The sequence below is a fragment of the Capricornis sumatraensis genome, chromosome 11, assembly GCF_032405125.1.
Source record: "Capricornis sumatraensis isolate serow.1 chromosome 11, serow.2, whole genome shotgun sequence".
In the NCBI taxonomy this organism is placed as follows: Eukaryota; Metazoa; Chordata; class Mammalia; order Artiodactyla; family Bovidae; genus Capricornis; species Capricornis sumatraensis.
Genome location: NC_091079.1, coordinates 236,977 through 305,219, shown reverse-complemented (window position 1 = coordinate 305,219; position 68,243 = coordinate 236,977).

Here is a 68,243-nt window from a genome sequence, read left to right as displayed (position 1 = left end):
CTCTAATAGAGCCCTCACTGCTGGAGCGCTTGGCAGTGTGCAACCCAGCGGCAACTAAGCCCTCCACAAGAACGCCTGAGGACTAGGTGCAAAGGCAAGGCAGGAGTGGAGCTGAGGCCAGGAAGGCGCCAGTAGCATCTCCCAGTCTCGCGCAGCCCGCTCCTTTCTGGACTGGAAGCCTAGCCGCGAGGCAAGTCTGGGCAAGGCTCGCCCAGGGCAGAGCAGCCTCACGCCAGCGACTCTGCCAGATCGGGCCTCTAAGCAGAGCTGGAGCTCTGCCGTACTGGAGGCGCACTCGGCTCCGCCCAAGCAGTGATTGCAGCCCCACGCATCTGGGCTGCCTCCTCTTCTCCCAAAGAGGCTCGCTTCCCTCATGCTGTGCACTAGGCTTCCAGGCGGGGGCGCCCCGCGCCTCCTACAGGTCTTGGATGAGGAGCTGCTTCCCTGAGCTGGGGCTGTGGACGGGAGCCCAGACACGCAGGGGCAGGCCCCAACCACCTGCACACGTCTCTGCTGGGGAGGAGAGCACTAGGGAAATGACGTCTGTCATGCACCTTCTGGGCGCTCACCGAGTCAGCCTCCGCGTGTGTGGGGCTGCAGACCACAGCCAGAGGCCCTGTGAGCCTTGTGCTCTCCGTGCTGTGCTGAGTCTGGGCGGTCAAGCAACCGCTGGAGGAGCCATGCAGTTGCCCTCCCATTGCCTCTAATAGAGCCCTCACTGCTGGAGCGCTTGGCAGTGTGCAACCCACCGGCAACTAAGCCCTCCACAAGAACGCCTGAGGACTAGGTGCAAAGGCAAGGCAGGAGTGGAGCTGAGGCCAGGAAGGCGCCAGTAGCATCTCCCAGTCTCGCGCAGCCCGCTCCTTTCTGGACTGGAAGCCTAGCCGCGAGGCAAGTCTGGGCAAGGCTCGCCCAGGGCAGAGCAGCCTCACGCCAGCGACTCTGCCAGATCGGGCCTCTGAGCAGAGCTGGAGCTCTGCCATACTGGAGGCGAACTCAGCTCCGCCAAAGCAGTGAATGCAGCCGCACACAGCAGGGCTGCATTCTCTTCTCCCGAGGAGGCTCGCTTCCCACATGCTGTAAACTAGGCTTCCAGGCGGGGCCCCCTGCGCCTCCCACAGGTCTTGGCTCAGGAGCTGCTTCCCTGAGCTGGGGCTGTGGACGGGAGCCCAGACACGCAGGGGCAGGCCCCAACCACCTGCACACGTCTCTGCTGGGGAGGAGAGCACTAGGGAAATGACGTCTGTCAGGCACCTTCTGGGCGCTCACCGAGTCAGCCTCAGCGTGTGTGGGGCTGCAGACCACAGGCAGAGGCCCTGTGAGCCTTGTGCTCTCCGTGCTGTGCTGAGTCTGGGCGGTCAAGCAACCGTAAGAATAGACTTTCAGTTGCCCTCACTTTGCCTCTACTAGAGCCCTCAAGCTGGAGCGCTTGGCAGTGTGCAACCCACCGGCAACTAAGCAATCCACAAGAACGCCTGGGGACTAGGTGCAAAGGCAAGGCAGGAGTGGACCTGAGGCCAGGAAGGCGCCAGTAGCATCTCCCAGTCTCGCGCAGCCCGCTCCTTTCTGGACTGGAAGCCTAGCCGCGAGGCAAGTCTGGGCACGGCTCGCCCAGGGCAGAGCAGCCTCACTCAGCACTTTGCCAGATCGGGCCTCTGAGCAGAGCTGGAGCTCTGCCGTACTGGAGGCGCACTCGGCTCCGCCCAAGCAGTGATTGCAGCCCCACGCATCTGGGCTGCCTCCTCTTCTCCCAAGGAGGCTCGCTTCCCTCATGCTGTGCACTAGGCTTCCAGGCGGGGGCGCCCCGCGCCTCCTACAGGTCTTGGATGAGGAGCTGCTTCCCTGAGCTGGGGCTGTGGACGGGAGCCCAGACACGCAGGGGCAGGCCCCAACCACCTGCACACGTCTCTGCTGGGGAGGAGAGCACTAGGGAAATGACGTCTGTCATGCACCTTCTGGGCGCTCACCGAGTCAGCCTCCATGTGTGTGGGGCTGCAGACCACAGCCAGAGGCCCTGTGAGCCTTGTGCTCTCCGTGCTGTGCTGAGTCTGGGTGGTCAAGCAACCGTAAGAATAGACTTTCAGTTGCCCTCACTTTGCCTCTACGAGAGGCCTCAAGCTGGAGCGCTTGACATGTGCAACCCACCGGCAACTAAGCCCTGCACAAGAACGCCTGGGGACTATGTGCAAAGTCAAGGCAGGAGTGGAGCTGAGGCCAGGAAGGCGCCAGTAGCCTCTCCCAGTCTCGCGCAGCCCGCTCCTTCCTGGACTGGAAGCCTAGCCGCGAGGCAAGTCTGGGCAAGGCTCGCCCAGGGCAGAGCAGCCTCACGCCAGCGACTCTGCCAGATCGGGCCTCTGAGCAGAGCTGGAGCTCTGCCGTACTGGAGGCGCACTCAGCTCCGCCAAAGCAGTGAGTGCAGCCGCACACAGCAGTGCTGCCTTCTCTTCTCCCGAAGAGGCTCGCTTCCCGCATGCTGTAAACTAGGCTTCTAGGCGGGGCCCCCGGCGCCTCCCACAGGTCTTGGCTCAGGAGCTGCTTCCCTGAGCTGGGGCTGTGGACGGGAGCTCAGACACGCAGGGGCAGGCCCCAACCACCTGCACACGTCGCTGCTGGGGAGGAGAGCACTAGGGAAATGACGTCTGTCAGGCACCTTCTGGGCGCTCACCGAGTCAGCCTCCGCGTGTGTGGGGCTGCAGACCACAGCCAGAGGCCCTGTGAGCCTTGTGCTCTCCGTGCTGTGCTGAGTCTTGGCGGTCAAGCAACCGTAAGAATAGACTTTCAGTTGCCCTCACTTTGCCTCTACTAGAGCCCTCAAGCTGGAGCGCTTGGCAGTGTGCAACCCACCGGCATCTAAGCCCTCCACAAGAACGCCTGGGGACTAGGTGCAAAGGCAAGACAGGAGTGGAGCTGAGGCCAGGAAGGCGCCAGTAGCATCTCCCAGTCTTTCGCAGCCCGCTCCTTCCTGGACTGGAAGCCTAGCCGCGAGACAAGTTTGGGCAAGGCTCGCCCATGGCAGAGCAGCCTCACGCCAGCAACTCTGCCAGATCGGGCCTCTGAGCAGAGCTGGAGCTCTGCCGTACTGGAGGCGCACTCGGCTCCGCCAAAGCAGTGATTACAGCCCCACGCATCTGGGCTGCCTCCTCTTCTCCCAAGGAGGCTCGCTTCCCTCATGCTGTGCACTAGGCTTCCAGGTGGGGGCGCCCCGCGCCTCCTACAGGTCTTGGCTGAGGAGCTGCTTCCCTGAGCTGGGGCTGTGGACGGGAGCCCAGACACGCAGGGGCAGGCCCCAACCACCTGCACACGTCTCTGCTGGGGAGGAGAGCACTAGGGAAATGACGTCTGTCAGGCACCTTCTGGGCGCTCACCGAGTCAGCCTCAGCGTGTGTGGGGCTGCAGACCACAGCCAGAGGCCCTGTGAGCCTTGTGCTCTCCGTGCTGTGCTGAGTCTGGGCGGTCAAGCAACCGCTGGAGGAGCCCTGCAGTTGCCCTCCCATTGCCTCTAATAGAGCCCTCACTGCTGGAGCGCTTGGCAGTGTGCAACCCAGCAGCAACTAAGCCCTCCACAAGAACGCCTGAGGACTAGGTGCAAAGGCAAGGCAGGAGTGGAGCTGAGGCCAGGAAGGCGCCAGTAGCATCTCCCAGTCTCGCGCAGCCCGCTCCTTTCTGGACTGGAAGCCTAGCCGCGAGGCAAGTCTGGGCAAGGCTCGCCCAGGGCAGAGCAGCCTCACGCCAGCGACTCTGCCAGATCGGGCCTCTGAGCAGAGCTGGAGCTCTGCCATACTGGAGGCCAACTCAGCTCCGCCAAAGCAGTGAATGCAGCCGCACACAGCAGGGCTGCATTCTCTTCTCCCGAGGAGGCTCGCTTCCCACATGCTGTAAACTAGGCTTCCAGGCGGGGCCCCCTGCGCCTCCCACAGGTCTTGCCTCAGGAGCTGCTTCCCTGAGCTGGGGCTGTGGACGGGAGCCCAGACACGCAGGGGCAGGCCCCAACCACCTGCACACGTCTCTGCTGGGGAGGAGAGCACTAGGGAAATGACGTCTGTCAGGCACCTTCTGGGCGCTCACCGAGTCAGCCTCAGCGTGTGTGGGGCTGCAGACCACAGGCAGAGGCCCTGTGACCCTTGTGCTCTCCGTGCTGTGCTGAGTCTGGGCGGTCAAGCAACCGTAAGAATAGACTTTCAGTTGCCCTCACTTTGCCTCTACGAGAGCCCTCAAGCTGGAGCGCTTGGCAGTGTGCAACCCACCGGCAACTAAGCACTCCACAAGAACGCCTGGGGACTAGGTGCAAAGGCAAGGCAGGAGTGGACCTGAGGCCAGGAAGGCGCCAGTAGCATCTCCCAGTCTCGCGCAGCCCGCTCCTTTCTGGACTGGAAGCCTAGCCGCGAGGCAAGTCTGGGCAAGGCTCGCCCAGGGCAGAGCAGCCTCACGCCAGCACTTTGCCAGATCGGGCCTCTGAGCAGAGCTGGAGCTCTGCCGTACTGGAGGCGCACTCGGCTCCGCCAAAGCAGTGATTGCAGCCCCACGCATCTGGGCTGCCTCCTCTTCTCCCAAGGAGGCTCGCTTCCCTCATGCTGTGCACTAGGCTTCCAGGCGGGGGCGCCCCGCGCCTCCTACAGGTCTTGGATGAGGAGCTGCTTCCCTGAGCTGGGGCTGTGGACGGGAGCCCAGACACGCAGGGGCAGGCCCCAACCACCTGCACACGTCTCTGCTGGGGAGGAGAGCACTAGGGAAATGACGTCTGTCATGCACCTTCTGGGCGTTCACCGAGTCAGCCTCCACGTGTGTGGGGCTGCAGACCACAGCCAGAGGCCCTGTGAGCCTTGTGCTCTCCGTGCTGTGCTGAGTCTGGGCGGTCAAGCAACCGTAAGAATAGACTTTCAGTTGCCCTCACTTTGCCTCTACGAGAGCCCTCAAGCTGGAGCGCTTGACATGTGCAACCCACCGGCAACTAAGCCCTGCACAAGAACGCCTGGGGACTATGTGCAAAGTCAAGGCAGGAGTGGAGCTGAGGCCAGGAAGGCGCCAGTAGCCTCTCCCAGTCTCGCGCAGCCGGCTCCTTCCTGGACTGGAAGCCTAGCCGCGAGGCAAGTTTGGGCAAGGCTCGCCCAGGGCAGAGCAGCCTCACGCCAGCGACTCTGCCAGATCGGGCCTCTGAGCAGAGCTGGAGCTCTGCCGTACTGGAGGCGCACTCAGCTCCGCCAAAGCAGTGAGTGCAGCCGCACACAGCAGTGCTGCCTTCTCTTCTCCCGAAGAGGCTCGCTTCCCGCATGCTGTAAACTAGGCTTCTAGGCGGGGCCCCCGGCGCCTCCCACAGGTCTTGGCTCAGGAGCTGCTTCCCTGAGCTGGGGCTGTGGACGGGAGCTCAGACACGCAGGGGCAGGCCCCAACCACCTGCACACGTCTCTGCTGGGGAGGAGAGCACTAGGGAAATGACGTCTGTCAGGCACCTTCTGGGCGCTCACCGAGTCAGCCTCCGCGTGTGTGGGGCTGCAGACCACAGCCAGAGGCCCTGTGAGCCTTGTGCTCTCCGTGCTGTGCTGAGTCTGGGCGGTCAAGCAACCGTAAGAATAGACTTTCAGTTGCCCTCACTTTGCCTCTACGAGAGCCCTCAAGCTGGAGCGCTTGACATGTGCAACCCACCGGCAACTAAGCCCTGGACAAGAACGCCTGGGGACTATGTGCAAAGTCAAGGCAGGAGTGGAGCTGAGGCCAGGAAGGCGCCAGTAGCCTCTCCCAGTCTCGCGCAGCCCGCTCCTTCCTGGACTGGAAGCCTAGCCGCGAGGCAAGTTTGGGCAAGGCTCGCCCATGGCAGAGCAGCCTCACGCCAGCAACTCTGCCAGATCGGGCCTCTGAGCAGAGCTGGAGCTCTGCCGTACTGGAGGCGCACTCGGCTCCGCCAAAGCAGTGATTGCAGCCCCACGCATCTGGGCTGCCTCCTCTTCTCCCAAGGAGGCTCGCTTCCCTCATGCTGTGCACTGGGCTTCCAGGCGGGGGCGGCCCGCGCCTCCTACAGGTCTTGGCTGAGGAGCTGCTTCCCTGAGCTGGGGCTGTGGACGGGAGCCCAGACACGCAGGGGCAGGCCCAAACCACCTGCACACGTCTCTGCTGGGGAGGAGAGCACTAGGGAAATGACGTCTGTCAGGCACCTTCTGGGCGCTCACCGAGTCAGCCTCAGCGTGTGTGGGGCTGCAGACCACAGCCAGAGGCCCTGTGAGCCTTGTGCTCTCCGTGCTGTGCTGAGTCTGGGCGGTCAAGCAACCGCTGGAGGAGCCCTGCAGTTGCCCTCCCATTGCCTCTAATAGAGCCCTCACTGCTGGAGCGCTTGGCAGTGTGCAACCCACCGGCAACTAAGCCCTCCACAAGAACGCCTGAGGACTAGGTGCAAAGGCAAGGCAGGAGTGGAGCTGAGGCCAGGAAGGCGCCAGTAGCATCTCCCAGTCTCGCGCAGCCCGCTCCTTTCTGGACTGGAAGCCTAGCCGCGAGGCAAGTCTGGGCAAGGCTCGCCCAGGGCAGAGCAGCCTCACGCCAGCGACTCTGCCAGATCGGGCCTCTGAGCAGAGCTGGAGCTCTGCCATACTGGAGGCGAACTCAGCTCCGCCAAAGCAGTGAATGCAGCCGCACACAGCAGGGCTGCATTCTCTTCTCCCGAGGAGGCTCGCTTCCCACATGCTGTAAACTAGGCTTCCAGGCGGGGCCCCCTGCGCCTCCCACAGGTCTTGGCTCAGGAGCTGCTTCCCTGAGCTGGGGCTGTGGACGGGAGCCCAGGCACGCAGGGGCAGGCCCCAACCACCTGCACACGTCTCTGCTGGGGAGGAGAGCACTAGGGAAATGACGTCTGTCAGGCAACTTCTGGGCGCTCACCGAGTCAGCCTCAGCGTGTGTGGGGCTGCAGACCACAGGCAGAGGCCCTGTGAGCCTTGTGCTCTCCGTGCTGTGCTGAGTCTGGGCGGTCAAGCAACCGTAAGAATAGACTTTCAGTTGCCCTCACTTTTCCTCTACTAGAGCCCTCAAGCTGGAGCGCTTGGCAGTGTGCAACCCACCGGCAACTAAGCACTCCACAAGAACGCCTGGGGACTAGGTGCAAAGGCAAGGCAGGAGTGGACATGAGGCCAGGAAGGCGCCAGTAGCATCTCCCAGTCTCGCGCAGCCCGCTCCTTTCTGGACTGGAAGCCTAGCCGCGAGGCAAGTCTGGGCACGGCTCGCCCAGGGCAGAGCAGCCTCACTCAGCACTTTGCCAGATCGGGACTCTGAGCAGAGCTGGAGCTCTGCCGTACTGGAGGCGCACTCGGCTCCGCCAAAGCAGTGATTGCAGCCCCACGCATCTGGGCTGCCTCCTCTTCTCCCAAGGAGGCTCGCTTCCCTCATGCTGTGCACTAGGCTTGCAGGCGGGGGCGCCCCGCGCCTCCTACAGGTCTTGGATGAGGAGCTGCTTCCCTGAGCTGGGGCTGTGGACGGGAGCCCAGACACGCAGGGGCAGGCCCCAACCACCTGCACACGTCTCTGCTGGGGAGGAGAGCACTAGGGAAATGACGTCTGTCAGGCACCTTCTGGGCGCTCACCGAGTCAGCCTCCGCGTGTGTGGGGCTGCAGACCACAGCCAGAGGCCCTGTGAGCCTTGTGCTCTCCGTGCTGTGCTGAGTCTGGGCGGTCAAGCAACCGTAAGAATAGACTTTCAGTTGCCCTCACTTTGCCTCTACGAGAGCCCTCAAGCTGGAGCGCTTGACATGTGCAACCCACCGGCAACTAAGCCCTGCACAAGAACGCCTGGGAACTAGGTGCAAAGGCAAGGCAGGAGTGGACCTGAGGCCAGGAAGGCGCCAGTAGCATCTCCCAGTCTCGCGCAGCCCGCTCCTTTCTGGACTGGAAGCCTAGCCGCGAGGCAAGTCTGGGCAAGGCTCGCCCAGGGCAGAGCAGCCTCACGCCAGCACTTTGCCAGATCGGGCCTCTGAGCAGAGCTGGAGCTCTGCCGTACTGGAGGCGCACTCGGCTCCGCCCAAGCAGTGATTGCAGCCCCACGCATCTGGGCTGCCTCCTCTTCTCCCAAGGAGGCTCGCTTCCCTCATGCTGTGCACTAGGCTTCCAGGCGGGGGCGCCCCGCGCCTCCTACAGGTCTTGGATGAGGAGCTGCTTCCCTGAGCTGGGGCTGTGGACGGGAGCCCAGACACGCAGGGGCAGGCCCCAACCACCTGCACACGTCTCTGCTGGGGAGGAGAGCACTAGGGAAATGACGTCTGTCATGCACCTTCTGGGCGTTCACCGAGTCAGCCTCCACGTGTGTGGGGCTGCAGACCACAGCCAGAGGCCCTGTGAGCCTTGTGCTCTCCGTGCTGTGCTGAGTCTGGGCGGTCAAGCAACCGTAAGAATAGACTTTCAGTTGCCCTCACTTTGCCTCTACGAGAGCCCTCAAGCTGGAGCGCTTGACATGTGCAACCCACCGGCAACTAAGCCCTGCACAAGAACGCCTGGGGACTATGTGCAAAGTCAAGGCAGGAGTGGAGCTGAGGCCAGGAAGGCGCCAGTAGCCTCTCCCAGTCTCGCGCAGCCCGCTCCTTCCTGGACTGGAAGCCTAGCCGCGAGGCAAGTTTGGGCAAGGCTCGCCCAGGGCAGAGCAGCCTCACGCCAGCGACTCTGCCAGATCGGGCCTCTGAGCAGAGCTGGAGCTCTGCCGTACTGGAGGCGCACTCAGCTCCGCCAAAGCAGTGAGTGCAGCCGCACACAGCAGTGCTGCCTTCTCTTCTCCCGAAGAGGCTCGCTTCCCGCATGCTGTAAACTAGGCTTCTAGGCGGGGCCCCCGGCGCCTCCCACAGGTCTTGGCTCAGGAGCTGCTTCCCTGAGCTGGGGCTGTGGACGGGAGCTCAGACACGCAGGGGCAGGCCCCAACCACCTGCACACGTCTCTGCTGGGGAGGAGAGCACTAGGGAAATGACGGCTGTCAGGCACCTTCTGGGCGCTCACCGAGTCAGCCTCCGCGTGTGTGGGGCTGCAGACCACAGCCAGAGGCCCTGTGAGCCTTGTGCTCTCCGTGCTGTGCTGAGTCTTGGCGGTCAAGCAACCGTAAGAATAGACTTTCAGTTGCCCTCACTTTGTCTCTACTAGAGCCCTCAAGCTGGAGCGCTTGACAGTGTGCAACCCACCGGCAACTAAGCCCTCCACAAGAACGCCTGGGGACTAGGTGCAAAGGCAAGACAGGAGTGGAGCTGAGGCCAGGAAGGCCAGTAGCATCTCCCAGTCTCGCGCAGCCCGCTCCTTCCTGGACTGGAAGCCTAGCCGCTAGGCAAGTTTGGGCAAGGCTCGCCCATGGCAGAGCAGCCTCACGCCAGCAACTCTGCCAGATCGGGCCTCTGAGCAGAGCTGGAGCTCTGCCGTACTGGAGGCGCACTCGGCTCCGCCAAAGCAGTGATTGCAGCCCCACGCATCTGGGCTGCCTCCTCTTCTCCCAAGGAGGCTCGCTTCCCTCATGCTGTGCACTAGGCTTCCAGGCGGGGGCGGCCCGCGCCTCCTACAGGTCTTGGCTGAGGAGCTGCTTCCCTGAGCTGGGGCTGTGGACGGGAGCCCAGACACGCAGGGGCAGGCCCCAAACACCTGCACACGTCTCTGCTGGGGAGGAGAGCACTAGGGAAATGACGTCTGTCAGGCACCTTCTGGGCGCTCACCGAGTCAGCCTCAGCGTGTGTGGGGCTGCAGACCACAGCCAGAGGCCCTGTGAGCCTTGTGCTCTCCGTGCTGTGCTGAGTCTGGGCGGTCAAGCAACCGCTGGAGGAGCCCTGCAGTTGCCCTCCCATTGCCTCTAATAGAGCCCTCACTGCTGGAGCGCTTGGCAGTGTGCAACCCAGCGGCAACTAAGCCGTCCACAAGAACGCCTGAGGACTAGGTGCAAAGGCAAGGCAGGAGTGGAGCTGAGGCCAGGAAGGCGCCAGTAGCATCTCCCAGTCTCGCGCAGCCCGCTCCTTTCTGGACTGGAAGCCTAGCCGCGAGGCAAGTCTGGGCAAGGCTCGCCCAGGGCAGAGCAGCCTCACGCCAGCGACTCTGCCAGATCGGGCCTCTGAGCAGAGCTGGAGCTCTGCCGTACTGGAGGCGCACTCGGCTCCGCCCAAGCAGTGATTGCAGCCCCACGCATCTGGGCTGCCTCCTCTTCTCCCAAGGAGGCTCGCTTCCCTCATGCTGTGCACTAGGCTTCCAGGCGGGGGCGCCCCGCGCCTCCTACAGGTCTTGGATGAGGAGCTGCTTCCCTGAGCTGGGGCTGTGGACGGGAGCCCAGACACGCAGGGGCAGGCCCCAACCACCTGCACACGTCTCTGCTGGGGAGGAGAGCACTAGGGAAATGACGTCTGTCATGCACCTTCTGGGCGCTCACCGAGTCAGCCTCCGCGTGTGTGGGGCTGCAGACCACAGCCAGAGGCCCTGTGAGCCTTGTGCTCTCCGTGCTGTGCTGAGTCTGGGCGGTCAAGCAACCGTAAGAATAGACTTTCAGTTGCCCTCACTTTGCCTCTACGAGAGGCCTCAAGCTGGAGCGCTTGACATGTGCAACCCACCGGCAACTAAGCCCTGCACAAGAACGCCTGGGGACTATGTGCAACGTCAAGGCAGGAGTGGAGCTGAGGCCAGGAAGGCGCCAGTAGCCTCTCCCAGTCTCGCGCAGCCCGCTCCTTCCTGGACTGGAAGCCTAGCCGCGAGGCAAGTCTGGGCAAGGCTCGCCCAGGGCAGAGCAGCCTCACGCCAGCGACTCTGCCAGATCGGGCTTCTGAGCAGAGCTGGAGCTCTACCGTACTGGAGGCGCACTCAGCTCCGCCAAAGCAGTGAGTGCAGCCGCACACAGCAGTGCTGATTTCTCTTCTCCCGAAGAGGCTCGCTTCCCGCATGCTGTAAACTAGGCTTCTAGGCGGGGCCCCCGGCGCCTCCCACAGGTCTTGGCTCAGGAGCTGCTTCCCTGAGCTGGGGCTGTGGACGGGAGCTCAGACACGCAGGGGCAGGCCCCAACCACCTGCACACGTCTCCGCTGGGGAGGAGAGCACTAGGGAAATGACGTCTGTCAGGCACCTTCTGGGCGCTCACCGAGTCAGCCTCAGCGTGTGTGGGGCTGCAGACCACAGCCAGAGGCCCTGTGAGCCTTGTGCTCTCCGTGCTGTGCTGAGTCTGGGCGGTCAAGCAACCGCTGGAGGAGCCCTGCAGTTGCCCTCCCATTGCCTCTAATAGAGCCCTCACTGCTGGAGCGCTTGGCAGTGTGCAACCCAGCGGCAACTAAGCCGTCCACAAGAACGCCTGAGGACTAGGTGCAAAGGCAAGGCAGGAGTGGAGCTGAGGCCAGGAAGGCGCCAGTAGCATCTCCCAGTCTCGCGCAGCCCGCTCCTTTCTGGACTGGAAGCCTAGCCGCGAGGCAAGTCTGGGCAAGGCTCGCCCAGGGCAGAGCAGCCTCACGCCAGCGACTCTGCCAGATCGGGCCTCTGAGCAGAGCTGGAGCTCTGCCGTACTGGAGGCGCACTCGGCTCCGCCCAAGCAGTGATTGCAGCCCCACGCATCTGGGCTGCCTCCTCTTCTCCCAAGGAGGCTCGCTTCCCTCATGCTGTGCACTGGGCTTCCAGGCGGGGGCGGCCCGCGCCTCCTACAGGTCTTGGCTGAGGAGCTGCTTCCCTGAGCTGGGGCTGTGGACGGGAGCCCAGACACGCAGGGGCAGGCCCAAACCACCTGCACACGTCTCTGCTGGGGAGGAGAGCACTAGGGAAATGACGTCTGTCAGGCACCTTCTGGGCGCTCACCGAGTCAGCCTCAGCGTGTGTGGGGCTGCAGACCACAGCCAGAGGCCCTGTGAGCCTTGTGCTCTCCGTGCTGTGCTGAGTCTGGGCGGTCAAGCAACCGCTGGAGGAGCCCTGCAGTTGCCCTCCCATTGCCTCTAATAGAGCCCTCACTGCTGGAGCGCTTGGCAGTGTGCAACCCACCGGCAACTAAGCCCTCCACAAGAACGCCTGAGGACTAGGTGCAAAGGCAAGGCAGGAGTGGAGCTGAGGCCAGGAAGGCGCCAGTAGCATCTCCCAGTCTCGCGCAGCCCGCTCCTTTCTGGACTGGAAGCCTAGCCGCGAGGCAAGTCTGGGCAAGGCTCGCCCAGGGCAGAGCAGCCTCACGCCAGCGACTCTGCCAGATCGGGCCTCTGAGCAGAGCTGGAGCTCTGCCATACTGGAGGCGAACTCAGCTCCGCCAAAGCAGTGAATGCAGCCGCACACAGCAGGGCTGCATTCTCTTCTCTCCAGGAGGCTCGCTTCCCACATGCTGTAAACTAGGCTTCCAGGCGGGGCCCCCTGCGCCTCCCACAGGTCTTGGCTCAGGAGCTGCTTCCCTGAGCTGGGGCTGTGGACGGGAGCCCAGGCACGCAGGGGCAGGCCGCAACCACCTGCATACGTCTCTGCTGGGGAGGAGAGCACTAGGGAAATGACGTCTGTCAGGCACCTTCTGGGCGCTCACCGAGTCAGCCTCAGCGTGTGTGGGGCTGCAGACCACAGGCAGAGGCCCTGTGAGCCTTGTGCTCTCCGTGCTGTGCTGAGTCTGGGCGGTCAAGCAACCGTAAGAATAGACTTTCAGTTGCCCTCACTTTGCCTCTACAAGAGCCCTCAAGCTGGAGCGCTTAACATGTGCAACCCACCGGCAACTAAGCCCTGCACAAGAACGCCTGGGGACTAGGTGCAAAGGCAAGACAGGAGTGGAGCTGAGGCCAGGAAGGCGCCAGTAGCCTCTCCCAGTCTCGCGCAGCCCGCTCCTTCCTGGACTGGAAGCCTAGCCGCGAGGCAAGTCTGGGCAAGGCTCGCCCAGGGCAGAGCAGCCTCACGCCAGCGACTCTGCCAGATCGGGCCTCTGAGCAGAGCTGGAGCTCTGCCGTACTGGAGGCGCACTCAGCTCCGCCAAAGCAGTGAGTGCAGCCGCACACAGCAGTGCTGCCTTCTCTTCTCCCGAAGAGGCTCGCTTCCCGCATGCTGTAAACTAGGCTTCTAGGCGGGGCCCACGGCGCCTCCCACAGGTCTTGGCTCAGGAGCTGCTTCCCTGAGCTGGGGCTGTGGACGGGAGCTCAGACACGCAGGGGCAGGCCCCAACCACCTGCACACGTCTCTGCTGGGGAGGAGAGCACTAGGGAAATGACGTCTGTCAGGCACCTTCTGGGCGCTCACCGAGTCAGCCTCCGCGTGTGTGGGGCTGCAGACCACAGCCAGAGGCCCTGTGAGCCTTGTGCTCTCCGTGCTGTGCTGAGTCTGGGCGGTCAAGCAACCGCTGGAGGAGCCCTGCAGTTGCCCTCCCATTGCCTCTAATAGAGCCCTCACTGCTGGAGCGCTTGGCAGTGTGCAACCCAGCGGTAACTAAGCCCTCCACAAGAACGCCTGAGGACTAGGTGCAAAGGCAAGGCAGGAGTGGAGCTGAGGCCAGGAAGGCGCCAGTAGCATCTCCCAGTCTCGCGCAGCCCGCTCCTTTCTGGACTGGAAGCCTAGCCGCGAGGCAAGTCTGGGCAAGGCTCGCCCAGGGCAGAGCAGCCTCACGCCAGCGACTCTGCCAGATCGGGCCTCTGAGCAGAGCTGGAGCTCTGCCATACTGGAGGCGAACTCAGCTCCGCCAAAGCAGTGAATGCAGCCGCACACAGCAGGGCTGCATTCTCTTCTCCCGAGGAGGCTCGCTTCCCACATGCTGTAAACTAGGCTTCCAGGCGGGGCCCCCTGCGCCTCCCACAGGTCTTGGCTCAGGAGCTGCTTCCCTGAGCTGGGGCTGTGGACGGGAGCCCAGACACGCAGGGGCAGGCCCCAACCACCTGCACACGTCTCTGCTGGGGAGGAGAGCACTAGGGAAATGACGTCTGTCAGGCACCTTCTGGGCGCTCACCGAGTCAGCCTCAGCGTGTGTGGGGCTGCAGACCACAGCCAGAGGCCCTGTGAGCCTTGTGCTCTCCGTGCTGTGCTGAGTCTGGGCGGTCAAGCACCCGTAAGAATAGACTTTCAGTTGCCCTCACTTTGCCTCTACGAGAGCCCTCAAGCTGGAGCGCTTGGCAGTGTGCAACCCACCGGCAACTAAGCCCTCCACAAGAACGCCTGGGGACTAGGTGCAAAGGCAAGACAGGAGTGGAGCTGAGGCCAGGAAGGCGCCAGTAGCATCTCCCAGTCTCGCGCAGCCCGCTCCTTCCTGGACTGGAAGCCTAGCCGCTAGGCAACTTTGGGCAAGGCTCGCCCATGGCAGAGCAGCCTCACGCCAGCAACTCTGCCAGATCGGGCCTCTGAGCAGAGCTGGAGCTCTGCCGTACTGGAGGCGCACTCGGCTCCGCCAAAGCAGTGATTGCAGCCCCACGCATCTGGGCTGCCTCCTCTTCTCCCAAGGAGGCTCGCTTCCCTCATGCTGTGCACTAGGCTTCCAGGCGGGGGCGGCCCGCGCCTCCTACAGGTCTTGGCTGAGGAGCTGCTTCCCTGAGCTGGGGCTGTGGACGGGAGCCCAGACACGCAGGGGCAGGCCCCAAACACCTGCACACGTCTCTGCTGGGGAGGAGAGCACTAGGGAAATGACGTCTGTCAGGCACCTTCTGGGCGCTCACCGAGTCAGCCTCAGCGTGTGTGGGGCTGCAGACCACAGCCAGAGGCCCTGTGAGCCTTGTGCTCTCCGTGCTGTGGTGAGTCTGGGCGGTCAAGCAACCGCTGGAGGAGCCCTGCAGTTGCCCTCCCATTGCCTCTAATAGAGCTCTCACTGCTGGAGCGCTTGGCAGTGTGCAACCCACCGGCAACTAAGCCCTCCACAAGAACGCCTGAGGACTAGGTGCAAAGGCAAGGCAGGAGTGGAGCTGAGGCCAGGAAGGCGCCAGTAGCATCTCCCAGTCTCGCGCAGCCCGCTCCTTTCTGGACTGGAAGCCTAGCCGCGAGGCAAGTCTGGGCAAGGCTCGCCCAGGGCAGAGCAGCCTCACGCCAGCGACTCTGCCAGATCGGGCCTCTGAGCAGAGCTGGAGCTCTGCCGTACTGGAGGCGCACTCGGCTCCGCCCAAGCAGTGATTGCAGCCCCACGCATCTGGGCTGCCTCCTCTTCTCCCAAGGAGGCTCGCTTCCCTCATGCTGTGCACTAGGCTTCCAGGCGGGGGCGCCCCGCGCCTCCTACAGGTCTTGGATGAGGAGCTGCTTCCCTGAGCTGGGGCTGTGGACGGGAGCCCAGACACGCAGGGGCAGGCCCCAACCACCTGCACACGTCTCTGCTGGGGAGGAGAGCACTAGGGAAATGACGTCTGTCATGCACCTTCTGGGCGCTCACCGAGTCAGCCTCCGCGTGTGTGGGGCTGCAGACCACAGCCAGAGGCCCTGTGAGCCTTGTGCTCTCCGTGCTGTGCTGAGTCTGGGCGGTCAAGCAACCGTAAGAATAGACTTTCAGTTGCCCTCACTTTGCCTCTACGAGAGGCCTCAAGCTGGAGCGCTTGACATGTGCAACCCACCGGCAACTAAGCCCTGCACAAGAACGCCTGGGGACTATGTGCAAAGTCAAGGCAGGAGTGGAGCTGAGGCCAGGAAGGCGCCAGTAGCCTCTCCCAGTCTCGCGCAGCCCGCTCCTTCCTGGACTGGAAGCCTAGCCGCGAGGCAAGTCTGGGCAAGGCTCGCCCAGGGCAGAGCAGCCTCACGCCAGCGACTCTGCCAGATCGGGCTTCTGAGCAGAGCTGGAGCTCTACCGTACTGGAGGCGCACTCAGCTCCGCCAAAGCAGTGAGTGCAGCCGCACACAGCAGTGCTGCCTTCTCTTCTCCCGAAGAGGCTCGCTTCCCGCATGCTGTAAACTAGGCTTCTAGGCGGGGCCCCCGGCGCCTCCCACAGGTCTTGGCTCAGGAGCTGCTTCCCTGAGCTGGGGCTGTGGACGGGAGCTCAGACACGCAGGGGCAGGCCCCAACCACCTGCACACGTCTCCGCTGGGGAGGAGAGCACTAGGGAAATGACGTCTGTCAGGCACCTTCTGGGCGCTCACCGAGTCAGCCTCAGCGTGTGTGGGGCTGCAGACCACAGCCAGAGGCCCTGTGAGCCTTGTGCTCTCCGTGCTGTGCTGAGTCTGGGCGGTCAAGCAACCGCTGGAGGAGCCCTGCAGTTGCCCTCCCATTGCCTCTAATAGAGCCCTCACTGCTGGAGCGCTTGGCAGTGTGCAACCCAGCGGCAACTAAGCCGTCCACAAGAACGCCTGAGGACTAGGTGCAAAGGCAAGGCAGGAGTGGAGCTGAGGCCAGGAAGGCGCCAGTAGCATCTCCCAGTCTCGCGCAGCCCGCTCCTTTCTGGACTGGAAGCCTAGCCGCGAGGCAAGTCTGGGCAAGGCTCGCCCAGGGCAGAGCAGCCTCACGCCAGCGACTCTGCCAGATCGGGCCTCTGAGCAGAGCTGGAGCTCTGCCGTACTGGAGGCGCACTCGGCTCCGCCCAAGCAGTGATTGCAGCCCCACGCATCTGGGCTGCCTCCTCTTCTCCCAAGGAGGCTCGCTTCCCTCATGCTGTGCACTAGGCTTCCAGGCGGGGGCGCCCCGCGCCTCCTACAGGTCTTGGATGAGGAGCTGCTTCCCTGAGCTGGGGCTGTGGACGGGAGCCCAGACACGCAGGGGCAGGCCCCAACCACCTGCACACGTCTCTGCTGGGGAGGAGAGCACTAGGGAAATGACGTCTGTCATGCACCTTCTGGGCGCTCACCGAGTCAGCCTCCGCGTGTGTGGGGCTGCAGACCACAGCCAGAGGCCCTGTGAGCCTTGTGCTCTCCGTGCTGTGCTGAGTCTGGGCGGTCAAGCAACCGTAAGAATAGACTTTCAGTTGCCCTCACTTTGCCTCTACGAGAGGCCTCAAGCTGGAGCGCTTGACATGTGCAACCCACCGGCAACTAAGCCCTGCACAAGAACGCCTGGGGACTATGTGCAAAGTCAAGGCAGGAGTGGAGCTGAGGCCAGGAAGGCGCCAGTAGCCTCTCCCAGTCTCGCGCAGCCCGCTCCTTCCTGGACTGGAAGCCTAGCCGCGAGGCAAGTCTGGGCAAGGCTCGCCCAGGGCAGAGCAGCCTCACGCCAGCGACTCTGCCAGATCGGGCCTCTGAGCAGAGCTGGAGCTCTACCGTACTGGAGGCGCACTCAGCTCCGCCAAAGCAGTGAGTGCAGCCGCACACAGCAGTGCTGCCTTCTCTTCTCCCGAAGAGGCTCGCTTCCCGCATGCTGTAAACTAGGCTTCTAGGCGGGGCCCCCGGCGCCTCCCACAGGTCTTGGCTCAGGAGCTGCTTCCCTGAGCTGGGGCTGTGGACGGGAGCTCAGACACGCAGGGGCAGGCCCCAACCACCTGCACACGTCTCTGCTGGGGAGGAGAGCACTAGGGAAATGACGTCTGTCAGGCACCTTTTGGGCGCTCACCGAGTCAGCCTCCGCGTGTGTGGGGCTGCAGACCACAGCCAGAGGCCCTGTGAGCCTTGTGCTCTCCGTGCTGTGCTGAGTCTTGGCGGTCAAGCAACCGTAAGAATAGACTTTCAGTTGCCCTCACTTTGCCTCTACTAGAGCCCTCAAGCTGGAGCGCTTGGCAGTGTGCAACCCACCGGCAACTAAGCCCTCCACAAGAACGCCTGGGGACTAGGTGCAAAGGCAAGACAGGAGTGGAGCTGAGGCCAGGAAGGCGCCAGTAGCATCTCCCAGTCTCGCGCAGCCCGCTCCTTCCTGGACTGGAAGCCTAGCCGCGAGGCAAGTTTGGGCAAGGCTCGCCCATGGCAGAGCAGCCTCACGCCAGCAACTCTGCCAGATCGGGCCTCTGAGCAGAGCTGGAGCTCTGCCGTACTGGAGGCGCACTCGGCTCCGCCAAAGCAGTGATTGCAGCCCCACGCATCTGGGCTGCCTCCTCTTCTCCCAAGGAGGCTCGCTTCCCTCATGCTGTGCACTGGGCTTCCAGGCGGGGGCGGCCCGCGCCTCCTACAGGTCTTGGCTGAGGAGCTGCTTCCCTGAGCTGGGGCTGTGGACGGGAGCCCAGACACGCAGGGGCAGGCCCAAACCACCTGCACACGTCTCTGCTGGGGAGGAGAGCACTAGGGAAATGACGTCTGTCAGGCACCTTCTGGGCGCTCACCGAGTCAGCCTCAGCGTGTGTGGGGCTGCAGACCACAGCCAGAGGCCCTGTGAGCCTTGTGCTCTCCGTGCTGTGCTGAGTCTGGGCGGTCAAGCAACCGCTGGAGGAGCCCTGCAGTTGCCCTCCCATTGCCTCTAATAGAGCCCTCACTGCTGGAGCGCTTGGCAGTGTGCAACCCACCGGCAACTAAGCCCTCCACAAGAACGCCTGAGGACTAGGTGCAAAGGCAAGGCAGGAGTGGAGCTGAGGCCAGGAAGGCGCCAGTAGCATCTCCCAGTCTCGCGCAGCCCGCTCCTTTCTGGACTGGAAGCCTAGCCGCGAGGCAAGTCTGGGCAAGGCTCGCCCAGGGCAGAGCAGCCTCACGCCAGCGACTCTGCCAGATCGGGCCTCTGAGCAGAGCTGGAGCTCTGCCATACTGGAGGCGAACTCAGCTCCGCCAAAGCAGTGAATGCAGCCGCACACAGCAGGGCTGCATTCTCTTCTCTCCAGGAGGCTCGCTTCCCACATGCTGTAAACTAGGCTTCCAGGCGGGGCCCCCTGCGCCTCCCACAGGTCTTGGCTCAGGAGCTGCTTCCCTGAGCTGGGGCTGTGGACGGGAGCCCAGGCACGCAGGGGCAGGCCGCAACCACCTGCATACGTCTCTGCTGGGGAGGAGAGCACTAGGGAAATGACGTCTGTCAGGCACCTTCTGGGCGCTCACCGAGTCAGCCTCAGCGTGTGTGGGGCTGCAGACCACAGGCAGAGGCCCTGTGAGCCTTGTGCTCTCCGTGCTGTGCTGAGTCTGGGCGGTCAAGCAACCGTAAGAATAGACTTTCAGTTGCCCTCACTTTGCCTCTACAAGAGCCCTCAAGCTGGAGCGCTTAACATGTGCAACCCACCGGCAACTAAGCCCTGCACAAGAACGCCTGGGGACTAGGTGCAAAGGCAAGACAGGAGTGGAGCTGAGGCCAGGAAGGCGCCAGTAGCCTCTCCCAGTCTCGCGCAGCCCGCTCCTTCCTGGACTGGAAGCCTAGCCGCGAGGCAAGTCTGGGCAAGGCTCGCCCAGGGCAGAGCAGCCTCACGCCAGCGACTCTGCCAGATCGGGCCTCTGAGCAGAGCTGGAGCTCTGCCGTACTGGAGGCGCACTCAGCTCCGCCAAAGCAGTGAGTGCAGCCGCACACAGCAGTGCTGCCTTCTCTTCTCCCGAAGAGGCTCGCTTCCCGCATGCTGTAAACTAGGCTTCTAGGCGGGGCCCACGGCGCCTCCCACAGGTCTTGGCTCAGGAGCTGCTTCCCTGAGCTGGGGCTGTGGACGGGAGCTCAGACACGCAGGGGCAGGCCCCAACCACCTGCACACGTCTCTGCTGGGGAGGAGAGCACTAGGGAAATGACGTCTGTCAGGCACCTTCTGGGCGCTCACCGAGTCAGCCTCCGCGTGTGTGGGGCTGCAGACCACAGCCAGAGGCCCTGTGAGCCTTGTGCTCTCCGTGCTGTGCTGAGTCTGGGCGGTCAAGCAACCGCTGGAGGAGCCCTGCAGTTGCCCTCCCATTGCCTCTAATAGAGCCCTCACTGCTGGAGCGCTTGGCAGTGTGCAACCCAGCGGTTACTAAGCCCTCCACAAGAACGCCTGAGGACTAGGTGCAAAGGCAAGGCAGGAGTGGAGCTGAGGCCAGGAAGGCGCCAGTAGCATCTCCCAGTCTCGCGCAGCCCGCTCCTTTCTGGACTGGAAGCCTAGCCGCGAGGCAAGTCTGGGCAAGGCTCGCCCAGGGCAGAGCAGCCTCACGCCAGCGACTCTGCCAGATCGGGCCTCTGAGCAGAGCTGGAGCTCTGCCGTACTGGAGGCGCACTCGGCTCCGCCCAAGCAGTGATTGCAGCCCCACGCATCTGGGCTGCCTCCTCTTCTCCCAAGGAGGCTCGCTTCCCTCATGCTGTGCACTAGGCTTCCAGGCGGGGGCGCCCCGCGCCTCCTACAGGTCTTGGATGAGGAGCTGCTTCCCTGAGCTGGGGCTGTGGACGGGAGCCCAGACACGCAGGGGCAGGCCCCAACCACCTGCACACGTCTCTGCTGGGGAGGAGAGCACTAGGGAAATGACGTCTGTCATGCACCTTCTGGGCGCTCACCGAGTCAGCCTCCGCGTGTGTGGGGCTGCAGACCACAGCCAGAGGCCCTGTGAGCCTTGTGCTCTCCGTGCTGTGCTGAGTCTGGGCGGTCAAGCAACCGTAAGAATAGACTTTCAGTTGCCCTCACTTTGCCTCTACGAGAGGCCTCAAGCTGGAGCGCTTGACATGTGCAACCCACCGGCAACTAAGCCCTGCACAAGAACGCCTGGGGACTATGTGCAAAGTCAAGGCAGGAGTGGAGCTGAGGCCAGGAAGGCGCCAGTAGCCTCTCCCAGTCTCGCGCAGCCCGCTCCTTCCTGGACTGGAAGCCTAGCCGCGAGGCAAGTCTGGGCAAGGCTCGCCCAGGGCAGAGCAGCCTCACGCCAGCGACTCTGCCAGATCGGGCCTCTGAGCAGAGCTGGAGCTCTACCGTACTGGAGGCGCACTCAGCTCCGCCAAAGCAGTGAGTGCAGCCGCACACAGCAGTGCTGCCTTCTCTTCTCCCGAAGAGGCTCGCTTCCCGCATGCTGTAAACTAGGCTTCTAGGCGGGGCCCCCGGCGCCTCCCACAGGTCTTGGCTCAGGAGCTGCTTCCCTGAGCTGGGGCTGTGGACGGGAGCTCAGACACGCAGGGGCAGGCCCCAACCACCTGCACACGTCTCCGCTGGGGAGGAGAGCACTAGGGAAATGACGTCTGTCAGGCACCTTCTGGGCGCTCACCGAGTCAGCCTCAGCGTGTGTGGGGCTGCAGACCACAGCCAGAGGCCCTGTGAGCCTTGTGCTCTCCGTGCTGTGCTGAGTCTGGGCGGTCAAGCAACCGCTGGAGGAGCCCTGCAGTTGCCCTCCCATTGCCTCTAATAGAGCCCTCACTGCTGGAGCGCTTGGCAGTGTGCAACCCAGCGGCAACTAAGCCGTCCACAAGAACGCCTGAGGACTAGGTGCAAAGGCAAGGCAGGAGTGGAGCTGAGGCCAGGAAGGCGCCAGTAGCATCTCCCAGTCTCGCGCAGCCCGCTCCTTTCTGGACTGGAAGCCTAGCCGCGAGGCAAGTCTGGGCAAGGCTCGCCCAGGGCAGAGCAGCCTCACGCCAGCGACTCTGCCAGATCGGGCCTCTGAGCAGAGCTGGAGCTCTGCCGTACTGGAGGCGCACTCGGCTCCGCCCAAGCAGTGATTGCAGCCCCACGCATCTGGGCTGCCTCCTCTTCTCCCAAGGAGGCTCGCTTCCCTCATGCTGTGCACTAGGCTTCCAGGCGGGGGCGCCCCGCGCCTCCTACAGGTCTTGGATGAGGAGCTGCTTCCCTGAGCTGGGGCTGTGGACGGGAGCCCAGACACGCAGGGGCAGGCCCCAACCACCTGCACACGTCTCTGCTGGGGAGGAGAGCACTAGGGAAATGACGTCTGTCATGCACCTTCTGGGCGCTCACCGAGTCAGCCTCCGCGTGTGTGGGGCTGCAGACCACAGCCAGAGGCCCTGTGAGCCTTGTGCTCTCCGTGCTGTGCTGAGTCTGGGCGGTCAAGCAACCGTAAGAATAGACTTTCAGTTGCCCTCACTTTGCCTCTACGAGAGGCCTCAAGCTGGAGCGCTTGACATGTGCAACCCACCGGCAACTAAGCCCTGCACAAGAACGCCTGGGGACTATGTGCAAAGTCAAGGCAGGAGTGGAGCTGAGGCCAGGAAGGCGCCAGTAGCCTCTCCCAGTCTCGCGCAGCCCGCTCCTTCCTGGACTGGAAGCCTAGCCGCGAGGCAAGTCTGGGCAAGGCTCGCCCAGGGCAGAGCAGCCTCACGCCAGCGACTCTGCCAGATCGGGCCTCTGAGCAGAGCTGGAGCTCTACCGTACTGGAGGCGCACTCAGCTCCGCCAAAGCAGTGAGTGCAGCCGCACACAGCAGTGCTGCCTTCTCTTCTCCCGAAGAGGCTCGCTTCCCGCATGCTGTAAACTAGGCTTCTAGGCGGGGCCCCCGGCGCCTCCCACAGGTCTTGGCTCAGGAGCTGCTTCCCTGAGCTGGGGCTGTGGACGGGAGCTCAGACACGCAGGGGCAGGCCCCAACCACCTGCACACGTCTCTGCTGGGGAGGAGAGCACTAGGGAAATGACGTCTGTCAGGCACCTTTTGGGCGCTCACCGAGTCAGCCTCCGCGTGTGTGGGGCTGCAGACCACAGCCAGAGGCCCTGTGAGCCTTGTGCTCTCCGTGCTGTGCTGAGTCTTGGCGGTCAAGCAACCGTAAGAATAGACTTTCAGTTGCCCTCACTTTGCCTCTACTAGAGCCCTCAAGCTGGAGCGCTTGGCAGTGTGCAACCCACCGGCAACTAAGCCCTCCACAAGAACGCCTGGGGACTAGGTGCAAAGGCAAGACAGGAGTGGAGCTGAGGCCAGGAAGGCGCCAGTAGCATCTCCCAGTCTCGCGCAGCCCGCTCCTTCCTGGACTGGAAGCCTAGCCGCGAGGCAAGTTTGGGCAAGGCTCGCCCATGGCAGAGCAGCCTCACGCCAGCAACTCTGCCAGATCGGGCCTCTGAGCAGAGCTGGAGCTCTGCCGTACTGGAGGCGCACTCGGCTCCGCCAAAGCAGTGATTGCAGCCCCACGCATCTGGGCTGCCTCCTCTTCTCCCAAGGAGGCTCGCTTCCCTCATGCTGTGCACTGGGCTTCCAGGCGGGGGCGGCCCGCGCCTCCTACAGGTCTTGGCTGAGGAGCTGCTTCCCTGAGCTGGGGCTGTGGACGGGAGCCCAGACACGCAGGGGCAGGCCCAAACCACCTGCACACGTCTCTGCTGGGGAGGAGAGCACTAGGGAAATGACGTCTGTCAGGCACCTTCTGGGCGCTCACCGAGTCAGCCTCAGCGTGTGTGGGGCTGCAGACCACAGCCAGAGGCCCTGTGAGCCTTGTGCTCTCCGTGCTGTGCTGAGTCTGGGCGGTCAAGCAACCGCTGGAGGAGCCCTGCAGTTGCCCTCCCATTGCCTCTAATAGAGCCCTCACTGCTGGAGCGCTTGGCAGTGTGCAACCCACCGGCAACTAAGCCCTCCACAAGAACGCCTGAGGACTAGGTGCAAAGGCAAGGCAGGAGTGGAGCTGAGGCCAGGAAGGCGCCAGTAGCATCTCCCAGTCTCGCGCAGCCCGCTCCTTTCTGGACTGGAAGCCTAGCCGCGAGGCAAGTCTGGGCAAGGCTCGCCCAGGGCAGAGCAGCCTCACGCCAGCGACTCTGCCAGATCGGGCCTCTGAGCAGAGCTGGAGCTCTGCCATACTGGAGGCGAACTCAGCTCCGCCAAAGCAGTGAATGCAGCCGCACACAGCAGGGCTGCATTCTCTTCTCTCCAGGAGGCTCGCTTCCCACATGCTGTAAACTAGGCTTCCAGGCGGGGCCCCCTGCGCCTCCCACAGGTCTTGGCTCAGGAGCTGCTTCCCTGAGCTGGGGCTGTGGACGGGAGCCCAGGCACGCAGGGGCAGGCCGCAACCACCTGCATACGTCTCTGCTGGGGAGGAGAGCACTAGGGAAATGACGTCTGTCAGGCACCTTCTGGGCGCTCACCGAGTCAGCCTCAGCGTGTGTGGGGCTGCAGACCACAGGCAGAGGCCCTGTGAGCCTTGTGCTCTCCGTGCTGTGCTGAGTCTGGGCGGTCAAGCAACCGTAAGAATAGACTTTCAGTTGCCCTCACTTTGCCTCTACAAGAGCCCTCAAGCTGGAGCGCTTAACATGTGCAACCCACCGGCAACTAAGCCCTGCACAAGAACGCCTGGGGACTAGGTGCAAAGGCAAGACAGGAGTGGAGCTGAGGCCAGGAAGGCGCCAGTAGCCTCTCCCAGTCTCGCGCAGCCCGCTCCTTCCTGGACTGGAAGCCTAGCCGCGAGGCAAGTCTGGGCAAGGCTCGCCCAGGGCAGAGCAGCCTCACGCCAGCGACTCTGCCAGATCGGGCCTCTGAGCAGAGCTGGAGCTCTGCCGTACTGGAGGCGCACTCAGCTCCGCCAAAGCAGTGAGTGCAGCCGCACACAGCAGTGCTGCCTTCTCTTCTCCCGAAGAGGCTCGCTTCCCGCATGCTGTAAACTAGGCTTCTAGGCGGGGCCCACGGCGCCTCCCACAGGTCTTGGCTCAGGAGCTGCTTCCCTGAGCTGGGGCTGTGGACGGGAGCTCAGACACGCAGGGGCAGGCCCCAACCACCTGCACACGTCTCTGCTGGGGAGGAGAGCACTAGGGAAATGACGTCTGTCAGGCACCTTCTGGGCGCTCACCGAGTCAGCCTCCGCGTGTGTGGGGCTGCAGACCACAGCCAGAGGCCCTGTGAGCCTTGTGCTCTCCGTGCTGTGCTGAGTCTGGGCGGTCAAGCAACCGCTGGAGGAGCCCTGCAGTTGCCCTCCCATTGCCTCTAATAGAGCCCTCACTGCTGGAGCGCTTGGCAGTGTGCAACCCAGCGGTTACTAAGCCCTCCACAAGAACGCCTGAGGACTAGGTGCAAAGGCAAGGCAGGAGTGGAGCTGAGGCCAGGAAGGCGCCAGTAGCATCTCCCAGTCTCGCGCAGCCCGCTCCTTTCTGGACTGGAAGCCTAGCCGCGAGGCAAGTCTGGGCAAGGCTCGCCCAGGGCAGAGCAGCCTCACGCCAGCGACTCTGCCAGATCGGGCCTCTGAGCAGAGCTGGAGCTCTGCCGTACTGGAGGCGCACTCGGCTCCGCCCAAGCAGTGATTGCAGCCCCACGCATCTGGGCTGCCTCCTCTTCTCCCAAGGAGGCTCGCTTCCCTCATGCTGTGCACTAGGCTTCCAGGCGGGGGCGCCCCGCGCCTCCTACAGGTCTTGGATGAGGAGCTGCTTCCCTGAGCTGGGGCTGTGGACGGGAGCCCAGACACGCAGGGGCAGGCCCCAACCACCTGCACACGTCTCTGCTGGGGAGGAGAGCACTAGGGAAATGACGTCTGTCATGCACCTTCTGGGCGCTCACCGAGTCAGCCTCCGCGTGTGTGGGGCTGCAGACCACAGCCAGAGGCCCTGTGAGCCTTGTGCTCTCCGTGCTGTGCTGAGTCTGGGCGGTCAAGCAACCGTAAGAATAGACTTTCAGTTGCCCTCACTTTGCCTCTACGAGAGGCCTCAAGCTGGAGCGCTTGACATGTGCAACCCACCGGCAACTAAGCCCTGCACAAGAACGCCTGGGGACTATGTGCAAAGTCAAGGCAGGAGTGGAGCTGAGGCCAGGAAGGCGCCAGTAGCCTCTCCCAGTCTCGCGCAGCCCGCTCCTTCCTGGACTGGAAGCCTAGCCGCGAGGCAAGTCTGGGCAAGGCTCGCCCAGGGCAGAGCAGCCTCACGCCAGCGACTCTGCCAGATCGGGCCTCTGAGCAGAGCTGGAGCTCTACCGTACTGGAGGCGCACTCAGCTCCGCCAAAGCAGTGAGTGCAGCCGCACACAGCAGTGCTGCCTTCTCTTCTCCCGAAGAGGCTCGCTTCCCGCATGCTGTAAACTAGGCTTCTAGGCGGGGCCCCCGGCGCCTCCCACAGGTCTTGGCTCAGGAGCTGCTTCCCTGAGCTGGGGCTGTGGACGGGAGCTCAGACACGCAGGGGCAGGCCCCAACCACCTGCACACGTCTCTGCTGGGGAGGAGAGCACTAGGGAAATGACGTCTGTCAGGCACCTTTTGGGCGCTCACCGAGTCAGCCTCCGCGTGTGTGGGGCTGCAGACCACAGCCAGAGGCCCTGTGAGCCTTGTGCTCTCCGTGCTGTGCTGAGTCTTGGCGGTCAAGCAACCGTAAGAATAGACTTTCAGTTGCCCTCACTTTGCCTCTACTAGAGCCCTCAAGCTGGAGCGCTTGGCAGTGTGCAACCCACCGGCAACTAAGCCCTCCACAAGAACGCCTGGGGACTAGGTGCAAAGGCAAGACAGGAGTGGAGCTGAGGCCAGGAAGGCGCCAGTAGCATCTCCCAGTCTCGCGCAGCCCGCTCCTTCCTGGACTGGAAGCCTAGCCGCGAGGCAAGTTTGGGCAAGGCTCGCCCATGGCAGAGCAGCCTCACGCCAGCAACTCTGCCAGATCGGGCCTCTGAGCAGAGCTGGAGCTCTGCCGTACTGGAGGCGCACTCGGCTCCGCCAAAGCAGTGATTGCAGCCCCACGCATCTGGGCTGCCTCCTCTTCTCCCAAGGAGGCTCGCTTCCCTCATGCTGTGCACTGGGCTTCCAGGCGGGGGCGGCCCGCGCCTCCTACAGGTCTTGGCTGAGGAGCTGCTTCCCTGAGCTGGGGCTGTGGACGGGAGCCCAGACACGCAGGGGCAGGCCCAAACCACCTGCACACGTCTCTGCTGGGGAGGAGAGCACTAGGGAAATGACGTCTGTCAGGCACCTTCTGGGCGCTCACCGAGTCAGCCTCAGCGTGTGTGGGGCTGCAGACCACAGCCAGAGGCCCTGTGAGCCTTGTGCTCTCCGTGCTGTGCTGAGTCTGGGCGGTCAAGCAACCGCTGGAGGAGCCCTGCAGTTGCCCTCCCATTGCCTCTAATAGAGCCCTCACTGCTGGAGCGCTTGGCAGTGTGCAACCCAGCGGCAACTAAGCCCTCCACAAGAACGCCTGAGGACTAGGTGCAAAGGCAAGGCAGGAGTGGAGCTGAGGCCAGGAAGGCGCCAGTAGCATCTCCCAGTCTCGCGCAGCCCGCTCCTTTCTGGACTGGAAGCCTAGCCGCGAGGCAAGTCTGGGCAAGGCTCGCCCAGGGCAGAGCAGCCTCACGCCAGCGACTCTGCCAGATCGGGCCTCTGAGCAGAGCTGGAGCTCTGCCATACTGGAGGCGAACTCAGCTCCGCCAAAGCAGTGAATGCAGCCGCACACAGCAGGGCTGCATTCTCTTCTCTCCAGGAGGCTCGCTTCCCACATGCTGTAAACTAGGCTTCCAGGCGGGGCCCCCTGCGCCTCCCACAGGTCTTGGCTCAGGAGCTGCTTCCCTGAGCTGGGGCTGTGGACGGGAGCCCAGGCACGCAGGGGCAGGCCGCAACCACCTGCATACGTCTCTGCTGGGGAGGAGAGCACTAGGGAAATGACGTCTGTCAGGCACCTTCTGGGCGCTCACCGAGTCAGCCTCAGCGTGTGTGGGGCTGCAGACCACAGGCAGAGGCCCTGTGAGCCTTGTGCTCTCCGTGCTGTGCTGAGTCTGGGCGGTCAAGCAACCGTAAGAATAGACTTTCAGTTGCCCTCACTTTGCCTCTACAAGAGCCCTCAAGCTGGAGCGCTTAACATGTGCAACCCACCGGCAACTAAGCCCTGCACAAGAACGCCTGGGGACTAGGTGCAAAGGCAAGACAGGAGTGGAGCTGAGGCCAGGAAGGCGCCAGTAGCCTCTCCCAGTCTCGCGCAGCCCGCTCCTTCCTGGACTGGAAGCCTAGCCGCGAGGCAAGTCTGGGCAAGGCTCGCCCAGGGCAGAGCAGCCTCACGCCAGCGACTCTGCCAGATCGGGCCTCTGAGCAGAGCTGGAGCTCTGCCGTACTGGAGGCGCACTCAGCTCCGCCAAAGCAGTGAGTGCAGCCGCACACAGCAGTGCTGCCTTCTCTTCTCCCGAAGAGGCTCGCTTCCCGCATGCTGTAAACTAGGCTTCTAGGCGGGGCCCACGGCGCCTCCCACAGGTCTTGGCTCAGGAGCTGCTTCCCTGAGCTGGGGCTGTGGACGGGAGCTCAGACACGCAGGGGCAGGCCCCAACCACCTGCACACGTCTCTGCTGGGGAGGAGAGCACTAGGGAAATGACGTCTGTCAGGCACCTTCTGGGCGCTCACCGAGTCAGCCTCCGCGTGTGTGGGGCTGCAGACCACAGCCAGAGGCCCTGTGAGCCTTGTGCTCTCCGTGCTGTGCTGAGTCTGGGCGGTCAAGCAACCGCTGGAGGAGCCCTGCAGTTGCCCTCCCATTGCCTCTAATAGAGCCCTCACTGCTGGAGCGCTTGGCAGTGTGCAACCCAGCGGTTACTAAGCCCTCCACAAGAACGCCTGAGGACTAGGTGCAAAGGCAAGGCAGGAGTGGAGCTGAGGCCAGGAAGGCGCCAGTAGCATCTCCCAGTCTCGCGCAGCCCGCTCCTTTCTGGACTGGAAGCCTAGCCGCGAGGCAAGTCTGGGCAAGGCTCGCCCAGGGCAGAGCAGCCTCACGCCAGCGACTCTGCCAGATCGGGCCTCTGAGCAGAGCTGGAGCTCTGCCATACTGGAGGCGAACTCAGCTCCGCCAAAGCAGTGAATGCAGCCGCACACAGCAGGGCTGCATTCTCTTCTCCCGAGGAGGCTCGCTTCCCACATGCTGTAAACTAGGCTTCCAGGCGGGGCCCCCTGCGCCTCCCACAGGTCTTGGCTCAGGAGCTGCTTCCCTGAGCTGGGGCTGTGGACGGGAGCCCAGACACGCAGGGGCAGGCCCCAACCACCTGCACACGTCTCTGCTGGGGAGGAGAGCACTAGGGAAATGACGTCTGTCAGGCACCTTCTGGGCGCTCACCGAGTCAGCCTCAGCGTGTGTGGGGCTGCAGACCACAGCCAGAGGCCCTGTGAGCCTTGTGCTCTCCGTGCTGTGCTGAGTCTGGGCGGTCAAGCACCCGTAAGAATAGACTTTCAGTTGCCCTCACTTTGCCTCTACGAGAGCCCTCAAGCTGGAGCGCTTGGCAGTGTGCAACCCACCGGCAACTAAGCCCTCCACAAGAACGCCTGGGGACTAGGTGCAAAGGCAAGACAGGAGTGGAGCTGAGGCCAGGAAGGCGCCAGTAGCATCTCCCAGTCTCGCGCAGCCCGCTCCTTCCTGGACTGGAAGCCTAGCCGCTAGGCAACTTTGGGCAAGGCTCGCCCATGGCAGAGCAGCCTCACGCCAGCAACTCTGCCAGATCGGGCCTCTGAGCAGAGCTGGAGCTCTGCCGTACTGGAGGCGCACTCGGCTCCGCCAAAGCAGTGATTGCAGCCCCACGCATCTGGGCTGCCTCCTCTTCTCCCAAGGAGGCTCGCTTCCCTCATGCTGTGCACTAGGCTTCCAGGCGGGGGCGGCCCGCGCCTCCTACAGGTCTTGGCTGAGGAGCTGCTTCCCTGAGCTGGGGCTGTGGACGGGAGCCCAGACACGCAGGGGCAGGCCCCAAACACCTGCACACGTCTCTGCTGGGGAGGAGAGCACTAGGGAAATGACGTCTGTCAGGCACCTTCTGGGCGCTCACCGAGTCAGCCTCAGCGTGTGTGGGGCTGCAGACCACAGCCAGAGGCCCTGTGAGCCTTGTGCTCTCCGTGCTGTGCTGAGTCTGGGCGGTCAAGCAACCGCTGGAGGAGCCCTGCAGTTGCCCTCCCATTGCCTCTAATAGAGCTCTCACTGCTGGAGCGCTTGGCAGTGTGCAACCCACCGGCAACTAAGCCCTCCACAAGAACGCCTGAGGACTAGGTGCAAAGGCAAGGCAGGAGTGGAGCTGAGGCCAGGAAGGCGCCAGTAGCATCTCCCAGTCTCGCGCAGCCCGCTCCTTTCTGGACTGGAAGCCTAGCCGCGAGGCAAGTCTGGGCAAGGCTCGCCCAGGGCAGAGCAGCCTCACGCCAGCGACTCTGCCAGATCGGGCCTCTGAGCAGAGCTGGAGCTCTGCCGTACTGGAGGCGCACTCGGCTCCGCCCAAGCAGTGATTGCAGCCCCACGCATCTGGGCTGCCTCCTCTTCTCCCAAGGAGGCTCGCTTCCCTCATGCTGTGCACTAGGCTTCCAGGCGGGGGCGCCCCGCGCCTCCTACAGGTCTTGGATGAGGAGCTGCTTCCCTGAGCTGGGGCTGTGGACGGGAGCCCAGACACGCAGGGGCAGGCCCCAAGCACCTGCACACGTCTCTGCTGGGGAGGAGAGCACTAGGGAAATGACGTCTGTCATGCACCTTCTGGGCGCTCACCGAGTCAGCCTCCGCGTGTGTGGGGCTGCAGACCACAGCCAGAGGCCCTGTGAGCCTTGTGCTCTCCGTGCTGTGCTGAGTCTGGGCGGTCAAGCAACCGTAAGAATAGACTTTCAGTTGCCCTCACTTTGCCTCTACGAGAGCCCTCAAGCTGGAGCGCTTGACATGTGCAACCCACCGGCAACTAAGCCCTGCACAAGAACGCCTGGGGACTATGTGCAAAGTCAAGGCAGGAGTGGAGCTGAGGCCAGGAAGGCGCCAGTAGCCTCTCCCAGTCTCGCGCAGCCCGCTCCTTCCTGGAGTGGAAGCCTAGCCGCGAGGCAAGTCTGGGCAAGGCTCGCCCAGGGCAGAGCAGCCTCACGCCAGCGACTCTGCCAGATCGGGCCTCTGAGCAGAGCTGGAGCTCTGCCGTACTGGAGGCGCACTCAGCTCCGCCAAAGCAGTGAGTGCAGCCGCACACAGCAGTGCTGCCTTCTCTTCTCCCGAAGAGGCTCGCTTCCCGCATGCTGTAAACTAGGCTTCTAGGCGGGGCCCCCGGCGCCTCCCACAGGTCTTGGCTCAGGAGCTGCTTCCCTGAGCTGGGGCTGTGGACGGGAGCTCAGACACGCAGGGGCAGGCCCCAACCACCTGCACACGTCTCTGCTGGGGAGGAGAGCACTAGGGAAATGACGTCTGTCAGGCACCTTCTGGGCGCTCACCGAGTCAGCCTCCGCGTGTGTGGGGCTGCAGACCACAGCCAGAGGCCCTGTGAGCCTTGTGCTCTCCGTGCTGTGCTGAGTCTTGGCGGTCAAGCAACCGTAAGAATAGACTTTCAGTTGCCCTCACTTTGCCTCTACTAGAGCCCTCAAGCTGGAGCGCTTGGCAGTGTGCAACCCACCGGCAACTAAGCCCTCCACAAGAACGCCTGGGGACTAGGTGCAAAGGCAAGACAGGAGTGGAGCTGAGGCCAGGAAGGCGCCAGTAGCATCTCCCAGTCTCGCGCAGCCCGCTCCTTCCTGGACTGGAAGCCTAGCCGCGAGGCAAGTTTGGGCAAGGCTCGCCCATGGCAGAGCAGCCTCACGCCAGCAACTCTGCCAGATCGGGCCTCTGAGCAGAGCTGGAGCTCTGCCGTACTGGAGGCGCACTCGGCTCCGCCAAAGCAGTGATTGCAGCCCCACGCATCTGGACTGCCTCCTCTTCTCCCAAGGAGGCTCGCTTCCCTCATGCTGTGCACTGGGCTTCCAGGCGGGGGCGCCCCGCGCCTCCTACAGGTCTTGGCTGAGGAGCTGCTTCCCTGAGCTGGGGCTGTGGACGGGAGCCCAGACACGCAGGGGCAGGCCCAAACCACCTGCACACGTCTCTGCTGGGGAGGAGAGCACTAGGGAAATGACGTCTGTCAGGCACCTTCTGGGCGCTCACCGAGTCAGCCTCAGCGTGTGTGGGGCTGCAGACCACAGCCAGAGGCCCTGTGAGCCTTGTGCTCTCCGTGCTGTGCTGAGTCTGGGCGGTCAAGCAACCGCTGGAGGAGCCCTGCAGTTGCCCTCCCATTGCCTCTAATAGAGCCCTCACTGCTGGAGCGCTTGGCAGTGTGCAACCCAGCGGCAACTAAGCCCTCCACAAGAACGCCTGAGGACTAGGTGCAAAGGCAAGGCAGGAGTGGAGCTGAGGCCAGGAAGGCGCCAGTAGCATCTCCCAGTCTCGCGCAGCCCGCTCCTTTCTGGACTGGAAGCCTAGCCGCGAGGCAAGTCTGGGCAAGGCTCGCCCAGGGCAGAGCAGCCTCACGCCAGCGACTCTGCCAGATCGGGCCTCTGAGCAGAGCTGGAGCTCTGCCATACTGGAGGCGAACTCAGCTCCGCCAAAGTAGTGAATGCAGCCGCACACAGCAGGGCTGCATTCTCTTCTCCCGAGGAGGCTCGCTTCCCACATGCTGTAAACTAGGCTTCCAGGCGGGGCCCCCTGCGCCTCCCACAGGTCTTGCCCCAGGAGCTGCTTCCCTGAGCTGGGGCTGTGGACGGGAGCCCAGACACGCAGGGGCAGGCCCCAACCACCTGCACACGTCTCTGCTGGGGAGGAGAGCACTAGGGAAATGACGTCTGTCAGGCACCTTCTGGGCGCTCACCGAGTCAGCCTCCGCGTGTGTGGGGCTGCAGACCACAGCCAGAGGCCCTGTGAGCCTTGTGCTCTCCGTGCTGTGCTGAGTCTGGGCGGTCAAGCAACCGTAAGAATAGACTTTCAGTTGCCCTCACTTTGCCTCTACGAGAGCCCTCAAGCTGGAGCGCTTGACATGTGCAACCCACCGGCAACTAAGCCCTGCACAAGAACGCCTGGGGACTATGTGCAAAGGCAAGGCAGGAGTGGAGCTGAGGCCAGGAAGGCGCCAGTAGCCTCTCCCAGTCTCGCGCAGCCCGCTCCTTCCTGGACTGGAAGCCTAGCCGCGAGGCAAGTCTGGGCAAGGCTCGCCCAGGGCAGAGCAGCCTCACGCCAGCGACTCTGCCAGATCGGGCCTCTGAGCAGAGCTGGAGCTCTGCCGTACTGGAGGCGCACTCAGCTCCGCCAAAGCAGTGAGTGCAGCCGCACACAGCAGTGCTGCCTTCTCTTCTCCCGAAGAGGCTCGCTTCCCGCATGCTGTAAACTAGGCTTCTAGGCGGGGCCCCCGGCGCCTCCCACAGGTCTTGGCTCAGGAGCTGCTTCCCTGAGCTGGGGCTGTGGACGGGAGCCCAGACACGCAGGGGCAGGCCCCAACCACCTGCACACGTCTCGGCTGGGGAGGAGAGCACTAGGGAAATGACGTCTGTCAGGCACCTTCTGGGCGCTCACCGAGTCAGCCTCCGCGTGTGTGGGGCTGCAGACCACAGCCAGAGGCCCTGTGAGCCTTGTGCTCTCCGTGCTGTGCTGAGTCTGGGCGGTCAAGCAACCGTAAGAATAGACTTTCAGTTGCCCTCACTTTGCCTCTACGAGAGCCCTCAAGCTGGAGCGCTTGACATGTGCAACCCACCGGCAACTAAGCCCTGCACAAGAACGCCTGGGAACTAGGTGCAAAGGCAAGGCAGGAGTGGAGCTGAGGCCAGGAAGGCGCCAGTAGCATCTCCCAGTCTCGCGCAGCCCGCTCCTTTCTGGACTGGAAGCCTAGCCGCGAGGCAAGTCTGGGCAAGGCTCGCCCAGGGCAGAGCAGCCTCACGCCAGCACTTTGCCAGATCGGGCCTCTGAGCAGAGCTGGAGCTCTGCCGTACTGGAGGCGCACTCGGCTCCGCCCAAGCAGTGATTGCAGCCCCACGCATCTGGGCTGCCTCCTCTTCTCCCAAGGAGGCTCGCTTCCCTCATGCTGTGCACTAGGCTTCCAGGCGGGGGCGCCCCGCGCCTCCTACAGGTCTTGGATGAGGAGCTGCTTCCCTGAGCTGGGGCTGTGGACGGGAGCCCAGACACGCAGGGGCAGGCCCCAACCACCTGCACACGTCTCTGCTGGGGAGGAGAGCACTAGGGAAATGACGTCTGTCATGCACCTTCTGGGCGTTCACCGAGTCAGCCTCCACGTGTGTGGGGCTGCAGACCACAGCCAGAGGCCCTGTGAGCCTTGTGCTCTCCGTGCTGTGCTGAGTCTGGGCGGTCAAGCAACCGTAAGAATAGACTTTCAGTTGCCCTCACTTTGCCTCTACGAGAGCCCTCAAGCTGGAGCGCTTGACATGTGCAACCCACCGGCAACTAAGCCCTGCACAAGAACGCCTGGGGACTATGTGCAAAGTCAAGGCAGGAGTGGAGCTGAGGCCAGGAAGGCGCCAGTAGCCTCTCCCAGTCTCGCGCAGCCCGCTCCTTCCTGGACTGGAAGCCTAGCCGCGAGGCAAGTTTGGGCAAGGCTCGCCCAGGGCAGAGCAGCCTCACGCCAGCGACTCTGCCAGATCGGGCCTCTGAGCAGAGCTGGAGCTCTGCCGTACTGGAGGCGCACTCAGCTCCGCCAAAGCAGTGAGTGCAGCCGCACACAGCAGTGCTGCCTTCTCTTCTCCCGAAGAGGCTCGCTTCCCGCATGCTGTAAACTAGGCTTCTAGGCGGGGCCCCCGGCGCCTCCCACAGGTCTTGGCTCAGGAGCTGCTTCCCTGAGCTGGGGCTGTGGACGGGAGCTCAGACACGCAGGGGCAGGCCCCAACCACCTGCACACGTCTCTGCTGGGGAGGAGAGCACTAGGGAAATGACGTCTGTCAGGCACCTTCTGGGCGCTCACCGAGTCAGCCTCAGCGTGTGTGGGGCTGCAGACCACAGCCAGAGGCCCTGTGAGCCTTGTGCTCTCCGTGCTGTGCTGAGTCTTGGCGGTCAAGCAACCGTAAGAATAGACTTTCAGTTGCCCTCACTTTGCCTCTACTAGAGCCCTCAAGCTGGAGCGCTTGACAGTGTGCAACCCACCGGCAACTAAGCCCTCCACAAGAACGCCTGGGGACTAGGTGCAAAGGCAAGACAGGAGTGGAGCTGAGGCCAGGAAGGCGCCAGTAGCCTCTCCCAGTCTCGCGCAGCCCGCTCCTTCCTGGACTGGAAGCCTAGCCGCTAGGCAAGTTTGGGCAAGGCTCGCCCATGGCAGAGCAGCCTCACGCCAGCAACTCTGCCAGATCGGGCCTCTGAGCAGAGCTGGAGCTCTGCCGTACTGGAGGCGCACTCGGCTCCGCCCAAGCAGTGATTGCAGCCCCACGCATCTGGGCTGCCTCCTCTTCTCCCAAGGAGGCTCGCTTCCCTCATGCTGTGCACTAGGCTTCCAGGCGGGGGCGGCCCGCGCCTCCTACAGGTCTTGGCTGAGGAGCTGCTTCCCTGAGCTGGGGCTGTGGACGGGAGCCCAGACACGCAGGGGCAGGCCCCAAACACCTGCACACGTCTCTGCTGGGGAGGAGAGCACTAGGGAAATGACGTCTGTCAGGCACCTTCTGGGCGCTCACCGAGTCAGCCTCAGCGTGTGTGGGGCTGCAGACCACAGGCAGAGGCCCTGTGAGCCTTGTGCTCTCCGTGCTGTGCTGAGTCTGGGCGGTCAAGCAACCGTAAGAATAGACTTTCAGTTGCGCTCACTTTGCCTCTACTAGAGCCCTCAAGCTGGAGCGCTTGGCAGTGTGCAACCCACCGGCAACTAAGCACTCCACAAGAACGCCTGGGGACTAGGTGCAAAGGCAAGGCAGGAGTGGAGCTGAGGCCAGGAAGGCGCCAGTAGCATCTCCCAGTCTCGCGCAGCCCGCTCCTTTCTGGACTGGAAGCCTAGCCGCGAGGCAAGTCTGGGCAAGGCTCGCCCAGGGCAGAGCAGCCTCACGCCAGCACTTTGCCAGATCGGGCCTCTGAGCAGAGCTGGAGCTCTGCCGTACTGGAGGCGCACTCGGCTCCGCCCAAGCAGTGATTGCAGCCCCACGCATCTGGGCTGCCTCCTCTTCTCCCAAGGAGGCTCGCTTCCCTCATGCTGTGCACTAGGCTTCCAGGCGGGGGCGCCCCGCGCCTCCTACAGGTCTTGGATGAGGAGCTGCTTCCCTGAGCTGGGGCTGTGGACGGGAGCCCAGACACGCAGGGGCAGGCTCCAACCACCTGCACACGTCTCTGCTGGGGAGGAGAGCACTAGGGAAATGACGTCTGTCAGGCACCTTCAGGGCGCTCACCGAGTCAGCCTCCGCGTGTGTGGGGCTGCAGACCACAGCCAGAGGCCCTGTGAGCCTTGTGCTCTCCGTGCTGTGCTGAGTCTGGGCGGTCAAGCAACCGTAAGAATAGACTTTCAGTTGCCCTCACTTTGCCTCTACGAGAGGCCTCAAGCTGGAGCGCTTGACATGTGCAACCCACCGGCAACTAAGCCCTGCACAAGAACGCCTGGGGACTAGGTGCAAAGGCAAGGCAGGAGTGGAGCTGAGGCCAGGAAGGCGCCAGTAGCCTCTCCCAGTCTCGCGCAGCCCGCTCCTTCCTGGACTGGAAGCCTAGCCGCGAGGCAAGTCTGGGCAAGGCTCGCCCAGGGCAGAGCAGCCTCACGCCAGCGACTCTGCCAGATCGGGCCTCTGAGCAGAGCTGGAGCTCTGCCGTACTGGAGGCGCACTCAGCTCCGCCAAAGCAGTGAGTGCAGCCGCACACAGCAGTGCTGCCTTCTCTTCTCCCAAAGAGGCTCGCTTCCCGCATGCTGTAAACTAGGCTTCTAGGGGGGGCCCCCGGCGCCTCCCACAGGTCTTGGTTCAGGAGCTGCTTCCGTGAGCTTGGGCTGTGGACGGGAGCTCAGACACGCAGGGGCAGGCCCCAACCACCTGCACACGTCTCTGCTGGGGAGGAGAGCACTAGGGAAATGACGTCTGTCAGGCACCTTCTGGGCGCTCACCGAGTCAGCCTCCGCGTGTGTGGGGCTGCAGACCACAGCCAGAGGCCCTGTGAGCCTTGTGCTCTCCGTGCTGTGCTGAGTCTGGGCGGTCAAGCAACCGCTGGAGGAGCCCTGCAGTTGCCCTCCCATTGCCTCTAATAGAGCCCTCACTGCTGGAGCGCTTGGCAGTGTGCAACCCAGCGGCAACTAAGCCCTCCACAAGAACGCCTGAGGACTAGGTGCAAAGGCAAGGCAGGAGTGGAGCTGAGGCCAGGAAGGCGCCAGTAGCATCTCCCAGTCTCGCGCAGCCCGCTCCTTTCTGGACTGGAAGCCTAGCCGCGAGGCAAGTCTGGGCAAGGCTCGCCCAGGGCAGAGCAGCCTCACGCCAGCGACTCTGCCAGATCGGGCCTCTGAGCAGAGCTGGAGCTCTGCCGTACTGGAGGCGCACTCGGCTCCGCCCAAGCAGTGATTGCAGCCCCACGCATCTGGGCTGCCTCCTCTTCTCCCAAGGAGGCTCGCTTCCCTCATGCTGTGCACTAGGCTTCCAGGCGGGGGCGCCCCGCGCCTCCTACAGGTCTTGGATGAGGAGCTGCTTCCCTGAGCTGGGGCTGTGGACGGGAGCCCAGACACGCAGGGGCAGGCCCCAACCACCTGCACACGTCTCTGCTGGGGAGGAGAGCACTAGGGAAATGACGTCTGTCATGCACCTTCTGGGCGCTCACCGAGTCAGCCTCCGCGTGTGTGGGGCTGCAGACCACAGCCAGAGGCCCTGTGAGCCTTGTGCTCTCCGTGCTGTGCTGAGTCTGGGCGGTCAAGCAACCGCTGGAGGAGCCCTGCAGTTGCCCTCCCATTGCCTCTAATAGAGCCCTCACTGCTGGAGCGCTTGGCAGTGTGCAACCCACCGGCAACTAAGCCCTCCACAAGAACGCCTGAGGACTAGGTGCAAAGGCAAGGCAGGAGTGGAGCTGAGGCCAGGAAGGCGCCAGTAGCATCTCCCAGTCTCGCGCAGCCCGCTCCTTTCTGGACTGGAAGCCTAGCCGCGAGGCAAGTCTGGGCAAGGCTCGCCCAGGGCAGAGCAGCCTCACGCCAGCGACTCTGCCAGATCGGGCCTCTGAGCAGAGCTGGAGCTCTGCCATACTGGAGGCGAACTCAGCTCCGCCAAAGCAGTGAATGCAGCCGCACACCTCAGGGCTGCATTCTCTTCTCCCGAGGAGGCTCGCTTCCCACATGCTGTAAACTAGGCTTCCAGGCGGGGCCCCCTTCGCCTCCCACAGGTCTTGGCTCAGGAGCTGCTTCCCTGAGCTGGGGCTGTGGACGGGAGCCCAGACACGCAGGGGCAGGCCCCAACCACCTGCACACGTCTCTGCTGGGGAGGAGAGCACTAGGGAAATGACGTCTGTCAGGCACCTTCTGGGCGCTCACCGAGTCAGCCTCAGCGTGTGTGGGGCTGCAGACCACAGGCAGAGGCCCTGTGAGCCTTGTGCTCTCCGTGCTGTGCTGAGTCTGGGCGGTCAAGCAACCGTAAGAATAGACTTTCAGTTGCCCTCACTTTGCCTCTACTAGAGCCCTCAAGCTGGAGCGCTTGGCAGTGTGCAACCCACCGGCAACTAAGCACTCCACAAGAACGCCTGGGGACTAGGTGCAAAGGCAAGGCAGGAGTGGACCTGAGGCCAGGAAGGCGCCAGTAGCATCTCCCAGTCTCGCGCAGCCCGCTCCTTTCTGGACTGGAAGCCTAGCCGCGAGGCAAGTCTGGGCAAGGCTCGCCCAGGGCAGAGCAGCCTCACGCCAGCACTTTGCCAGATCGGGCCTCTGAGCAGAGCTGGAGCTCTGCCGTACTGGAGGCGCACTCGGCTCCGCCCAAGCAGTGATTGCAGCCCCACGCATCTGGGCTGCCTCCTCTTCTCCCAAGGAGGCTCGCTTCCCTCATGCTGTGCACTAGGCTTCCAGGCGGGGGCGCCCCGCGCCTCCTACAGGTCTTGGATGAGGAGCTGCTTCCCTGAGCTGGGGCTGTGGACGGGAGCCCAGACACGCAGGGGCAGGCTCCAACCACCTGCACACGTCTCTGCTGGGGAGGAGAGCACTAGGGAAATGACGTCTGTCAGGCACCTTCAGGGCGCTCACCGAGTCAGCCTCCGCGTGTGTGGGGCTGCAGACCACAGCCAGAGGCCCTGTGAGCCTTGTGCTCTCCGTGCTGTGCTGAGTCTGGGCGGTCAAGCAACCGTAAGAATAGACTTTCAGTTGCCCTCACTTTGCCTCTACGAGAGGCCTCAAGCTGGAGCGCTTGACATGTGCAACCCACCGGCAACTAAGCCCTGCACAAGAACGCCTGGGGACTATGTGCAAAGGCAAGGCAGGAGTGGAGCTGAGGCCAGGAAGGCGCCAGTAGCCTCTCCCAGTCTCGCGCAGCCCGCTCCTTCCTGGACTGGAAGCCTAGCCGCGAGGCAAGTCTGGGCAAGGCTCGCCCAGGGCAGAGCAGCCTCACGCCAGCGACTCTGCCAGATCGGGCCTCTGAGCAGAGCTGGAGCTCTGCCGTACTGGAGGCGCACTCAGCTCCGCCAAAGCAGTGAATGCAGCCGCACACAGCAGTGCTGCATTCTCTTCTCCCAAAGAGGCTCGCTTCCCGCATGCTGTAAACTAGGCTTCTAGGGGGGGCCCCCGGCGCCTCCCACAGGTCTTGGTTCAGAAGCTGCTTCCCTGAGCTTGGGCTGTGGACGGGAGCTCAGACACGCAGGGGCAGGCCCCAACCACCTGCACACGTCTCTGCTGGGGAGGAGAGCACTAGGGAAATGACGTCTGTCAGGCACCTTCTGGGCGCTCACCGAGTCAGCCTCCGCGTGTGTGGGGCTGCAGACCACAGCCAGAGGCCCTGTGAGCCTTGTGCTCTCCGTGCTGTGCTGAGTCTGGGCGGTCAAGCAACCGCTGGAGGAGCCCTGCAGTTGCCCTCCCATTGCCTCTAATAGAGCCCTCACTGCTGGAGCGCTTGGCAGTGTGCAACCCAGCGGCAACTAAGCCCTCCACAAGAACGCCTGAGGACTAGGTGCAAAGGCAAGGCAGGAGTGGAGCTGAGGCCAGGAAGGCGCCAGTAGCATCTCCCAGTCTCGCGCAGCCCGCTCCTTTCTGGACTGGAAGCCTAGCCGCGAGGCAAGTCTGGGCAAGGCTCGCCCAGGGCAGAGCAGCCTCACGCCAGCGACTCTGCCAGATCGGGCCTCTAAGCAGAGCTGGAGCTCTGCCGTACTGGAGGCGCACTCGGCTCCGCCCAAGCAGTGATTGCAGCCCCACGCATCTGGGCTGCCTCCTCTTCTCCCAAAGAGGCTCGCTTCCCTCATGCTGTGCACTAGGCTTCCAGGCGGGGGCGCCCCGCGCCTCCTACAGGTCTTGGATGAGGAGCTGCTTCCCTGAGCTGGGGCTGTGGACGGGAGCCCAGACACGCAGGGGCAGGCCCCAACCACCTGCACACGTCTCTGCTGGGGAGGAGAGCACTAGGGAAATGACGTCTGTCATGCACCTTCTGGGCGCTCACCGAGTCAGCCTCCGCGTGTGTGGGGCTGCAGACCACAGCCAGAGGCCCTGTGAGCCTTGTGCTCTCCGTGCTGTGCTGAGTCTGGGCGGTCAAGCAACCGCTGGAGGAGCCATGCAGTTGCCCTCCCATTGCCTCTAATAGAGCCCTCACTGCTGGAGCGCTTGGCAGTGTGCAACCCACCGGCAACTAAGCCCTCCACAAGAACGCCTGAGGACTAGGTGCAAAGGCAAGGCAGGAGTGGAGCTGAGGCCAGGAAGGCGCCAGTAGCATCTCCCAGTCTCGCGCAGCCCGCTCCTTTCTGGACTGGAAGCCTAGCCGCGAGGCAAGTCTGGGCAAGGCTCGCCCAGGGCAGAGCAGCCTCACGCCAGCGACTCTGCCAGATCGGGCCTCTGAGCAGAGCTGGAGCTCTGCCATACTGGAGGCGAACTCAGCTCCGCCAAAGCAGTGAATGCAGCCGCACACAGCAGGGCTGCATTCTCTTCTCCCGAGGAGGCTCGCTTCCCACATGCTGTAAACTAGGCTTCCAGGCGGGGCCCCCTGCGCCTCCCACAGGTCTTGGCTCAGGAGCTGCTTCCCTGAGCTGGGGCTGTGGACGGGAGCCCAGACACGCAGGGGCAGGCCCCAACCACCTGCACACGTCTCTGCTGGGGAGGAGAGCACTAGGGAAATGACGTCTGTCAGGCACCTTCTGGGCGCTCACCGAGTCAGCCTCAGCGTGTGTGGGGCTGCAGACCACAGGCAGAGGCCCTGTGAGCCTTGTGCTCTCCGTGCTGTGCTGAGTCTGGGCGGTCAAGCAACCGTAAGAATAGACTTTCAGTTGCCCTCACTTTGCCTCTACTAGAGCCCTCAAGCTGGAGCGCTTGGCAGTGTGCAACCCACCGGCAACTAAGCAATCCACAAGAACGCCTGGGGACTAGGTGCAAAGGCAAGGCAGGAGTGGACCTGAGGCCAGGAAGGCGCCAGTAGCATCTCCCAGTCTCGCGCAGCCCGCTCCTTTCTGGACTGGAAGCCTAGCCGCGAGGCAAGTCTGGGCACGGCTCGCCCAGGGCAGAGCAGCCTCACTCAGCACTTTGCCAGATCGGGCCTCTGAGCAGAGCTGGAGCTCTGCCGTACTGGAGGCGCACTCGGCTCCGCCCAAGCAGTGATTGCAGCCCCACGCATCTGGGCTGCCTCCTCTTCTCCCAAGGAGGCTCGCTTCCCTCATGCTGTGCACTAGGCTTCCAGGCGGGGGCGCCCCGCGCCTCCTACAGGTCTTGGATGAGGAGCTGCTTCCCTGAGCTGGGGCTGTGGACGGGAGCCCAGACACGCAGGGGCAGGCCCCAACCACCTGCACACGTCTCTGCTGGGGAGGAGAGCACTAGGGAAATGACGTCTGTCATGCACCTTCTGGGCGCTCACCGAGTCAGCCTCCATGTGTGTGGGGCTGCAGACCACAGCCAGAGGCCCTGTGAGCCTTGTGCTCTCCGTGCTGTGCTGAGTCTGGGTGGTCAAGCAACCGTAAGAATAGACTTTCAGTTGCCCTCACTTTGCCTCTACGAGAGGCCTCAAGCTGGAGCGCTTGACATGTGCAACCCACCGGCAACTAAGCCCTGCACAAGAACGCCTGGGGACTATGTGCAAAGTCAAGGCAGGAGTGGAGCTGAGGCCAGGAAGGCGCCAGTAGCCTCTCCCAGTCTCGCGCAGCCCGCTCCTTCCTGGACTGGAAGCCTAGCCGCGAGGCAAGTCTGGGCAAGGCTCGCCCAGGGCAGAGCAGCCTCACGCCAGCGACTCTGCCAGATCGGGCCTCTGAGCAGAGCTGGAGCTCTGCCGTACTGGAGGCGCACTCAGCTCCGCCAAAGCAGTGAGTGCAGCCGCACACAGCAGTGCTGCCTTCTCTTCTCCCGAAGAGGCTCGCTTCCCGCATGCTGTAAACTAGGCTTCTAGGCGGGGCCCCCGGCGCCTCCCACAGGTCTTGGCTCAGGAGCTGCTTCCCTGAGCTGGGGCTGTGGACGGGAGCTCAGACACGCAGGGGCAGGCCCCAACCACCTGCACACGTCTCTGCTGGGGAGGAGAGCACTAGGGAAATGACGTCTGTCAGGCACCTTCTGGGCGCTCACCGAGTCAGCCTCCGCGTGTGTGGGGCTGCAGACCACAGCCAGAGGCCCTGTGAGCCTTGTGCTCTCCGTGCTGTGCTGAGTCTTGGCGGTCAAGCAACCGTAAGAATAGACTTTCAGTTGCCCTCACTTTGCCTCTACTAGAGCCCTCAAGCTGGAGCGCTTGGCAGTGTGCAACCCACCGGCATCTAAGCCCTCCACAAGAACGCCTGGGGACTAGGTGCAAAGGCAAGACAGGAGTGGAGCTGAGGCCAGGAAGGCGCCAGTAGCATCTCCCAGTCTTTCGCAGCCCGCTCCTTCCTGGACTGGAAGCCTAGCCGCGAGGCAAGTTTGGGCAAGGCTCGCCCATGGCAGAGCAGCCTCACGCCAGCAACTCTGCCAGATCGGGCCTCTGAGCAGAGCTGGAGCTCTGCCGTACTGGAGGCGCACTCGGCTCCGCCAAAGCAGTGATTGCAGCCCCACGCATCTGGGCTGCCTCCTCTTCTCCCAAGGAGGCTCGCTTCCCTCATGCTGTGCACTAGGCTTCCAGGTGGGGGCGCCCCGCGCCTCCTACAGGTCTTGGCTGAGGAGCTGCTTCCCTGAGCTGGGGCTGTGGACGGGAGCCCAGACACGCAGGGGCAGGCCCCAACCACCTGCACACGTCTCTGCTGGGGAGGAGAGCACTAGGGAAATGACGTCTGTCAGGCACCTTCTGGGCGCTCACCGAGTCAGCCTCAGCGTGTGTGGGGCTGCAGACCACAGCCAGAGGCCCTGTGAGCCTTGTGCTCTCCGTGCTGTGCTGAGTCTGGGCGGTCAAGCAACCGCTGGAGGAGCCCTGCAGTTGCCCTCCCATTGCCTCTAATAGAGCCCTCACTGCTGGAGCGCTTGGCAGTGTGCAACCCAGCGGCAACTAAGCCCTCCACAAGAACGCCTGAGGACTAGGTGCAAAGGCAAGGCAGGAGTGGAGCTGAGGCCAGGAAGGCGCCAGTAGCATCTCCCAGTCTCGCGCAGCCCGCTCCTTTCTGGACTGGAAGCCTAGCCGCGAGGCAAGTCTGGGCAAGGCTCGCCCAGGGCAGAGCAGCCTCACGCCAGCGACTCTGCCAGATCGGGCCTCTGAGCAGAGCTGGAGCTCTGCCATACTGGAGGCCAACTCAGCTCCGCCAAAGCAGTGAATGCAGCCGCACACAGCAGGGCTGCATTCTCTTCTCCCGAGGAGGCTCGCTTCCCACATGCTGTAAACTAGGCTTCCAGGCGGGGCCCCCTGCGCCTCCCACAGGTCTTGCCTCAGGAGCTGCTTCCCTGAGCTGGGGCTGTGGACGGGAGCCCAGACACGCAGGGGCAGGCCCCAACCACCTGCACACGTCTCTGCTGGGGAGGAGAGCACTAGGGAAATGACGTCTGTCAGGAACCTTCTGGGCGCTCACCGAGTCAGCCTCAGCGTGTGTGGGGCTGCAGACCACAGGCAGAGGCCCTGTGACCCTTGTGCTCTCCGTGCTGTGCTGAGTCTGGGCGGTCAAGCAACCGTAAGAATAGACTTTCAGTTGCCCTCACTTTGCCTCTACGAGAGCCCTCAAGCTGGAGCGCTTGGCAGTGTGCAACCCACCGGCAACTAAGCACTCCACAAGAACGCCTGGGGACTAGGTGCAAAGGCAAGGCAGGAGTGGACCTGAGGCCAGGAAGGCGCCAGTAGCATCTCCCAGTCTCGCGCAGCCCGCTCCTTTCTGGACTGGAAGCCTAGCCGCGAGGCAAGTCTGGGCAAGGCTCGCCCAGGGCAGAGCAGCCTCACGCCAGCACTTTGCCAGATCGGGCCTCTGAGCAGAGCTGGAGCTCTGCCGTACTGGAGGCGCACTCGGCTCCGCCAAAGCAGTGATTGCAGCCCCACGCATCTGGGCTGCCTCCTCTTCTCCCAAGGAGGCTCGCTTCCCTCATGCTGTGCACTAGGCTTCCAGGCGGGGGCGCCCCGCGCCTCCTACAGGTCTTGGATGAGGAGCTGCTTCCCTGAGCTGGGGCTGTGGACGGGAGCCCAGACACGCAGGGGCAGGCCCCAACCACCTGCACACGTCTCTGCTGGGGAGGAGAGCACTAGGGAAATGACGTCTGTCATGCACCTTCTGGGCGTTCACCGAGTCAGCCTCCACGTGTGTGGGGCTGCAGACCACAGCCAGAGGCCCTGTGAGCCTTGTGCTCTCCGTGCTGTGCTGAGTCTGGGCGGTCAAGCAACCGTAAGAATAGACTTTCAGTTGCCCTCACTTTGCCTCTACGAGAGCCCTCAAGCTGGAGCGCTTGACATGTGCAACCCACCGGCAACTAAGCCCTGCACAAGAACGCCTGGGGACTATGTGCAAAGTCAAGGCAGGAGTGGAGCTGAGGCCAGGAAGGCGCCAGTAGCCTCTCCCAGTCTCGCGCAGCCGGCTCCTTCCTGGACTGGAAGCCTAGCCGCGAGGCAAGTTTGGGCAAGGCTCGCCCAGGGCAGAGCAGCCTCACGCCAGCGACTCTGCCAGATCGGGCCTCTGAGCAGAGCTGGAGCTCTGCCGTACTGGAGGCGCACTCAGCTCCGCCAAAGCAGTGAGTGCAGCCGCACACAGCAGTGCTGCCTTCTCTTCTCCCGAAGAGGCTCGCTTCCCGCATGCTGTAAACTAGGCTTCTAGGCGGGGCCCCCGGCGCCTCCCACAGGTCTTGGCTCAGGAGCTGCTTCCCTGAGCTGGGGCTGTGGACGGGAGCTCAGACACGCAGGGGCAGGCCCCAACCACCTGCACACGTCTCTGCTGGGGAGGAGAGCACTAGGGAAATGACGTCTGTCAGGCACCTTCTGGGCGCTCACCGAGTCAGCCTCCGCGTGTGTGGGGCTGCAGACCACAGCCAGAGGCCCTGTGAGCCTTGTGCTCTCCGTGCTGTGCTGAGTCTGGGCGGTCAAGCAACCGTAAGAATAGACTTTCAGTTGCCCTCACTTTGCCTCTACGAGAGCCCTCAAGCTGGAGCGCTTGACATGTGCAACCCACCGGCAACTAAGCCCTGGACAAGAACGCCTGGGGACTATGTGCAAAGTCAAGGCAGGAGTGGAGCTGAGGCCAGGAAGGCGCCAGTAGCCTCTCCCAGTCTCGCGCAGCCCGCTCCTTCCTGGACTGGAAGCCTAGCCGCGAGGCAAGTTTGGGCAAGGCTCGCCCATGGCAGAGCAGCCTCACGCCAGCAACTCTGCCAGATCGGGCCTCTGAGCAGAGCTGGAGCTCTGCCGTACTGGAGGCGCACTCGGCTCCGCCAAAGCAGTGATTGCAGCCCCACGCATCTGGGCTGCCTCCTCTTCTCCCAAGGAGGCTCGCTTCCCTCATGCTGTGCACTGGGCTTCCAGGCGGGGGCGGCCCGCGCCTCCTACAGGTCTTGGCTGAGGAGCTGCTTCCCTGAGCTGGGGCTGTGGACGGGAGCCCAGACACGCAGGGGCAGGCCCAAACCACCTGCACACGTCTCTGCTGGGGAGGAGAGCACTAGGGAAATGACGTCTGTCAGGCATCTTCTGGGCGCTCACCGAGTCAGCCTCAGCGTGTGTGGGGCTGCAGACCACAGCCAGAGGCCCTGTGAGCCTTGTGCTCTCCGTGCTGTGCTGAGTCTGGGCGGTCAAGCAACCGCTGGAGGAGCCCTGCAGTTGCCCTCCCATTGCCTCTAATAGAGCCCTCACTGCTGGAGCGCTTGGCAGTGTGCAACCCACCGGCAACTAAGCCCTCCACAAGAACGCCTGAGGACTAGGTGCAAAGGCAAGGCAGGAGTGGAGCTGAGGCCAGGAAGGCGCCAGTAGCATCTCCCAGTCTCGCGCAGCCCGCTCCTTTCTGGACTGGAAGCCTAGCCGCGAGGCAAGTCTGGGCAAGGCTCGCCCAGGGCAGAGCAGCCTCACGCCAGCGACTCTGCCAGATCGGGCCTCTGAGCAGAGCTGGAGCTCTGCCATACTGGAGGCGAACTCAGCTCCGCCAAAGCAGTGAATGCAGCCGCACACAGCAGGGCTGCATTCTCTTCTCCCGAGGAGGCTCGCTTCCCACATGCTGTAAACTAGGCTTCCAGGCGGGGCCCCCTGCGCCTCCCACAGGTCTTGGCTCAGGAGCTGCTTCCCTGAGCTGGGGCTGTGGACGGGAGCCCAGGCACGCAGGGGCAGGCCCCAACCACCTGCACACGTCTCTGCTGGGGAGGAGAGCACTAGGGAAATGACGTCTGTCAGGCAACTTCTGGGCGCTCACCGAGTCAGCCTCAGCGTGTGTGGGGCTGCAGACCACAGGCAGAGGCCCTGTGAGCCTTGTGCTCTCCGTGCTGTGCTGAGTCTGGGCGGTCAAGCAACCGTAAGAATAGACTTTCAGTTGCCCTCACTTTTCCTCTACTAGAGCCCTCAAGCTGGAGCGCTTGGCAGTGTGCAACCCACCGGCAACTAAGCACTCCACAAGAACGCCTGGGGACTAGGTGCAAAGGCAAGGCAGGAGTGGACATGAGGCCAGGAAGGCGCCAGTAGCATCTCCCAGTCTCGCGCAGCCCGCTCCTTTCTGGACTGGAAGCCTAGCCGCGAGGCAAGTCTGGGCACGGCTCGCCCAGGGCAGAGCAGCCTCACTCAGCACTTTGCCAGATCGGGACTCTGAGCAGAGCTGGAGCTCTGCCGTACTGGAGGCGCACTCGGCTCCGCCAAAGCAGTGATTGCAGCCCCAAGCATCTGGGCTGCCTCCTCTTCTCCCAAGGAGGCTCGCTTCCCTCATGCTGTGCACTAGGCTTGCAGGCGGGGGCGCCCCGCGCCTCCTACAGGTCTTGGATGAGGAGCTGCTTCCCTGAGCTGGGGCTGTGGACGGGAGCCCAGACACGCAGGGGCAGGCCCCAACCACCTGCACACGTCTCTGCTGGGGAGGAGAGCACTAGGGAAATGACGTCTGTCAGGCACCTTCTGGGCGCTCACCGAGTCAGCCTCCGCGTGTGTGGGGCTGCAGACCACAGCCAGAGGCCCTGTGAGCCTTGTGCTCTCCGTGCTGTGCTGAGTCTGGGCGGTCAAGCAACCGTAAGAATAGACTTTCAGTTGCCCTCACTTTGCCTCTACGAGAGCCCTCAAGCTGGAGCGCTTGACATGTGCAACCCACCGGCAACTAAGCCCTGCACAAGAACGCCTGGGAACTAGGTGCAAAGGCAAGGCAGGAGTGGACCTGAGGCCAGGAAGGCGCCAGTAGCATCTCCCAGTCTCGCGCAGCCCGCTCCTTTCTGGACTGGAAGCCTAGCCGCGAGGCAAGTCTGGGCAAGGCTCGCCCAGGGCAGAGCAGCCTCACGCCAGCACTTTGCCAGATCGGGCCTCTGAGCAGAGCTGGAGCTCTGCCGTACTGGAGGCGCACTCGGCTCCGCCCAAGCAGTGATTGCAGCCCCACGCATCTGGGCTGCCTCCTCTTCTCCCAAGGAGGCTCGCTTCCCTCATGCTGTGCACTAGGCTTCCAGGCGGGGGCGCCCCGCGCCTCCTACAGGTCTTGGATGAGGAGCTGCTTCCCTGAGCTGGGGCTGTGGACGGGAGCCCAGACACGCAGGGGCAGGCCCCAACCACCTGCACACGTCTCTGCTGGGGAGGAGAGCACTAGGGAAATGACGTCTGTCATGCACCTTCTGGGCGTTCACCGAGTCAGCCTCCACGTGTGTGGGGCTGGAGACCACAGCCAGAGGCCCTGTGAGCCTTGTGCTCTCCGTGCTGTGCTGAGTCTGGGCGGTCAAGCAACCGTAAGAATAGACTTTCAGTTGCCCTCACTTTGCCTCTACGAGAGCCCTCAAGCTGGAGCGCTTGACATGTGCAACCCACCGGCAACTAAGCCCTGCACAAGAACGCCTGGGGACTATGTGCAAAGTCAAGGCAGGAGTGGAGCTGAGGCCAGGAAGGCGCCAGTAGCCTCTCCCAGTCTCGCGCAGCCCGCTCCTTCCTGGACTGGAAGCCTAGCCGCGAGGCAAGTTTGGGCAAGGCTCGCCCAGGGCAGAGCAGCCTCACGCCAGCGACTCTGCCAGATCGGGCCTCTGAGCAGAGCTGGAGCTCTGCCGTACTGGAGGCGCACTCAGCTCCGCCAAAGCAGTGAGTGCAGCCGCACACAGCAGTGCTGCCTTCTCTTCTCCCGAAGAGGCTCGCTTCCCGCATGCTGTAAACTAGGCTTCTAGGCGGGGCCCCCGGCGCCTCCCACAGGTCTTGGCTCAGGAGCTGCTTCCCTGAGCTGGGGCTGTGGACGGGAGCTCAGACACGCAGGGGCAGGCCCCAACCACCTGCACACGTCTCTGCTGGGGAGGAGAGCACTAGGGAAATGACGGCTGTCAGGCACCTTCTGGGCGCTCACCGAGTCAGCCTCAGCGTGTGTGGGGCTGCAGACCACAGCCAGAGGCCCTGTGAGCCTTGTGCTCTCCGTGCTGTGCTGAGTCTTGGCGGTCAAGCAACCGTAAGAATAGACTTTCAGTTGCCCTCACTTTGTCTCTACTAGAGCCCTCAAGCTGGAGCGCTTGACAGTGTGCAACCCACCGGCAACTAAGCCCTCCACAAGAACGCCTGGGGACTAGGTGCAAAGGCAAGACAGGAGTGGAGCTGAGGCCAGGAAGGCCAGTAGCATCTCCCAGTCTCGCGCAGCCCGCTCCTTCCTGGACTGGAAGCCTAGCCGCTAGGCAAGTTTGGGCAAGGCTCGCCCATGGCAGAGCAGCCTCACGCCAGCAACTCTGCCAGATCGGGCCTCTGAGCAGAGCTGGAGCTCTGCCGTACTGGAGGCGCACTCGGCTCCGCCAAAGCAGTGATTGCAGCCCCACGCATCTGGGCTGCCTCCTCTTCTCCCAAGGAGGCTCGCTTCCCTCATGCTGTGCACTAGGCTTCCAGGCGGGGGCGGCCCGCGCCTCCTACAGGTCTTGGCTGAGGAGCTGCTTCCCTGAGCTGGGGCTGTGGACGGGAGCCCAGACACGCAGGGGCAGGCCCCAAACACCTGCACACGTCTCTGCTGGGGAGGAGAGCACTAGGGAAATGACGTCTGTCAGGCACCTTCTGGGCGCTCACCGAGTCAGCCTCAGCGTGTGTGGGGCTGCAGACCACAGCCAGAGGCCCTGTGAGCCTTGTGCTCTCCGTGCTGTGCTGAGTCTGGGCGGTCAAGCAACCGCTGGAGGAGCCCTGCAGTTGCCCTCCCATTGCCTCTAATAGAGCCCTCACTGCTGGAGCGCTTGGCAGTGTGCAACCCAGCGGCAACTAAGCCCTCCACAAGAACGCCTGAGGACTAGGTGCAAAGGCAAGGCAGGAGTGGAGCTGAGGCCAGGAAGGCGCCAGTAGCATCTCCCAGTCTCGCGCAGCCCGCTCCTTTCTGGACTGGAAGCCTAGCCGCGAGGCAAGTCTGGGCAAGGCTCGCCCAGGGCAGAGCAGCCTCACGCCAGCGACTCTGCCAGATCGGGCCTCTGAGCAGAGCTGGAGCTCTGCCGTACTGGAGGCGCACTCGGCTCCGCCCAAGCAGTGATTGCAGCCCCACGCATCTGGGCTGCCTCCTCTTCTCCCAAGGAGGCTCGCTTCCCTCATGCTGTGCACTAGGCTTCCAGGCGGGGGCGCCCCGCGCCTCCTACAGGTCTTGGATGAGGAGCTGCTTCCCTGAGCTGGGGCTGTGGACGGGAGCCCAGACACGCAGGGGCAGGCCCCAACCACCTGCACACGTCTCTGCTGGGGAGGAGAGCACTAGGGAAATGACGTCTGTCATGCACCTTCTGGGCGCTCACCGAGTCAGCCTCCGCGTGTGTGGGGCTGCAGACCACAGCCAGAGGCCCTGTGAGCCTTGTGCTCTCCGTGCTGTGCTGAGTCTGGGCGGTCAAGCAACCGTAAGAATAGACTTTCAGTTGCCCTCACTTTGCCTCTACGAGAGGCCTCAAGCTGGAGCGCTTGACATGTGCAACCCACCGGCAACTAAGCCCTGCACAAGAACGCCTGGGGACTATGTGCAAAGTCAAGGCAGGAGTGGAGCTGAGGCCAGGAAGGCGCCAGTAGCCTCTCCCAGTCTCGCGCAGCCCGCTCCTTCCTGGACTGGAAGCCTAGCCGCGAGGCAAGTCTGGGCAAGGCTCGCCCAGGGCAGAGCAGCCTCACGCCAGCGACTCTGCCAGATCGGGCTTCTGAGCAGAGCTGGAGCTCTACCGTACTGGAGGCGCACTCAGCTCCGCCAAAGCAGTGAGTGCAGCCGCACACAGCAGTGCTGCCTTCTCTTCTCCCGAAGAGGCTCGCTTCCCGCATGCTGTAAACTAGGCTTCTAGGCGGGGCCCCCGGCGCCTCCCACAGGTCTTGGCTCAGGAGCTGCTTCCCTGAGCTGGGGCTGTGGACGGGAGCTCAGACACGCAGGGGCAGGCCCCAACCACCTGCACACGTCTCTGCTGGGGAGGAGAGCACTAGGGAAATGACGTCTGTCAGGCACCTTTTGGGCGCTCACCGAGTCAGCCTCCGCGTGTGTGGGGCTGCAGACCACAGCCAGAGGCCCTGTGAGCCTTGTGCTCTCCGTGCTGTGCTGAGTCTTGGCGGTCAAGCAACCGCTGGAGGAGCCCTGCAGTTGCCCTCCCATTGCCTCTAATAGAGCCCTCACTGCTGGAGCGCTTGGCAGTGTGCAACCCACCGGCAACTAAGCCCTCCACAAGAACGCCTGAGGACTAGGTGCAAAGGCAAGGCAGGAGTGGAGCTGAGGCCAGGAAGGCGCCAGTAGCATCTCCCAGTCTCGCGCAGCCCGCTCCTTTCTGGACTGGAAGCCTAGCCGCGAGGCAAGTCTGGGCAAGGCTCGCCCAGGGCAGAGCAGCCTCACGCCAGCGACTCTGCCAGATCGGGCCTCTGAGCAGAGCTGGAGCTCTGCCATACTGGAGGCGAACTCAGCTCCGCCAAAGCAGTGAATGCAGCCGCACACAGCAGGGCTGCATTCTCTTCTCCCGAGGAGGCTCGCTTCCCACATGCTGTAAACTAGGCTTCCAGGCGGGGCCCCCTGCGCCTCCCACAGGTCTTGGCTCAGGAGCTGCTTCCCTGAGCTGGGGCTGTGGACGGGAGCCCAGGCACGCAGGGGCAGGCCCCAACCACCTGCACACGTCTCTGCTGGGGAGGAGAGCACTAGGGAAATGACGTCTGTCAGGCAACTTCTGGGCGCTCACCGAGTCAGCCTCAGCGTGTGTGGGGCTGCAGACCACAGGCAGAGGCCCTGTGAGCCTTGTGCTCTCCGTGCTGTGCTGAGTCTGGGCGGTCAAGCAACCGTAAGAATAGACTTTCAGTTGCCCTCACTTTTCCTCTACTAGAGCCCTCAAGCTGGAGCGCTTGGCAGTGTGCAACCCACCGGCAACTAAGCACTCCACAAGAACGCCTGGGGACTAGGTGCAAAGGCAAGGCAGGAGTGGACATGAGGCCAGGAAGGCGCCAGTAGCATCTCCCAGTCTCGCGCAGCCCGCTCCTTTCTGGACTGGAAGCCTAGCCGCGAGGCAAGTCTGGGCACGGCTCGCCCAGGGCAGAGCAGCCTCACTCAGCACTTTGCCAGATCGGGACTCTGAGCAGAGCTGGAGCTCTGCCGTACTGGAGGCGCACTCGGCTCCGCCAAAGCAGTGATTGCAGCCCCAAGCATCTGGGCTGCCTCCTCTTCTCCCAAGGAGGCTCGCTTCCCTCATGCTGTGCACTAGGCTTGCAGGCGGGGGCGCCCCGCGCCTCCTACAGGTCTTGGATGAGGAGCTGCTTCCCTGAGCTGGGGCTGTGGACGGGAGCCCAGACACGCAGGGGCAGGCCCCAACCACCTGCACACGTCTCTGCTGGGGAGGAGAGCACTAGGGAAATGACGTCTGTCAGGCACCTTCTGGGCGCTCACCGAGTCAGCCTCCGCGTGTGTGGGGCTGCAGACCACAGCCAGAGGCCCTGTGAGCCTTGTGCTCTCCGTGCTGTGCTGAGTCTGGGCGGTCAAGCAACCGTAAGAATAGACTTTCAGTTGCCCTCACTTTGCCTCTACGAGAGGCCTCAAGCTGGAGCGCTTGACATGTGCAACCCACCGGCAACTAAGCCCTGCACAAGAACGCCTGGGGACTATGTGCAAAGGCAAGGCAGGAGTGGACCTGAGGCCAGGAAGGCGCCAGTAGCCTCTCCCAGTCTCGCGCAGCCCGCTCCTTCCTGGACTGGAAGCCTAGCCGCGAGGCAAGTCTGGGCAAGGCTCGCCCAGGGCAGAGCAGCCTCACGCCAGCGACTCTGCCAGATCGGGCTTCTGAGCAGAGCTGGAGCTCTACCGTACTGGAGGCGCACTCAGCTCCGCCAAAGCAGTGAGTGCAGCCGCACACAGCAGTGCTGCCTTCTCTTCTCCCGAAGAGGCTCGCTTCCCGCATGCTGTAAACTAGGCTTCTAGGCGGGGCCCCCGGCGCCTCCCACAGGTCTTGGCTCAGGAGCTGCTTCCCTGAGCTGGGGCTGTGGACGGGAGCTCAGACACGCAGGGGCAGGCCCCAACCACCTGCACACGTCTCCGCTGGGGAGGAGAGCACTAGGGAAATGACGTCTGTCAGGCACCTTCTGGGCGCTCACCGAGTCAGCCTCAGCGTGTGTGGGGCTGCAGACCACAGCCAGAGGCCCTGTGAGCCTTGTGCTCTCCGTGCTGTGCTGAGTCTGGGCGGTCAAGCAACCGCTGGAGGAGCCCTGCAGTTGCCCTCCCATTGCCTCTAATAGAGCCCTCACTGCTGGAGCGCTTGGCAGTGTGCAACCCAGCGGCAACTAAGCCGTCCACAAGAACGCCTGAGGACTAGGTGCAAAGGCAAGGCAGGAGTGGAGCTGAGGCCAGGAAGGCGCCAGTAGCATCTCCCAGTCTCGCGCAGCCCGCTCCTTTCTGGACTGGAAGCCTAGCCGCGAGGCAAGTCTGGGCAAGGCTCGCCCAGGGCAGAGCAGCCTCACGCCAGCGACTCTGCCAGATCGGGCCTCTGAGCAGAGCTGGAGCTCTGCCGTACTGGAGGCGCACTCGGCTCCGCCCAAGCAGTGATTGCAGCCCCACGCATCTGGGCTGCCTCCTCTTCTCCCAAGGAGGCTCGCTTCCCTCATGCTGTGCACTAGGCTTCCAGGCGGGGGCGCCCCGCGCCTCCTACAGGTCTTGGATGAGGAGCTGCTTCCCTGAGCTGGGGCTGTGGACGGGAGCCCAGACACGCAGGGGCAGGCCCCAACCACCTGCACACGTCTCTGCTGGGGAGGAGAGCACTAGGGAAATGACGTCTGTCATGCACCTTCTGGGCGCTCACCGAGTCAGCCTCCGCGTGTGTGGGGCTGCAGACCACAGCCAGAGGCCCTGTGAGCCTTGTGCTCTCCGTGCTGTGCTGAGTCTGGGCGGTCAAGCAACCGTAAGAATAGACTTTCAGTTGCCCTCACTTTGCCTCTACGAGAGGCCTCAAGCTGGAGCGCTTGACATGTGCAACCCACCGGCAACTAAGCCCTGCACAAGAACGCCTGGGGACTATGTGCAAAGTCAAGGCAGGAGTGGAGCTGAGGCCAGGAAGGCGCCAGTAGCCTCTCCCAGTCTCGCGCAGCCCGCTCCTTCCTGGACTGGAAGCCTAGCCGCGAGGCAAGTCTGGGCAAGGCTCGCCCAGGGCAGAGCAGCCTCACGCCAGCGACTCTGCCAGATCGGGCCTCTGAGCAGAGCTGGAGCTCTACCGTACTGGAGGCGCACTCAGCTCCGCCAAAGCAGTGAGTGCAGCCGCACACAGCAGTGCTGCCTTCTCTTCTCCCGAAGAGGCTCGCTTCCCGCATGCTGTAAACTAGGCTTCTAGGCGGGGCCCCCGGCGCCTCCCACAGGTCTTGGCTCAGGAGCTGCTTCCCTGAGCTGGGGCTGTGGACGGGAGCTCAGACACGCAGGGGCAGGCCCCAACCACCTGCACACGTCTCTGCTGGGGAGGAGAGCACTAGGGAAATGACGTCTGTCAGGCACCTTTTGGGCGCTCACCGAGTCAGCCTCCGCGTGTGTGGGGCTGCAGACCACAGCCAGAGGCCCTGTGAGCCTTGTGCTCTCCGTGCTGTGCTGAGTCTTGGCGGTCAAGCAACCGCTGGAGGAGCCCTGCAGTTGCCCTCCCATTGCCTCTAATAGAGCCCTCACTGCTGGAGCGCTTGGCAGTGTGCAACCCACCGGCAACTAAGCCCTCCACAAGAACGCCTGAGGACTAGGTGCAAAGGCAAGGCAGGAGTGGAGCTGAGGCCAGGAAGGCGCCAGTAGCATCTCCCAGTCTCGCGCAGCCCGCTCCTTTCTGGACTGGAAGCCTAGCCGCGAGGCAAGTCTGGGCAAGGCTCGCCCAGGGCAGAGCAGCCTCACGCCAGCGACTCTGCCAGATCGGGCCTCTGAGCAGAGCTGGAGCTCTGCCATACTGGAGGCGAACTCAGCTCCGCCAAAGCAGTGAATGCAGCCGCACACAGCAGGGCTGCATTCTCTTCTCCCGAGGAGGCTCGCTTCCCACATGCTGTAAACTAGGCTTCCAGGCGGGGCCCCCTGCGCCTCCCACAGGTCTTGGCTCAGGAGCTGCTTCCCTGAGCTGGGGCTGTGGACGGGAGCCCAGGCACGCAGGGGCAGGCCCCAACCACCTGCACACGTCTCTGCTGGGGAGGAGAGCACTAGGGAAATGACGTCTGTCAGGCAACTTCTGGGCGCTCACCGAGTCAGCCTCAGCGTGTGTGGGGCTGCAGACCACAGGCAGAGGCCCTGTGAGCCTTGTGCTCTCCGTGCTGTGCTGAGTCTGGGCGGTCAAGCAACCGTAAGAATAGACTTTCAGTTGCCCTCACTTTTCCTCTACTAGAGCCCTCAAGCTGGAGCGCTTGGCAGTGTGCAACCCACCGGCAACTAAGCACTCCACAAGAACGCCTGGGGACTAGGTGCAAAGGCAAGGCAGGAGTGGACATGAGGCCAGGAAGGCGCCAGTAGCATCTCCCAGTCTCGCGCAGCCCGCTCCTTTCTGGACTGGAAGCCTAGCCGCGAGGCAAGTCTGGGCACGGCTCGCCCAGGGCAGAGCAGCCTCACTCAGCACTTTGCCAGATCGGGACTCTGAGCAGAGCTGGAGCTCTGCCGTACTGGAGGCGCACTCGGCTCCGCCAAAGCAGTGATTGCAGCCCCAAGCATCTGGGCTGCCTCCTCTTCTCCCAAGGAGGCTCGCTTCCCTCATGCTGTGCACTAGGCTTGCAGGCGGGGGCGCCCCGCGCCTCCTACAGGTCTTGGATGAGGAGCTGCTTCCCTGAGCTGGGGCTGTGGACGGGAGCCCAGACACGCAGGGGCAGGCCCCAACCACCTGCACACGTCTCTGCTGGGGAGGAGAGCACTAGGGAAATGACGTCTGTCAGGCACCTTCTGGGCGCTCACCGAGTCAGCCTCCGCGTGTGTGGGGCTGCAGACCACAGCCAGAGGCCCTGTGAGCCTTGTGCTCTCCGTGCTGTGCTGAGTCTGGGCGGTCAAGCAACCGTAAGAATAGACTTTCAGTTGCCCTCACTTTGCCTCTACGAGAGCCCTCAAGCTGGAGCGCTTGACATGTGCAACCCACCGGCAACTAAGCCCTGCACAAGAACGCCTGGGAACTAGGTGCAAAGGCAAGGCAGGAGTGGACCTGAGGCCAGGAAGGCGCCAGTAGCATCTCCCAGTCTCGCGCAGCCCGCTCCTTTCTGGACTGGAAGCCTAGCCGCGAGGCAAGTCTGGGCAAGGCTCGCCCAGGGCAGAGCAGCCTCACGCCAGCACTTTGCCAGATCGGGCCTCTGAGCAGAGCTGGAGCTCTGCCGTACTGGAGGCGCACTCGGCTCCGCCCAAGCAGTGATTGCAGCCCCACGCATCTGGGCTGCCTCCTCTTCTCCCAAGGAGGCTCGCTTCCCTCATGCTGTGCACTAGGCTTCCAGGCGGGGGCGCCCCGCGCCTCCTACAGGTCTTGGATGAGGAGCTGCTTCCCTGAGCTGGGGCTGTGGACGGGAGCCCAGACACGCAGGGGCAGGCCCCAACCACCTGCACACGTCTCTGCTGGGGAGGAGAGCACTAGGGAAATGACGTCTGTCATGCACCTTCTGGGCGTTCACCGAGTCAGCCTCCACGTGTGTGGGGCTGCAGACCACAGCCAGAGGCCCTGTGAGCCTTGTGCTCTCCGTGCTGTGCTGAGTCTGGGCGGTCAAGCAACCGTAAGAATAGACTTTCAGTTGCCCTCACTTTGCCTCTACGAGAGCCCTCAAGCTGGAGCGCTTGACATGTGCAACCCACCGGCAACTAAGCCCTGCACAAGAACGCCTGGGGACTATGTGCAAAGTCAAGGCAGGAGTGGAGCTGAGGCCAGGAAGGCGCCAGTAGCCTCTCCCAGTCTCGCGCAGCCCGCTCCTTCCTGGACTGGAAGCCTAGCCGCGAGGCAAGTTTGGGCAAGGCTCGCCCAGGGCAGAGCAGCCTCACGCCAGCGACTCTGCCAGATCGGGCCTCTGAGCAGAGCTGGAGCTCTGCCGTACTGGAGGCGCACTCAGCTCCGCCAAAGCAGTGAGTGCAGCCGCACACAGCAGTGCTGCCTTCTCTTCTCCCGAAGAGGCTCGCTTCCCGCATGCTGTAAACTAGGCTTCTAGGCGGGGCCCCCGGCGCCTCCCACAGGTCTTGGCTCAGGAGCTGCTTCCCTGAGCTGGGGCTGTGGACGGGAGCTCAGACACGCAGGGGCAGGCCCCAACCACCTGCACACGTCTCTGCTGGGGAGGAGAGCACTAGGCAAATGACGGCTGTCAGGCACCTTCTGGGCGCTCACCGAGTCAGCCTCCGCGTGTGTGGGGCTGCAGACCACAGCCAGAGGCCCTGTGAGCCTTGTGCTCTCCGTGCTGTGCTGAGTCTTGGCGGTCAAGCAACCGTAAGAATAGACTTTCAGTTGCCCTCACTTTGTCTCTACTAGAGCCCTCAAGCTGGAGCGCTTGACAGTGTGCAACCCACCGGCAACTAAGCCCTCCACAAGAACGCCTGGGGACTAGGTGCAAAGGCAAGACAGGAGTGGAGCTGAGGCCAGGAAGGCCAGTAGCATCTCCCAGTCTCGCGCAGCCCGCTCCTTCCTGGACTGGAAGCCTAGCCGCTAGGCAAGTTTGGGCAAGGCTCGCCCATGGCAGAGCAGCCTCACGCCAGCAACTCTGCCAGATCGGGCCTCTGAGCAGAGCTGGAGCTCTGCCGTACTGGAGGCGCACTCGGCTCCGCCAAAGCAGTGATTGCAGCCCCACGCATCTGGGCTGCCTCCTCTTCTCCCAAGGAGGCTCGCTTCCCTCATGCTGTGCACTAGGCTTCCAGGCGGGGGCGGCCCGCGCCTCCTACAGGTCTTGGCTGAGGAGCTGCTTCCCTGAGCTGGGGCTGTGGACGGGAGCCCAGACACGCAGGGGCAGGCCCCAAACACCTGCACACGTCTCTGCTGGGGAGGAGAGCACTAGGGAAATGACGTCTGTCAGGCACCTTCTGGGCGCTCACCGAGTCAGCCTCAGCGTGTGTGGGGCTGCAGACCACAGCCAGAGGCCCTGTGAGCCTTGTGCTCTCCGTGCTGTGCTGAGTCTGGGCGGTCAAGCAACCGCTGGAGGAGCCCTGCAGTTGCCCTCCCATTGCCTCTAATAGAGCCCTCACTGCTGGAGCGCTTGGCAGTGTGCAACCCAGCGGCAACTAAGCCCTCCACAAGAACGCCTGAGGACTAGGTGCAAAGGCAAGGCAGGAGTGGAGCTGAGGCCAGGAAGGCGCCAGTAGCATCTCCCAGTCTCGCGCAGCCCGCTCCTTTCTGGACTGGAAGCCTAGCCGCGAGGCAAGTCTGGGCAAGGCTCGCCCAGGGCAGAGCAGCCTCACGCCAGCGACTCTGCCAGATCGGGCCTCTGAGCAGAGCTGGAGCTCTGCCGTACTGGAGGCGCACTCGGCTCCGCCCAAGCAGTGATTGCAGCCCCACGCATCTGGGCTGCCTCCTCTTCTCCCAAGGAGGCTCGCTTCCCTCATGCTGTGCACTAGGCTTCCAGGCGGGGGCGCCCCGCGCCTCCTACAGGTCTTGGCTGAGGAGCTGCTTCCCTGAGCTGGGGCTGTGGACGGGAGCCCAGACACGCAGGGGCAGGCCCCAACCACCTGCACACGTCTCTGCTGGGGAGGAGAGCACTAGGGAAATGACGTCTGTCATGCACCTTCTGGGCGCTCACCGAGTCAGCCTCCGCGTGTGTGGGGCTGCAGACCACAGCCAGAGGCCCTGTGAGCCTTGTGCTCTCCGTGCTGTGCTGAGTCTGGGCGGTCAAGCAACCGTAAGAATAGACTTTCAGTTGCCCTCACTTTGCCTCTACGAGAGGCCTCAAGCTGGAGCGCTGGACATGTGCAACCCACCGGCAACTAAGCCCTGCACAAGAACGCCTGGGGACTATGTGCAAAGTCAAGGCAGGAGTGGAGCTGAGGCCAGGAAGGCGCCAGTAGCCTCTCCCAGTCTCGCGCAGCCCGCTCCTTCCTGGACTGGAAGCCTAGCCGCGAGGCAAGTCTGGGCAAGGCTCGCCCAGGGCAGAGCAGCCTCACGCCAGCGACTCTGCCAGATCGGGCTTCTGAGCAGAGCTGGAGCTCTACCGTACTGGAGGCGCACTCAGCTCCGCCAAAGCAGTGAGTGCAGCCGCACACAGCAGTGCTGCCTTCTCTTCTCCCGAAGAGGCTCGCTTCCCGCATGCTGTAAACTAGGCTTCTAGGCGGGGCCCCCGGCGCCTCCCACAGGTCTTGGCTCAGGAGCTGCTTCCCTGAGCTGGGGCTGTGGACGGGAGCTCAGACACGCAGGGGCAGGCCCCAACCACCTGCACACGTCTCCGCTGGGGAGGAGAGCACTAGGGAAATGACGTCTGTCAGGCACCTTCTGGGCGCTCACCGAGTCAGCCTCAGCGTGTGTGGGGCTGCAGACCACAGCCAGAGGCCCTGTGAGCCTTGTGCTCTCCGTGCTGTGCTGAGTCTGGGCGGTCAAGCAACCGCTGGAGGAGCCCTGCAGTTGCCCTCCCATTGCCTCTAATAGAGCCCTCACTGCTGGAGCGCTTGGCAGTGTGCAACCCAGCGGCAACTAAGCCGTCCACAAGAACGCCTGAGGACTAGGTGCAAAGGCAAGGCAGGAGTGGAGCTGAGGCCAGGAAGGCGCCAGTAGCATCTCCCAGTCTCGCGCAGCCCGCTCCTTTCTGGACTGGAAGCCTAGCCGCGAGGCAAGTCTGGGCAAGGCTCGCCCAGGGCAGAGCAGCCTCACGCCAGCGACTCTGCCAGATCGGGCCTCTGAGCAGAGCTGGAGCTCTGCCGTACTGGAGGCGCACTCGGCTCCGCCCAAGCAGTGATTGCAGCCCCACGCATCTGGGCTGCCTCCTCTTCTCCCAAGGAGGCTCGCTTCCCTCATGCTGTGCACTAGGCTTCCAGGCGGGGGCGCCCCGCGCCTCCTACAGGTCTTGGATGAGGAGCTGCTTCCCTGAGCTGGGGCTGTGGACGGGAGCCCAGACACGCAGGGGCAGGCCCCAACCACCTGCACACGTCTCTGCTGGGGAGGAGAGCACTAGGGAAATGACGTCTGTCATGCACCTTCTGGGCGCTCACCGAGTCAGCCTCCGCGTGTGTGGGGCTGCAGACCACAGCCAGAGGCCCTGTGAGCCTTGTGCTCTCCGTGCTGTGCTGAGTCTGGGCGGTCAAGCAACCGTAAGAATAGACTTTCAGTTGCCCTCACTTTGCCTCTACGAGAGGCCTCAAGCTGGAGCGCTTGACATGTGCAACCCACCGGCAACTAAGCCCTGCACAAGAACGCCTGGGGACTATGTGCAAAGTCAAGGCAGGAGTGGAGCTGAGGCCAGGAAGGCGCCAGTAGCCTCTCCCAGTCTCGCGCAGCCCGCTCCTTCCTGGACTGGAAGCCTAGCCGCGAGGCAAGTCTGGGCAAGGCTCGCCCAGGGCAGAGCAGCCTCACGCCAGCGACTCTGCCAGATCGGGCCTCTGAGCAGAGCTGGAGCTCTACCGTACTGGAGGCGCACTCAGCTCCGCCAAAGCAGTGAGTGCAGCCGCACACAGCAGTGCTGCCTTCTCTTCTCCCGAAGAGGCTCGCTTCCCGCATGCTGTAAACTAGGCTTCTAGGCGGGGCCCCCGGCGCCTCCCACAGGTCTTGGCTCAGGAGCTGCTTCCCTGAGCTGGGGCTGTGGACGGGAGCTCAGACACGCAGGGGCAGGCCCCAACCACCTGCACACGTCTCTGCTGGGGAGGAGAGCACTAGGGAAATGACGTCTGTCAGGCACCTTTTGGGCGCTCACCGAGTCAGCCTCCGCGTGTGTGGGGCTGCAGACCACAGCCAGAGGCCCTGTGAGCCTTGTGCTCTCCGTGCTGTGCTGAGTCTTGGCGGTCAAGCAACCGCTGGAGGAGCCCTGCAGTTGCCCTCCCATTGCCTCTAATAGAGCCCTCACTGCTGGAGCGCTTGGCAGTGTGCAACCCACCGGCAACTAAGCCCTCCACAAGAACGCCTGAGGACTAGGTGCAAAGGCAAGGCAGGAGTGGAGCTGAGGCCAGGAAGGCGCCAGTAGCATCTCCCAGTCTCGCGCAGCCCGCTCCTTTCTGGACTGGAAGCCTAGCCGCGAGGCAAGTCTGGGCAAGGCTCGCCCAGGGCAGAGCAGCCTCACGCCAGCGACTCTGCCAGATCGGGCCTCTGAGCAGAGCTGGAGCTCTGCCATACTGGAGGCGAACTCAGCTCCGCCAAAGCAGTGAATGCAGCCGCACACAGCAGGGCTGCATTCTCTTCTCCCGAGGAGGCTCGCTTCCCACATGCTGTAAACTAGGCTTCCAGGCGGGGCCCCCTGCGCCTCCCACAGGTCTTGGCTCAGGAGCTGCTTCCCTGAGCTGGGGCTGTGGACGGGAGCCCAGGCACGCAGGGGCAGGCCCCAACCACCTGCACACGTCTCTGCTGGGGAGGAGAGCACTAGGGAAATGACGTCTGTCAGGCAACTTCTGGGCGCTCACCGAGTCAGCCTCAGCGTGTGTGGGGCTGCAGACCACAGGCAGAGGCCCTGTGAGCCTTGTGCTCTCCGTGCTGTGCTGAGTCTGGGCGGTCAAGCAACCGTAAGAATAGACTTTCAGTTGCCCTCACTTTTCCTCTACTAGAGCCCTCAAGCTGGAGCGCTTGGCAGTGTGCAACCCACCGGCAACTAAGCACTCCACAAGAACGCCTGGGGACTAGGTGCAAAGGCAAGGCAGGAGTGGACATGAGGCCAGGAAGGCGCCAGTAGCATCTCCCAGTCTCGCGCAGCCCGCTCCTTTCTGGACTGGAAGCCTAGCCGCGAGGCAAGTCTGGGCACGGCTCGCCCAGGGCAGAGCAGCCTCACTCAGCACTTTGCCAGATCGGGACTCTGAGCAGAGCTGGAGCTCTGCCGTACTGGAGGCGCACTCGGCTCCGCCAAAGCAGTGATTGCAGCCCCAAGCATCTGGGCTGCCTCCTCTTCTCCCAAGGAGGCTCGCTTCCCTCATGCTGTGCACTAGGCTTGCAGGCGGGGGCGCCCCGCGCCTCCTACAGGTCTTGGATGAGGAGCTGCTTCCCTGAGCTGGGGCTGTGGACGGGAGCCCAGACACGCAGGGGCAGGCCCCAACCACCTGCACACGTCTCTGCTGGGGAGGAGAGCACTAGGGAAATGACGTCTGTCAGGCACCTTCTGGGCGCTCACCGAGTCAGCCTCCGCGTGTGTGGGGCTGCAGACCACAGCCAGAGGCCCTGTGAGCCTTGTGCTCTCCGTGCTGTGCTGAGTCTGGGCGGTCAAGCAACCGTAAGAATAGACTTTCAGTTGCCCTCACTTTGCCTCTACGAGAGGCCTCAAGCTGGAGCGCTTGACATGTGCAACCCACCGGCAACTAAGCCCTGCACAAGAACGCCTGGGGACTATGTGCAAAGTCAAGGCAGGAGTGGAGCTGAGGCCAGGAAGGCGCCAGTAGCCTCTCCCAGTCTCGCGCAGCCCGCTCCTTCCTGGACTGGAAGCCTAGCCGCGAGGCAAGTCTGGGCAAGGCTCGCCCAGGGCAGAGCAGCCTCACGCCAGCGACTCTGCCAGATCGGGCTTCTGAGCAGAGCTGGAGCTCTACCGTACTGGAGGCGCACTCAGCTCCGCCAAAGCAGTGAGTGCAGCCGCACACAGCAGTGCTGCCTTCTCTTCTCCCGAAGAGGCTCGCTTCCCGCATGCTGTAAACTAGGCTTCTAGGCGGGGCCCCCGGCGCCTCCCACAGGTCTTGGCTCAGGAGCTGCTTCCCTGAGCTGGGGCTGTGGACGGGAGCTCAGACACGCAGGGGCAGGCCCCAACCACCTGCACACGTCTCCGCTGGGGAGGAGAGCACTAGGGAAATGACGTCTGTCAGGCACCTTCTGGGCGCTCACCGAGTCAGCCTCAGCGTGTGTGGGGCTGCAGACCACAGCCAGAGGCCCTGTGAGCCTTGTGCTCTCCGTGCTGTGCTGAGTCTGGGCGGTCAAGCAACCGCTGGAGGAGCCCTGCAGTTGCCCTCCCATTGCCTCTAATAGAGCCCTCACTGCTGGAGCGCTTGGCAGTGTGCAACCCAGCGGCAACTAAGCCGTCCACAAGAACGCCTGAGGACTAGGTGCAAAGGCAAGGCAGGAGTGGAGCTGAGGCCAGGAAGGCGCCAGTAGCATCTCCCAGTCTCGCGCAGCCCGCTCCTTTCTGGACTGGAAGCCTAGCCGCGAGGCAAGTCTGGGCAAGGCTCGCCCAGGGCAGAGCAGCCTCACGCCAGCGACTCTGCCAGATCGGGCCTCTGAGCAGAGCTGGAGCTCTGCCGTACTGGAGGCGCACTCGGCTCCGCCCAAGCAGTGATTGCAGCCCCACGCATCTGGGCTGCCTCCTCTTCTCCCAAGGAGGCTCGCTTCCCTCATGCTGTGCACTAGGCTTCCAGGCGGGGGCGCCCCGCGCCTCCTACAGGTCTTGGATGAGGAGCTGCTTCCCTGAGCTGGGGCTGTGGACGGGAGCCCAGACACGCAGGGGCAGGCCCCAACCACCTGCACACGTCTCTGCTGGGGAGGAGAGCACTAGGGAAATGACGTCTGTCATGCACCTTCTGGGCGCTCACCGAGTCAGCCTCCGCGTGTGTGGGGCTGCAGACCACAGCCAGAGGCCCTGTGAGCCTTGTGCTCTCCGTGCTGTGCTGAGTCTGGGCGGTCAAGCAACCGTAAGAATAGACTTTCAGTTGCCCTCACTTTGCCTCTACGAGAGGCCTCAAGCTGGAGCGCTTGACATGTGCAACCCACCGGCAACTAAGCCCTGCACAAGAACGCCTGGGGACTATGTGCAAAGTCAAGGCAGGAGTGGAGCTGAGGCCAGGAAGGCGCCAGTAGCCTCTCCCAGTCTCGCGCAGCCCGCTCCTTCCTGGACTGGAAGCCTAGCCGCGAGGCAAGTCTGGGCAAGGCTCGCCCAGGGCAGAGCAGCCTCACGCCAGCGACTCTGCCAGATCGGGCCTCTGAGCAGAGCTGGAGCTCTACCGTACTGGAGGCGCACTCAGCTCCGCCAAAGCAGTGAGTGCAGCCGCACACAGCAGTGCTGCCTTCTCTTCTCCCGAAGAGGCTCGCTTCCCGCATGCTGTAAACTAGGCTTCTAGGCGGGGCCCCCGGCGCCTCCCACAGGTCTTGGCTCAGGAGCTGCTTCCCTGAGCTGGGGCTGTGGACGGGAGCTCAGACACGCAGGGGCAGGCCCCAACCACCTGCACACGTCTCTGCTGGGGAGGAGAGCACTAGGGAAATGACGTCTGTCAGGCACCTTTTGGGCGCTCACCGAGTCAGCCTCCGCGTGTGTGGGGCTGCAGACCACAGCCAGAGGCCCTGTGAGCCTTGTGCTCTCCGTGCTGTGCTGAGTCTTGGCGGTCAAGCAACCGCTGGAGGAGCCCTGCAGTTGCCCTCCCATTGCCTCTAATAGAGCCCTCACTGCTGGAGCGCTTGGCAGTGTGCAACCCACCGGCAACTAAGCCCTCCACAAGAACGCCTGAGGACTAGGTGCAAAGGCAAGGCAGGAGTGGAGCTGAGGCCAGGAAGGCGCCAGTAGCATCTCCCAGTCTCGCGCAGCCCGCTCCTTTCTGGACTGGAAGCCTAGCCGCGAGGCAAGTCTGGGCAAGGCTCGCCCAGGGCAGAGCAGCCTCACGCCAGCGACTCTGCCAGATCGGGCCTCTGAGCAGAGCTGGAGCTCTGCCATACTGGAGGCGAACTCAGCTCCGCCAAAGCAGTGAATGCAGCCGCACACAGCAGGGCTGCATTCTCTTCTCCCGAGGAGGCTCGCTTCCCACATGCTGTAAACTAGGCTTCCAGGCGGGGCCCCCTGCGCCTCCCACAGGTCTTGGCTCAGGAGCTGCTTCCCTGAGCTGGGGCTGTGGACGGGAGCCCAGGCACGCAGGGGCAGGCCCCAACCACCTGCACACGTCTCTGCTGGGGAGGAGAGCACTAGGGAAATGACGTCTGTCAGGCAACTTCTGGGCGCTCACCGAGTCAGCCTCAGCGTGTGTGGGGCTGCAGACCACAGGCAGAGGCCCTGTGAGCCTTGTGCTCTCCGTGCTGTGCTGAGTCTGGGCGGTCAAGCAACCGTAAGAATAGACTTTCAGTTGCCCTCACTTTTCCTCTACTAGAGCCCTCAAGCTGGAGCGCTTGGCAGTGTGCAACCCACCGGCAACTAAGCACTCCACAAGAACGCCTGGGGACTAGGTGCAAAGGCAAGGCAGGAGTGGACATGAGGCCAGGAAGGCGCCAGTAGCATCTCCCAGTCTCGCGCAGCCCGCTCCTTTCTGGACTGGAAGCCTAGCCGCGAGGCAAGTCTGGGCACGGCTCGCCCAGGGCAGAGCAGCCTCACTCAGCACTTTGCCAGATCGGGACTCTGAGCAGAGCTGGAGCTCTGCCGTACTGGAGGCGCACTCGGCTCCGCCAAAGCAGTGATTGCAGCCCCAAGCATCTGGGCTGCCTCCTCTTCTCCCAAGGAGGCTCGCTTCCCTCATGCTGTGCACTAGGCTTGCAGGCGGGGGCGCCCCGCGCCTCCTACAGGTCTTGGATGAGGAGCTGCTTCCCTGAGCTGGGGCTGTGGACGGGAGCCCAGACACGCAGGGGCAGGCCCCAACCACCTGCACACGTCTCTGCTGGGGAGGAGAGCACTAGGGAAATGACGTCTGTCAGGCACCTTCTGGGCGCTCACCGAGTCAGCCTCCGCGTGTGTGGGGCTGCAGACCACAGCCAGAGGCCCTGTGAGCCTTGTGCTCTCCGTGCTGTGCTGAGTCTGGGCGGTCAAGCAACCGTAAGAATAGACTTTCAGTTGCCCTCACTTTGCCTCTACGAGAGCCCTCAAGCTGGAGCGCTTGACATGTGCAACCCACCGGCAACTAAGCCCTGCACAAGAACGCCTGGGAACTAGGTGCAAAGGCAAGGCAGGAGTGGACCTGAGGCCAGGAAGGCGCCAGTAGCATCTCCCAGTCTCGCGCAGCCCGCTCCTTTCTGGACTGGAAGCCTAGCCGCGAGGCAAGTCTGGGCAAGGCTCGCCCAGGGCAGAGCAGCCTCACGCCAGCACTTTGCCAGATCGGGCCTCTGAGCAGAGCTGGAGCTCTGCCGTACTGGAGGCGCACTCGGCTCCGCCCAAGCAGTGATTGCAGCCCCACGCATCTGGGCTGCCTCCTCTTCTCCCAAGGAGGCTCGCTTCCCTCATGCTGTGCACTAGGCTTCCAGGCGGGGGCGCCCCGCGCCTCCTACAGGTCTTGGATGAGGAGCTGCTTCCCTGAGCTGGGGCTGTGGACGGGAGCCCAGACACGCAGGGGCAGGCCCCAACCACCTGCACACGTCTCTGCTGGGGAGGAGAGCACTAGGGAAATGACGTCTGTCATGCACCTTCTGGGCGTTCACCGAGTCAGCCTCCACGTGTGTGGGGCTGCAGACCACAGCCAGAGGCCCTGTGAGCCTTGTGCTCTCCGTGCTGTGCTGAGTCTGGGCGGTCAAGCAACCGTAAGAATAGACTTTCAGTTGCCCTCACTTTGCCTCTACGAGAGCCCTCAAGCTGGAGCGCTTGACATGTGCAACCCACCGGCAACTAAGCCCTGCACAAGAACGCCTGGGGACTATGTGCAAAGTCAAGGCAGGAGTGGAGCTGAGGCCAGGAAGGCGCCAGTAGCCTCTCCCAGTCTCGCGCAGCCCGCTCCTTCCTGGACTGGAAGCCTAGCCGCGAGGCAAGTTTGGGCAAGGCTCGCCCAGGGCAGAGCAGCCTCACGCCAGCGACTCTGCCAGATCGGGCCTCTGAGCAGAGCTGGAGCTCTGCCGTACTGGAGGCGCACTCAGCTCCGCCAAAGCAGTGAGTGCAGCCGCACACAGCAGTGCTGCCTTCTCTTCTCCCGAAGAGGCTCGCTTCCCGCATGCTGTAAACTAGGCTTCTAGGCGGGGCCCCCGGCGCCTCCCACAGGTCTTGGCTCAGGAGCTGCTTCCCTGAGCTGGGGCTGTGGACGGGAGCTCAGACACGCAGGGGCAGGCCCCAACCACCTGCACACGTCTCTGCTGGGGAGGAGAGCACTAGGCAAATGACGGCTGTCAGGCACCTTCTGGGCGCTCACCGAGTCAGCCTCCGCGTGTGTGGGGCTGCAGACCACAGCCAGAGGCCCTGTGAGCCTTGTGCTCTCCGTGCTGTGCTGAGTCTTGGCGGTCAAGCAACCGTAAGAATAGACTTTCAGTTGCCCTCACTTTGTCTCTACTAGAGCCCTCAAGCTGGAGCGCTTGACAGTGTGCAACCCACCGGCAACTAAGCCCTCCACAAGAACGCCTGGGGACTAGGTGCAAAGGCAAGACAGGAGTGGAGCTGAGGCCAGGAAGGCCAGTAGCATCTCCCAGTCTCGCGCAGCCCGCTCCTTCCTGGACTGGAAGCCTAGCCGCTAGGCAAGTTTGGGCAAGGCTCGCCCATGGCAGAGCAGCCTCACGCCAGCAACTCTGCCAGATCGGGCCTCTGAGCAGAGCTGGAGCTCTGCCGTACTGGAGGCGCACTCGGCTCCGCCAAAGCAGTGATTGCAGCCCCACGCATCTGGGCTGCCTCCTCTTCTCCCAAGGAGGCTCGCTTCCCTCATGCTGTGCACTAGGCTTCCAGGCGGGGGCGGCCCGCGCCTCCTACAGGTCTTGGCTGAGGAGCTGCTTCCCTGAGCTGGGGCTGTGGACGGGAGCCCAGACACGCAGGGGCAGGCCCCAAACACCTGCACACGTCTCTGCTGGGGAGGAGAGCACTAGGGAAATGACGTCTGTCAGGCACCTTCTGGGCGCTCACCGAGTCAGCCTCAGCGTGTGTGGGGCTGCAGACCACAGCCAGAGGCCCTGTGAGCCTTGTGCTCTCCGTGCTGTGCTGAGTCTGGGCGGTCAAGCAACCGCTGGAGGAGCCCTGCAGTTGCCCTCCCATTGCCTCTAATAGAGCCCTCACTGCTGGAGCGCTTGGCAGTGTGCAACCCAGCGGCAACTAAGCCCTCCACAAGAACGCCTGAGGACTAGGTGCAAAGGCAAGGCAGGAGTGGAGCTGAGGCCAGGAAGGCGCCAGTAGCATCTCCCAGTCTCGCGCAGCCCGCTCCTTTCTGGACTGGAAGCCTAGCCGCGAGGCAAGTCTGGGCAAGGCTCGCCCAGGGCAGAGCAGCCTCACGCCAGCGACTCTGCCAGATCGGGCCTCTGAGCAGAGCTGGAGCTCTGCCGTACTGGAGGCGCACTCGGCTCCGCCCAAGCAGTGATTGCAGCCCCACGCATCTGGGCTGCCTCCTCTTCTCCCAAGGAGGCTCGCTTCCCTCATGCTGTGCACTAGGCTTCCAGGCGGGGGCGCCCCGCGCCTCCTACAGGTCTTGGATGAGGAGCTGCTTCCCTGAGCTGGGGCTGTGGACGGGAGCCCAGACACGCAGGGGCAGGCCCCAACCACCTGCACACGTCTCTGCTGGGGAGGAGAGCACTAGGGAAATGACGTCTGTCATGCACCTTCTGGGCGCTCACCGAGTCAGCCTCCGCGTGTGTGGGGCTGCAGACCACAGCCAGAGGCCCTGTGAGCCTTGTGCTCTCCGTGCTGTGCTGAGTCTGGGCGGTCAAGCAACCGTAAGAATAGACTTTCAGTTGCCCTCACTTTGCCTCTACGAGAGGCCTCAAGCTGGAGCGCTTGACATGTGCAACCCACCGGCAACTAAGCCCTGCACAAGAACGCCTGGGGACTATGTGCAAAGTCAAGGCAGGAGTGGAGCTGAGGCCAGGAAGGCGCCAGTAGCCTCTCCCAGTCTCGCGCAGCCCGCTCCTTCCTGGACTGGAAGCCTAGCCGCGAGGCAAGTCTGGGCAAGGCTCGCCCAGGGCAGAGCAGCCTCACGCCAGCGACTCTGCCAGATCGGGCTTCTGAGCAGAGCTGGAGCTCTACCGTACTGGAGGCGCACTCAGCTCCGCCAAAGCAGTGAGTGCAGCCGCACACAGCAGTGCTGCCTTCTCTTCTCCCGAAGAGGCTCGCTTCCCGCATGCTGTAAACTAGGCTTCTAGGCGGGGCCCCCGGCGCCTCCCACAGGTCTTGGC